Below are 51,021 nucleotides of genomic sequence, written 5' to 3'. Positions count from 1 at the left end.
CCAAATAATAACAATCAACTTGATATTTCTTTTTAAATAAAAAGAGGGCATGTACTCACTTTTAAGAGATTAACTTGATAGTAGTCTCTGATTGTGAATCTTCAACTTAATTTTTCATATTCTCTAACCTTAAGGAAGATGAGAAAAAAGAACTTTATTTTTTTTTTTTGTTTCACAATAGTTAGGTTTTCTTTCATCTAATACTTCAGCCCTTTTTCTTTTACTAAATAATATCTTAATACACTGATAGACTTTAGTATTAATATAACCTAATTATTATTTGGGCTGGAGTATTACATTAGCATTACCTCGTCATCTTGTCTTGGTCTTCAAATATCTAATGCTGGCAAATTTGAAGACAGATTACAGTCCATTTTGTCTGAAAGATGTCCATTCCAAAACTTGTAGATTAGTTAAAAAAAAAAACAAACAACCAATGGGACTTGTTTGTCGAAACAAATTTGTCATTTTTTTTGTTTTGGATAGTACTTTTGCACAAACAAGCAATTATTTACATTGTATTGTTTTTATTTTAAGCAAATGAAATCACGCACTGAATGGAAAGAAAGCTTCTACCTTACTACCTTTTTTCACTTTTTTCCCTGTCCAGCTTCTTAGATCTGGAAATAAAAGGATTTGTACCAGGAAAAGCAAAAGAAGATGAAGATCCCATCAAAATGGGAGCATCCTGGAAACGGGGAAACTTGATATATGTCAAAATATAATTGGTCAAACGGCCAACAACATATAGAAAACGTCCGACAGCTCAATCCTCCATTAAAATACTAATAAATAAAATAGCGCCCGGTGGACCCTTTTCTCACTCCTACTTTTCATGAGCTAAAATTATATTTGTCAAAATAGCCGTTACAACTCATCCTCTATTCCGTTTATTCAGAATCTCTGTCTCTCTATCAAGAAATCCGTGCCTTTCTTTAGACCCCGCTCCTCAGTTTAAAGCTTTTATTTTTTGGGGGTTCCAAGCTTACTCTTTTTATAACGATACCCTCTCTCTTTCAGACAGGAGCGCATAGAATTCAAGAAATGGTTCTTACTACAATGGTTCCTTCTATGCAAGAAGCTGTCTTGTCTACTCCCTTATTATTATCTGCTTCAGCAAGTAGCAGGAGCATTAGCAGCACAAGCAGTGAAGTTGATGATAGCCCACCCGCATCACATCGTTTTGAGCTTCAAGATGTCACCAAATATGAATTTCCATGCAAAACATTATGTGGGTTTTCATGTAAATCATTGGCAGTGCTGTCCGGGCATATTGGTTCGGTTTCTTGCTTGGCCTTATGTGGGGAATTCATCTTAAGTGCATCACAAGGCAAGGATATTATAGTGTGGCAACAGCCTGACTTGAGGCAGTTCACAAAGTTTGGCCAAGGTGATGGCTCGGTGAAAGCGTTTGTGACTGTAGGCAACAAGGTTTTCACTGCACATCAAGATAGTAGGATCAGAGTATGGAAGGTGTCAAGAAGCTCAGAGAATGTGTTTAAGCTTGTCGACACACTTCCTACTACTAAGGACTATTTGGGGAAGTTCATGAAGCAAAGCAATTATGTCCAAACCCGTCGGCATCATAAGCGTTTATGGATTGAACACGCGGATAGTATTTCTTGTTTGACCGTCTGTAATGGGTTGATTTATTCAGGTTCATGGGATAAGACCCTTAAGGTGTGGAGGGTATCTGATTTGAAGTGTTTGGAATCAATTAAGGCCCATGATGATGCTATCAATAGTTTAGTAGCTAGCAAGGGAGTAGTCTATTCAGCATCTGCAGATGGGAAGATTAAGGCTTGGCGAAAAGAAGGGAAGACCTCTCATTCGTTACAGGGAATTTTGGAGGGTCATAAGGATGTTTCGTTGAATACAGTTGTCGTTTCTGAGGACGGAAAGTGGGTCTATGGAGCAGGTTCAGATGGGTTTGTTATGGGGTGGGAAGGGAATAGTGATTTTGTTAGTTGGAAATTGGTGAGTGAGACAAAAGCACACCATATGGCTATTTTATGTATGAGCCTGATGGGCGAGTTTTTGTGCAGTGGCTCAGCTGATAAAACCATTGGTATTTGGAAGCGAGAGGCTTATGGTAAACTTTGTAAAGTTGGGATCATAAATGGCCATGAAGGGGCAGTCAAGTGTTTGCAGGCATCACCCTGTAATGTTGGTTGTGGTTTCTTGCTCTATAGTGGAGGCCTTGACAAATCTATAAGGGTGTGGTGGGTGCCGATGAACTCTGCTAATAACAAGGATACCTCTACAGCAGCAGATAACACAGATCAGAAATCTATTGCCTTGTATTAGGAATATTTTCATCAATGTTTTTGTGGGTGGTGAAGCACTGCTTCCTTTTTATTTCTCTGTAGTGCTTCCGCAGTCATTTGTTCGTTTAGTTTTGATTCAGGCTGTGAACATTTATTGAAGCTTTTAGGAGATCTTGAGGTTGGTTTTTGGGGTTCAGGTCATAGTGTGCAGTTACTTAGGATAAAATTCTTCAGAGTGGTGTGATCAATTTTTCTATTTTATTATTGGTTCTTTTTCCTGGGTTGTCATTCACTTTTCTGGATTCTTGTAAAATGTAATTATTGGTTTGAGGAAAAATTCAAGCTATACAATAATTTGCATTTTTTTTTCGGTTGCATGATTGAGAATATAGTTAGCAGCTTTCATTTGTTTAATGAAGAATCATCGTTTATTGTTGGAATCGTGTGTTTGCTAATTAACGATAAAGAAATCAGGTAAATATCATAGAGATTATTGGGATTTCAATTATTGTTAGAATTTCAGTGTTTTAATCAAGGAATTAAACAATAATTTGTGGTGATTACATGATCGTGTTGGAGCTCTTATAAAATTTACTTATTTGAATCAGGTCCTTGAGGACAAACTTAGGCTTAATCAAGCGATGATTTCTGGAGTAGGGGCCACAGAACATGGCACTGTTACCATTGAACCTGACAAACTTCAAGGTTAATTAGGAAAATACTTAGATTATAGGTATAAAGAAACCTCAAAATGCTACTAACTCCTAAAGATAAAAACAGAAACAAACATTTTAACAAGCCTTTAAGAAAGAAATCTGTCTTAATTATATTGTGTGCTTCATCAATGTAAATATTCCTCTGCTTTTGTTGGATTAATGGACACATTTGTCCTTTACTTCGGACTAATCAAGTAGAAAATCGGGCTAAAAGTGTTTTAAATTTTTATACAGAATTTTCTGAGAAAGAAAGTGATTATTTCGAGCAACACACATCTTCCCATGTTGGATTCTTATATTCTTCCTTTCGTGGTTTTCTTCTGACCTGAGCATGCATTTTGGTAAGTGTTCCTAAAATGAAGCATGATTAGCAACAATCTTATGGCCTAATATCAGTGCTCAATAGTTAATACAGCAAATACGAGTACTTACCTTTCCATTTGGTTAAGAGCTTGACATAGTTTTCTCTTAGACCGGAAACCGCGAAGCATCAAGGAATCAATATGGTAATGGAACAGTTGTTTAATTGACTGTAAAGCAACCACTAAAGCTTGTTGAACCCGCAAGCAGCGAACCGACAATTGCTCTGCTCATACATACTTGTTTATCTTTTTTCCTGGTAGCCAAATGGAAACCATGGTGCTTTCCTGTCTGTATTGGACCACAGAAAGAGCACCTAGAACAGTTCCGTAGATTCATGAGAAAGGAAGCAAGCTACCATCTAAAGCAAACAAGTGAAGAGATGCTGCGACCTAAGCCAACCGTCCTTTAAGGACTTTGTACATGTGATTTGTTTAGAGCTTCTTTATAAGAATTTGGTATGCTATTTGTATATAACAATTTATTTTCCTTTGCTTCTTTTTATATAATGCTCAAACTCTTTCGAAGTTGGACCAGCATTCTTTGTTCCAAAAGAAAAGGACCACCCTTTGCTTTTGTGCATTTCTTTGAATTATATTGCAAAATTAAAAAAAAAAAAAAAATCAAAGTGGCCATCAAAAAGCAACAGTAAGAAAACTTTGAAGGAATGCAGCCAACTAATATTGTCTTTCAGAATTGTCCGGTCTGAGGGACCGTTACACAAAATGTTCAAGCAAATAATTGGTTATACTCTTTTAAAATGAAACATTTTAAAATTCAGCTCACTAAGTATACTTTTTTTAAAGAAATAGCATCAGTTTAATGGCTCATTAATTTTCATTAAAAAATTAATGAAAAAAAAAAAAACTTTAACTCCCAGACAACTAGGAATCCTACCATTGTTCCTGTAGAGATTTGCAATGCTCGCAAAGTACGATTTGGAATTGAAAGTCCAGTGTCTGCACATATTTACCAGTTTCAACATCCTGCCATGAACATTATCATCACAAAACTTCAATCACAATTCTTGGACAATTTAATATTTTATTCATTCAAAACAAGTTGGGATGAAATGTCAGATGAAGGAAGGAATGAAAACCAAATAATTGAAAAATCATAGTCTTAATGCATCAGATTTTGAGGTTTTCCATATTAACGCGCCTCAAATCAAGTACATTAACATCTTTGCCACAATCCTCATCTGTTGAAATGTTGCTTTGAAAGTCATTTCTCGATCATCATTCATTGAATAAATCTATGACCAATTTTAACATGAGGAATGTGTGCTATCTTGAACCGCTCTAGTCCTTTATTTCTCTTGCAGTGTTCCTAATCCTCTAGCAGAGGGCATTGACGGATGCTCAGTAGCAAACATGAGGGAGGTAGACCTTCTTTTGGTAGAAATGTGAGCTTTGGGCAGTCTGAGATTCTCAAACTTGGCAGAGAGTTGAGGTTTCTGAAGCCACTGGAGGGAGGATAGGTATCTCAAGTTTGGAAAATCTTCATTCATATCTCCTCCTGTGGAAATTAAGGACTCGACATCTTGACATCCACAAATGTTAAGTCCTTTAAGAGAAGCGAGCCTGTGCAATCCCCACTCCAATAATGGATTACATGTCTGAACAAACGAATTTGCAGTGTCAGAAACTCATCCTCCCATCCCAAGTGCACCTATCTGATGCTGGATGATGCTTAGCATTAATTACCATCTTTGAATTTTATTGTTAGAAGAATAAAAAAAGTTGATTTAAGAACCTAATGAAGGGCTTCGATACCACCATCACTATCTGCCACTCATGCACACCGTACTCAGTGCATTTCAGTGCCAGCCTCACTCTCATCATCATTAGCGTAAGCTATTTAGCCTTGAGCTTTCTTGATCCCAAATTTTTACCAAAAGATTGAATCAAGAAGACATAAGTTAAAAGCACTGTCTACAGCTCATATTGTTGCTTCAGTTCTGCGCGGTACCACCAAAGCCAAGTGTTCAATGTTCTTCCATAGATTGCCGTCCTCAGCTTCACAACTCTGCCAATTTTTCCTCGTCAATGTCTACTAAGTGCAGGGATGAACTAGCATCAAGGACACAGTATAGTCCCCAAAGTTTCAGCCCAACTAGCATAGTTATCTATAGGTTTTTGGTTATAATTAAGTTCTTATGATGAGCTGCATGGCCTTAATTTTCCATCCTGGTTTTTGATCATTTATTTAAATTTTTTCCCTCTCTCCTTTCTCAATTATATATTACCTGGAATGCGACAGCGGAAATGCTGTTGTTATTCAACCCTTGTTTGATTATAGTGTAATTAGATGCTGCAAATGAAGCAGGCAATTATAAAATAGTTACATATCCTTAATTTTACGTTAGAAAATGTTCTTTAGGAGATTGGCATATTATCCTTTTGACTACCAAGGTGTGATGGTAACATCAGCATATATTTCACAACAGACTTCTGTCCCTCCCTCTGACAACAATATATAAATGCATGGATGTTAACCCCAGGTTTAAATTTTTTAGATCCTTAATTTGAAAGTTATTTACCATAGTTGGACACACCGACTTCTCTCTAGCTTCCTTCGTTTTTTCTTCTGTTTCATTTTCTTTCCACCAGTATCTGACCTTGCATATGTTACAACTCATAGTAAGCTGTATTATCTCTCACTCCAATAATAACAATAAAGAGCATAAAACAATGAAATTAATGAAGCCAATTCTTCAAAAGCAAGCTTAGGATTTTTATGTATACATAAGAGTAGAATAATGCTTGTACCGTGCATATCGTATGCATGCATAATTTTTTAAGCCTAAAAGGACAATTCACCATTGTCTAGACCCATAGATATAAAGAGAAAAATGATCTCATCCGCCGTTATTAGAGTTTTTAGATTTCATGGGCAAAAAGAGACCGCATACCCCTTTAGAATACATTAACAGATAAAAAAGAAAAAAAAGGAAAAAGTGAGACATGTTGAAAATGAGAAAATAAGCAAAACAAAATCACAACTTAAGAACAAGAGCAAAATTTCATTAAATAGCAAGAACTTCCATACAGTTTGGTTATCATTACAAAAGACCTATATAAATCAGTTGCAGTTCAATTCATCATTTAAAGCCAAGGAGCGACCAACTGTTACAATAAAAGGAAAAATCACGGAGCCAATTCTGTAATGATGTTCCTGGCACATGCACACCATAGTATCATGTTGAGTATTATACGAACAAGGTATAAGTCATGCCTTCTGTGTTTGTTCGTAGAAGAGAACATATGCTTGGTCATGCAACACCTTGCTTGTCCCAATGGCCATGACAGAGGCATCATCAAATCGCAGCCATTGGCCATTGGGATAACGAGCATCAGCTGTATAATGTCCCTTAGAGGGCTCTCTTCCATGATGGGTTATTGTAGCGACAAGCTCATATTTTCGGCCCTATAAATAAAGCACAAAAAAAAAAACACATTGAATATAGCATTGGCTTGCTAACTAGTTAGGGGGCAAAAAAAAAGAAAAACAAGAACCTGAATATACCATCATTGTATAAGATACTATAGTAAAAGAAGACTTAAAGCAAGTCAGCTACTCAGCTTTGACTAACAGCTACTTCATATTTCACAATGTGAATTTGCACCATGCAAAATAATGCAATGCAGTCATATTTAAACAAGCGAATGAAGAGAAGTATTACCTCAGTGTATGGAGAAACAAGTAGCTCCCTACCCAATACCAATTCAAGTGGGAAGTGTACAGGCTTATGCAACTTGGCACTTCCCTGGCTTCCATAGCTAAAACGCATCAGGTGCAAAATCATTATCTTTGAAAGTGTCTGTATCTGGACAGATTTTTTGGCAGTGACAACACCAGCCTGCTGGGCATAAACACACAAGAATATCCAATCTATCACAATAATATTTAACATACAGGAAAAGATGAGACATATAACACAAACAAACACTCAAAAGTATTAAGATTTATACAAAAATAGAATATAGCAGCCAACAGCAAATGGAAACAATTCAAATAAAATAAATACCTTCTGAGCAGTTGATGCACGATATCCCTCAAGATATTCTGGTGCAGAGAACAGATGAAGTGCATCCTCAATAGTATGAACAGCGTCAGGGCAGATATCAAGGTGCAGCAATAGAAATGGTTGAACAGTAGCAGAAGCCTTGTTTCCTGCCCCACATAACAAATTAAGAAAAAGAAAAGATTAAAATGTTAATAAATGGTACCACAACCACATAACAGAGTGCAAAATCCACCCAAGAAACACAAACTAACATCTGGATATGACAGATGAACAAAACCAAGTTTGGATAAGTACATGTATTTCCACTTTACTTACGAATAAAATTTTACAAGCATAAACTGCTGGAATTATCTAGTTGACTTGTCTATGTCAGTGTTTAGCTTGTTTTAGCTATCTTTTGTCAGGTACAGTCATAAGGGGAAAAAAAAACACAGGTTGGTAAACCCCATAAATACTTGTAATCAAACAAATAACCCCATGAATTGGCTATTTTCATATCATCCAATAAACTTTGCAGCTATATCAAATGTCCCTACCTCTTGCCTTCACCACACTTTTCAACTGTCCTCCAAAAATATCACTTAGCTCTGAAGGAAGGAAGCTTTGAGTTCTTGTGACTGCTGATTTGTTTTTTGGTCCAACTGTCTCCCATTCATCATCTTCAAAAGAAGAAACTAGTGATGACCTGATCCCATTAGAGCTACTGGACTGCCCTTGAAGCTTAATCAATTCATCATGCATTTGATCCATGATAAAACTTAAAAATTCCTGAGCATCTTCCTGCCTAAAAAAGATGATAAATAAAAAATCATCAAAAAGTTATTACGGAAGACCAACAGTTGTCTAAGTTCCAAGACATTGACCATAGTAGACAGTTAAGTCTATTGATAATTCAGTTCACAAGGAAAAATCATCAAAAAGTTATTACAGAAGACAAACGGTTGTCTAAGTTCCAAGACATTGACCATAGTAGATAGTTAAGTCTATTGATAATTCAGTTTACAAGGATATACAAACATTTCAACCAACTGTAGTATTTCTTTCAATAAAATGCTGGTGAGGAAGCTGTAGCAAGGTGGACTAAATTACTATAGAATTGCCACCAAAAGCAAGGAGAGGGAATTAATATGAAAGATAACTCAGCTCTCACATAAATTTTAACATTCTGGAAAGGGTTAAAAGAAATCAAGAGGGCCAGGAATAGCATAGATGAATCCATGATCATGGAGGGTGATATTTCAATACTATCATGTTATCAAATAGTCAAGTTTTGTTATTGTAAGAGAAAGGGTCTACACAAAGCATGTTACTTGGGTCTGATAAAAAATACAACTAATGAAATAATACTGATGTATAAAGTATACAAACCTTGGCCTACCAGATATGCTACTTGGCACATCTGGGGTAAAACTTTTAAGGACAGCTTCAAACATGCCAGGGCTGCAAGGCCTACCGATCTCAAGGACTGTTGTATCTTTCTTCTTTACATCAGAATCGCTGGATGGCACATCAAAGTCAGATACAAACTCTGCAAAAGCAGTTAATGTTGGATAGCCAACCTATCAAATCAAAGCCAAACATAAGGAAGGTTAGTTGAATCTATTGACAAGTTCATCTTTACTTATCTTCAAATATAACGAATCATCAATTAAGATGGTTATCTATTAGTGCATAATTTCAAGGAAACAACATAATTATACAACAAACCTTGGGTATATTACGAAGTCTAAGTTGCTGCAAGAGCTGGACAAAAGGAGAACATGATAGAAGAGCCTGTACAGTGGCATTGAGAAAACATAAATTTCCAGAGTTGATTAAGCCTCGGGGAAATAAGTTTTTAACAACCATGGCTGCCTTCTGAATGTCTCCTTGAACAGTGCATACTAATGAATTATCAATCATCCCATTCTTATCTCTACCCTCTACTGTTTCGGTCTCAAGGACTTGAAATTTTGAACTTTGAAAATCATTCATGGGACTGTATTCATTTTGCAATAAGTGCAGTGGAGTTACACCAATGCTTTTTTTCAGTTGTTCTACACCATTACTGAGGCGAGAACTATTGCTGGAACTCTTTGTATTTCCATTTTCTTTTGGAGTTTGAAGTGTAGTTGAGGAACGATCAGCTGCTGTTTTTCTACTTTTTCCATCCTCAATTGGTGATGTTGAGGATAGAAATCCAACTGGCCCATTTGTGGAACTAGGCTTGTTGCTTAAATCGCCAATGGCACTACCCAAAGATCCTCCAGCTGCAAAATTCAAAGAACCAAATTGCCATTCTTTCTTTTCCACAGGTTTTTCAGCATTCCCAACTGACTGCTTTAACAGCAGTGACCTGGTTTCATCTTCAGTAAATGACCCAAATACGAATACCTGGTAAAAGCGAGGAAACAATGGAGCCACAATTCAGATTAGAGGCTAGGCACTTGATGCTTCATGCATGAGAAAGTTAAACATAATAAGGCTTGCCTTAAAAAGAGAAAAGGTAAAACGTCCTTTACATCATTCATAATGATAATTGTATATAGGTAAACCAAACCCACAATAAAAGAGGACGGCATAAGCAAGCATAAACCAATAAAAAAAAAAATCCTAAATTTTAAGTCCTGAACAAGATAACAAAAGTAAAGCCACCTGATAAGCAGCAATATTGTGTCCATTTAACAAAAACCCAGATATAAAAAAACAAGAATTAGAGGCAGGGAAGTGAACTAACCTTAGAATCAGTCATATTTTATACAAAGGGGGAGTTCGAGAGGTATCGAGAAAAGATCAAAGCCTAGGGCTTGAAAGGACCCTGAAGGAGCAGAAAAGAAAGAGGGTGCGATTGGAGAAGACATGAAAAAAGAAGGAACTTTGAAAGGGAGATAAAGAGAGAGCATTTAATGGAAGAACCCTCTCTCTGATCCTTTCAATTTCACCAAAACCAAACATCGACTGCTTCAAAAATCCCACTCACACCAAGTTTGAATCCTTTACTTATTTAGGCAACTCTTTTTTTTTGTTTTTGTTTTGATTGATTTCTAGGGTTAGGTTTTTTGAGGGTAGATGGAGGGGGGGGGGGGGGGTTACTGCTTGTATTGCGGATGAAGCTGCTGTTTTGAAAGGTCTCGTTTTATAAAAAAGCAGCTCAAATTTACAAAAAAAGAAAAAATAAAAAAAGATTATTCACTTAGTATGTAATTTAATGTAATTAGCAGTAGCAGTATTTACAAATTTAATTTTTTATTCAATTAATGGTAGCTATACTAATGCTATAAGGAGGGTCATATAAAAAATCAACAAAGGTTTTTAAAGTATGATTTTGGGGCATAAAAGGAGAAATTATCACATTTTACTAATAATAAATTTAGATTAAGAGAAATTTCTTGAATTACGTAATACTAGTATTATATTTTTACTTTTTCATAAATAATTGTTCACATTCACCGTATAAAAAAAAATACTACAATAATTAACTTTTTTACATTGAAATTGTCCTTTTCGATTAAGAAAAACAAAAGATACAAAAAAATTTTAATTTTGTGTAAAAAAAAAAAAAGAATTGCAAGAGCACTAATAACTAGGAGACATCTCCATTATAGTACTTATATAATGCTCCAAAATTATATAATATTTTATACAATATTTCTTCCATTATATATTTTTTATTTTTTTTAATGTCTTAAAATTATTTTTTTATTTTTTATATATTAAAAATCACTAAACATAAAATTAAAAAAAAAATAAAAACTTAATGTTAAACATATCAAAATCAATGTTTTTTCTTAAATTTTATGAAAGTCAATTTAAAAAATGTACTTATCTTGCTTGCAAATAGGAAGAAGTAAAATTGAAAGTGAAAAATGAAAAATCTTTAATTATTTAAAAAATAATGAATAATAGGAAAAAGAGGGAAAAAGGAAAACTTGCTATTTGGTAATATAGCCCAGCCAGCCGGCCAGTGGGAGAAATACAAAACGGCCCAAACGACTCACTCAACGTTTCTTTGGCACTTGAAAATTCCTGGGTCTCCTCCCTCTGGCCTCTGCTGCCTGTCTCCACCATCACCGTCACGATGCCAAGCCACCACCATCACCACCACCACCGCTCCACTCCTTTGCTCTCCTCCTCCACATCAGCCTCCTCCACCACCCAATCCTTCCTTTCCAAGCTCCTCCTCCTCCTAACGATCCTCCCTCTGTCTTTGGCTGCCTTAGGCTTCGTTCTCCAGTGGCGCGGAGGGGGTGTATCCGATCCCACCATTGCCACATCCTCCGCCACTTCCCGATGGGCACCACGTGGGTCCCACCACGAGATCTTCCCTGGCATGGAGACTTTCTCATCTCTCTCCCCTAAATCCCATTCTTCTTCTGATTGCATCAATCTCGGTCGTAGCTCTTCCCCTTCTTTCCCTTACTACGGGGACTGGAAATTTGGTTTTGAATCTAATTTAAAACCAAGGGTATGCCTTTTTTTCTTCTTCTTTTTTGTTAGGGAATGATCTGGACCTGGTCCCGTTGAATTGTCCAATATTGGCTTTGATCCGTATCAATGTTTTGGATTTTTGGTCCAAATTTTTGTTATTCAATTAATCGAGTTACAAATTTTTATCTTTCTCCCAATGACCCTTGTTTATAACCGTCAGCTGTGTTGCTTCTCACATATCAGATCTGTATTACAACAAGTACATCAGCTGGCTTGGAGCAGATTTTGCCATGGATGTTTTATCATAAGGTTATTGGAGTTGCAACCTTTTTCCTCTTTGTGGAAGGGCATGCTGCATCTCCCAAAGTTTCTAGTGTTTTGGAATCTATTCCCGTGAGTTTATGAAGCCTTTGGCTTTTCCTAATTTAGTTTTGCTCTGTTTTTTCTATCTATAAGTAGAACTGTTCCACCTGATTGACCTATGGCTGTTGTTGATCCGAATTGCTTATAGCATAAGTTTTATGTTGTTGCTTTTCAGGGAGTAAAAGTTATATACAGAACAAAAGAGCTTGAGGAGCAGCAGGCTAAAAGGTCAATTAGCTTTTCTCGTTTGATGATTGTAATACATCTACTGGATCCTAAAGCTAAAGTGACAGCATAGTTTTCTAGCTTTTTTTAAATAGTAGTTTAGCTAAATGTGGAGGCTACTGGTGATAAATTGTCTTTATTTTGCCTTTATTTCTTGCTTTCTTTCATTATATTTGTGCACATGGGTTTACCGCATCATCTGTTTCTTTTCCAGTTCTCTAGGGACAAGTCCCTTATTTTTGGTCAAAATGGTTTATGTTTTGTAACTTTATTGCCAGATTTTCTTTACTTTATCTTCATTCTTTTGGCATTTTTATGTGGTTATCAGCCGGATCTGGAATGAAACATGGCTTTCAAGTTTCTTTTACAAGCCTTGCAATTATGAGCTATTTGTGAAGCAGTCTCTCAATATGGAAATGGCCATTGTCATGGCAAGGGTATGCTGTATCAATGGAAATACTTTGTTATTTGTGATCACTAGCACAGTAGTCTTGACCTTATTCTGATAAGTTTATTCTTTTGATTCTAAAAATATAAGGATGCTGGAATGGACTGGATACTTCATCTTGACACTGATGAGTTAATACATCCAGCTGGTGCAAGAGAATATTCTTTGAGGCAGTTGTTGCTTGATGTGCCTAGCAATGTCGATATGGTCATATTTCCAAATTATGTGAGTGGCATTATATAAGTAGTAAGAAAGGATATTAATATCGGAACTTGGAAGAGGTGGCTATGATAGTATATCTTGTTATTCATTTGGAATCTTGGCCTGTGATGTTTGATAGTGGAATTTTTCTTCCTTTTGTTTAGGAGAGCAGTGTTGAACGAGATGATATCAAGGATCCTTTTAGCGAGGTAAATTTTCCTTGTCCATTTTCCTTGCTTTTCATTAGTTCAGTAAATTGAATGGCTGAAGTTAGGCTTTGGAGTTTTGCACGTGGCTTACTTTTCTATCAATGCAAACAGGTATCAATGTTCAAGAAGAACTATGACCATCTTCCAAAGGACACATATTTTGGCATGTATAAAGAATCAACTCGTAGTAATCCAAACTATTTCTTGACTTATGGGAATGGGAAAGCTGCTGCTCGTATTCAGGATCATCTTCGTCCAAATGGTGCTCACAGATGGCACAATTATATGAAAACTCCACAGTATGGTGACTCTGTGTACTCATAGAATCAGATAACCTGACACAATATGAGAATCACACATGCATATCTCATAAATTCTTGTGTAATTCAATATACTTGCATATCGGGGTGAAGGGTGGGGGAGGTAAGGGGTGGTTGGGGCCTTGAGGTTGGGGATGGGGGGCATCTTGATCATTGATAATGAGAGCAAGTTTTATGTTGGCATCATATCATGGATAAGCATGTTATATTTGACTACTTGAGAAATAACATTTGCTTATATTCAGATCAGTTTCTGTCTGTTGGTACATACAAATGGCAATTCTGAACATAATTATACTTGGTACAATTTTTTTTTAAAGTGAAATCAAATTGGAGGAGGCTGCTGTTCTACACTACACATATGCCAAATTTTCAGACCTAACATCTAGACGTGATCGGTGTGGCTGCAAACCTACCAAGGAAGACGTCAAAAGATGCTTCATGTTGGAATTTGATAGAGCTGTAAGTTTAGCACCTTCTGTTATTCTCTATTTTGGTATATTTACCATGCTATTCATGAGTTGTAGTAAGTATTGGAATATGGGAAATGCAACAAACTATAAAGGCAGTAAACCTCGGGGATATGAATTATGAACTAGATATTTACCACTGTGAAATAAGGACTTTTGGTATTATGTTCTATTTTTTATTTTATTTTATTTTATTTTTTGAGAAATTAGGAGATCCTAAATTAAAGGGGAAGACTATTAAGGACATGGATCTAGGTTGCTAGAAGCATTGATAAAGTCCCAAGCAATTCATAAGGCAATATGATGATGCATCTGTTTTGCGGTTAATGTTCCTGTGAGTTGGTGACTGCCAAGTGAGTATAATGTGGCATGAGTCTGCACCATCTTGGCTCTTGATTTAAAAAATCCTATGTTGCCCAGCTGTTTCCTCTTTTTCCATCATTCTTAGAGCATGGACCAGATGTTGTGGGGTGAATTTTGTGGTGTATGTGGTTGGATTGCTCTCTGATGTATAGTTGTGCTTAGTATGATTGCTTGTTTTGGATATCATTTCCTTCTAACTGTTGTGTCATTGTCTATTCAAATGTTATTTGTTGCAGGCATTTATAATTGCTTCAACTGCAACAGAGGAAGAGATGCTTAACTGGTATATAGTTGAATGCAGGGTGTTTTCTTTTTTTCTTTTTTTTCTTTTTTTTTGGGGGGGGGGGGGGGGGGACTTGAATCTAGTGTGTGTCTGATGTAGAACTATTGGCTTCTGGTTTTTGTAGGTACCGTGAACATGTTGTATGGGGTGAAAAAGACCTAAGACTAAAACTCCTGAGAAAGGGGATTTTAACTCGCATATATGCTCCAATGGTAAGGACAGTTATTAGCAATTTTGAAAATAAGAAATCACAGGAAATTAAAACTGCTTTTATAAGCATTCATCTTAGAATTCAGTTTGAGATGATTTATGAGTAGTAAGGAGTAGGAACTTATCAGCCATGATACTTAACTTGAATGGATGTGCTAGCATATATAGGTTCTGGTGCAGTGCTGGAAGGGTATCAAGGTGATTGAGGGTAGTTACTTGTTAAAATTAAAAAGAGCAGAAATTCAAAAATTTTATAAGTGGCTGACTCGTCTAGGAAATGCATGGAATTTTGGACCTTTAGATTCTTTTTACAGATCAATAATATGTTTTACAAGTTGTATTTGTACTTTGATAATGCGCTTCTCAAATTTCTCTGCCTTGACTTATCCTCTTCTCCTCTTCCTATTAATGTTCTGTCTTTTGCTGTCTCAGGCCATAATACAAGGTTTGAGGGAGTCTGGCGTCTTCACCTCTGTTATTGAAACTGCCCCCACTACTCTTTCAAGGGACATGTTTTTAGCATCCATTGATAGTAGTAACTCATCGAGAGCTGTTCCTTCTGTGTCTTTGGCTTCAAGAAAGATTGGTAGAAGCAGAGAGCACCAAGCATCTACGAGGAAGGTGCTGGAAATTGAAGCTAGTGCAGCTCATGAAGCAGCTGTTCCACCATTGTCACCCCCAGTATGGAACATGACCACCTCCATTGATGGTGTGAATGCTTTTACTTAAAGCAATTTTCATCTTGTGGTCTATACTAACAGAGAGATTTCTGCTATACAACTTGATGTTGAGGCAAGAAATCTGGTATTGTAACATTTTTCTGTAGATGCCACAGTATTGACATTCGAGGTTGTCATTATTATTTCTTAGTCATTTGTAGTGAATGTAAATTTCAATTTTATGTTTTTTTTAAATGTTGTTACAAGATTAAAGTATTAACTAAATAATAGTTTACCTTTAAAAAATACCATATGATATCACTACAATAGGATGATAACTGTTCAGATTAAAATCGATTCGGTTTTTTTTATATATGATATAATATTATAAAAATTTAAAATTTAATTCAAATACGAATCGAATTTTCATTTTATTCGAATTGAATTAAATTTTATCAGTTTTATTTATTGGTTTTTAATTTTTATATATTATTTTAATATAAAATTTTAATATATTTAAGTAGATTTTGATATAAATTTATTATTTTTATTTTATAAAAATAAGAAATATATATAAAAATTTAAAAAAAGTATTTAATTCTATTTGGTTTGATTTTTTTTTTTTTTTGTTTTTTATCTTTTGATCTAAAATTTAATTCAAATTTATTATGTATATATTTAATATTTAAATTTTATTTAAATTGAACAAAAAAATAATTAAATCAAATCAAATCAAAAATTATAATTTCGAATTGGTTTTTAAATTTTCTTATTTTTTTAACCACTGCACAATGGAGTTTATCATATATATATATACATATAAATAAATGATTTTATTATTAATTGATAAGACATTTGATCTCCAATTCAATTTTGTTTGGCTAATAAAATTGAACTCGTATTTATTTTAATATTTTTATTTCTCTTGTTATTTATTTCAGTACTCTCAATTGATTTTATTTTTTAAGTGAAATTTGTTTACTTGGCTACACTCTAATTCATTTTTTGTTTTCAAAATATATATTTTTTGTATATAAAATTCTCACAATGGAAGTTTAATTTTCAAATCAATAATCAAATTAATGAAAAAAAAAAAAAAGTCCCAAACAAAAAGGAACAATCATCAAATAATTAATTGTCAAATTTCTTTGCTAAAAAAAAACCGTTATAATGGCAATAATTATTTTTCTTCTTTTCCTAATTTCTTTTTTTATAATAAAAGAAAAACAAATATGGAAAATACGACTTCCTGTTGCATATCGTAAAATCCTCTCTCCATCGGCCACTCCACGCCGCCGTCGCTAAAGAAGGCTCCGGGCACGAAGCTGTTGAACCCGGTTTGCTCTCTCTCTCTCTCTCTCTTGTAAATTACTAAGAAAGCTACATATTACTGTTTTACTCTTACTCTCAGATGGATTGCTTTATGTATGGTATTTCATTATTGCTTGTTGCCCCAAAACACAATTTCTAGGGTTTTGTTTTTGTGATACTGGGTTCACAATTAAGCCGCAAATTTTGGATTTTTTTTTGCTTTTTTCTTTTTTTTTTTTGTAAGCTATATTGATGGATATTTGGGATGTGAAGGATAAGAGTTAATTAGGTTATGTAATTAGTATTCTTGATGCAATATGCAATGAGTAACTTTGTACAGTTGGCAATGCCCAACGCTTCCATTTTCTTTATTTTAGTTTAATTGACATCGGCCCAAACAAGTTAAGCTTTAGCATTTGTTTTTCTTTATTTCAGTGGCAGTTTTTTCTGGCAAGGAGCAAAAGAAGACAAAGCAGATCATGGAGGATAAGCTTATAAACTCTGTACACTCCACAGTGTTCAAAGAATCGGATTCCCTTGAAGGGAAGTGCACTAAAATTGAGGGTTATGACTTCAATCAGGGTATAAACTACTCCAAGCTTCTCAAATCCATGCTTTCCACTGGATTTCAAGCTTCTAATCTTGGAGAAGCTATGGAAATTGTCAATGAGATGGTTGGTTTCATTTATTTAGATTTCTTTTTCCTTTTTTCTCGTTTTACTATTCAGTTTTTGTTAGCTTAATTCATATATATATATTGTTGATCGAATTGAAGCTAAATTGGAGGCTTGCTGATGAGAGTATAAATGAGGACTGCAGTGAGGAGGAGAAGGATCCTGCCTACAGAGAATCTGTCAGATGCAAGGTCTTTTTGGGTTTTACATCAAATCTTATTTCCTCTGGTGTTCGAGATACTGTTCGTTATCTTACTGAGCATCACATGGTGAGTTACAGATCAGACCTTAAAATCAGACTTTCTTTTGTGTAGAATTGAGATGAAGCGCAAAATGTAATGAGAAAAACGTAGCAGACTGGTTATAATCTACTGAATTTTGCCCACACAAGAAGTCTAAGAAGGAGACAAAGAAGAAAAGAAGGAAAGGGGATCTGAAAAAAGTTAAAAGGCTGGAAATTATTAAAATCAATATTACTCTTTGGCTTTCTTTTTGGGGAAGGGTTTCAAAATCTGTCATGGCATTCTTGATCTGGCATTCCTCTTCATCTAAGAACTGTTACTTTTAAAATGACTTTAGGTTGATGTAATAGTTACTACAACTGGTGGCATTGAAGAAGATCTTATAAAGTGCCTTGCACCAACATATAAAGGTGATTTTTCACTACCTGGTGCTCAGTTGCGTTCGAGAGGACTGAATCGCATTGGTAACTTGCTGGTTCCTAATGACAACTACTGTAAATTTGAGGATTGGATCCTTCCAATTTTTGATCAGATGTTGAAGGAACAACTTGAAGAGGTACTTCCACACGCACACATGCAGACCTTTTAGCATACCCTCTTGTTCATCTGACAAATTTGACCTTCATATTGTCTCATTGGGTTTGGGACCTTTTAGTTTTCTGTAAATAATGAAAAGAAGATTATTATCTCTAAATTATTGTGTATGGTAGATAATTCAGCTCATATTTATACTCTATTCCATTGATTTTGATTACCATTGGTAGATGTATCTCTTGTGTCTAGTGGTGTCTGCCATTCTGTTAATTTCCTCCTACCTCTTGTTTTTGGTTTTTACAGAATGTATTGTGGACTCCATCAAAGTTAATTGCACGCTTGGGAAAAGAAATAAATAATGAAAGTTCATACCTCTACTGGGCATACAAGGCAAGTGTCCTAACAGTTTAACTTAATGCTATGAGAATATAACCACTTTTTCACCTTCTCAATGATCATCAATAATAAATGCCATTCATTTACTATGCCCCATTGAGGTTGTATATGATACTAATAAGTTAGTTGTAGTTGTTTAATCTATTATGAAATATTACATTATTGCTGTGAAGATATTGTGTTACTGCTTGACTACCTTACTTTATCCATTCTACTGCAATGCTGTAAGATGTCTTGCCAAAGAATATCGTGAGATTATCTTGAACAAGTGATAATTTATTACTGAGGAGGCCCCCGTTAATGATTTTTCAAGCAATTGGAACATTATAGAACATGTTCAGATCATGTTTCTGAAGTTTCAGCATCTTGGTTTTGTAATTTTGTTGTATGCAATGGTATTTTCCAGAATGAAATTCATTTTTTCCATGTTTTACACAACAGCTCAGTTTATTGTTTGTTTGTATTTTCCAGAACAAAATTCCTGTCTTCTGTCCAGGCTTGACAGATGGCTCTTTGGGGGATATGTTGTATTTTCATTCCTTTCGTAGCCCAGGTCTGATAATTGATGTAGTGCAAGGTAGGTGTTCTATGCTTCTTCTTCATTGCTTGCTGATTACTAATTGCTTGGGGATTGGGGTATAGAATATCTAAATAGGTTACTATTTGAACAGATATTAGGGCCATGAATAGTGAAGCAGTGCATGCAAGTCCCAGGAAAACAGGAATGATAATTCTAGGAGGTGGACTGCCAAAGCATCATATCTGTAATGCCAATATGATGCGTAATGGTGCTGATTATGCTGTTTACATAAATACAGCACAAGAGTTTGATGGGAGCGATTCTGGGGCCCGCCCTGATGAGGCTGTTTCATGGGGGAAAATACGAGGTTCTGCTAAAATGGTTAAGGTATGCCCTTGTGTTTCCTGTTACATTTCAGCTTCTGTTTTCAGACAGATGCTCATTATAGATTGCATCTCAGACTCGTACAAAATTGGGTGTTTCCTCTGCATACTTTCTTGGCTTCCACTTTCATTTTCATAAGTTTTCTTGCCCTAGTTCTTTTTCCTCAGAAGAGAAGAAATATATCATTTTGATTCCTGTCTCGTCTCATGATTGTATTGAACCAGGTACATTGTGATGCAACTATTGCTTTCCCTCTGCTGGTAGCAGAAACATTTGCTTCAAGGTGGAAAAATTTTGTTGCTTAGTACAATTTTTTGTCAGAGTGCTGATTCAAGTAACATTTGTGTTAGAAATCCCTCGTATCATTGTGGTAGCATCCCAAGGAAGATGATACTATTATAAAAGGAGGACAATGTACATTGCTCTTCCATGGTAACCATGCAAAGGATTGGATAATTGTGTTTTCTTGTGGAGGTTGGCTAATTGTGAGTCTTTCTAGTTAATTAATTCTTTGGATTGATTGTAGCTGAACTCGTGAACTTGCTGAGGCATCTCTATGCATTGTCTTTTAGCCAGAACAATTAATAAATCATTCTAAATGTTTTTTTTTTCTTTTTTGAAAGTGTATCAAACATAGTATATGGAATAATTACCGCATCAATTTTATAATCTTTCGAGTTAAACAATAATATTACTACCAAAGCTCACTAAAGTTAAATGATGGCTAACTAAAATAATTTTTTAGATATCTATAAAAGAAAAATGTGATCTTAGATTTTCTTAGATAGTTTATAGAAGCATTGTAAGAGCCAATAGAGAGTAGTTGCTTACATCTTGGTTATACCGGTATTGCTATTGATTGAACAGAGCAGGACAACGTTAACCCAATTAAGCTCCCATTATATGTGGCTTTTAAAATGATAGGAGAATTGAACTCCCTTGAACCGTTTTAGGTATATATATAAATATATATATATATATATATATGTAGCATAGCGTTCTTTTTTCATGTTAAAGACAAATGTAGCCCAATCTTTACCTTTCTCCTTTTGGAAATGTTCCGTCAGCATTGAGCACCGTTGTGAAGAAAGGGAGCCCCTCAGGTGGAAGGGATTGGAGCTGTGGGCAGCTAAGGACCCACAATTCCTGAATAGACGTTTGGTGTTTTCCTTAAATCAAATTGCATGTTAAAGACCTTTCGTTCATGCTAGAGTTAAAATGAGAAACCACAAGGAAATTTTCATAATTCGGTTGAATCTTTTGCACGAGTTAATTATACAATTAAATGAAACCAAGTAACTAGATGCTGCCCGGCTGCCTACACTTCCCTCTTGGGGCGGTTTCGTGTACGTGGAAGAACAGGTTCTTGCACTATGTCCTCCAAAGATATAACATCATCGTCATCATCATCATCCTCTTCATCTGCTTCCCTTATTGCTTGACTTATAGTAAGCTGCTCCGCAAAACAATGAAATGTAAGATTAAGAATATAAGTAGCGTACATACTTAAAACAAGAAAAGCAGAAGCAAAAATTAAGACTGCTAGTAAGTATTACACCAAGACAAGAAGATTGATTTAAACGAATATCAACACAAAACCATTCCGCACTTCTATCAAACACCCAATGGGCATTACAAAACATATCCCTAAAACTTCCAATCCCCACAACCAACAAAATTGATTAAAAAATAACCAAGTTTTAAACAGTCCAAATAAGCCTTCCAAAATTGAAAATTTCCAAAGAAAAACGCCATAAAATCCCACATGATAACGAGGAAAAAAAAAAACATGATTTTTAGATTCTTACATATTCGAGGAAGTCCTTGTCAAGCTTATCAGCAATCTTAATAGAAGTGAAGATGGTAACAGCCAGGAGAGATAGCGGGAAAGCCACGGCGAACACGTAGCTGCTGGTGTAGGCACCAGCACGTGTCACCACCGCCAACGCTCTTGTTTTACGCTGAGATACGTGGCTGGAGAATGCAACAGCCACCGGAGTTGGTACGTGGAGAGGCCTGAAGGTTGCACGTGCGATCGGGGGATAGAGAGGGAGTGAGGGTGAGACTGAGCTGATGCTGGTGGTGATGAAGAGACTCGCCATGGCGCTACTTTACGGAATTTTGGAAAACATACGGTGGCATTTTTATACGTTTTGATGTCAGCTAAGACGGTGTTTGGATTGTTATTAGTAGTACTGCATTACCATATTTGTAGAACCTAGATTAAATATGACCCAATAGAATTTGGATAATAAATTTGAGTTGGGAGATTGAAAAGAAAAAAATGATTTCTTAATTCCTTTTACAGAAGAAAAAATGCCAATAAACGAATTAATTAGAGAATTATTATTAGTGCAGGTGACAGAATCTCACTGAATTTCTAACTTGTTGATTAGAAGATTAATGTTTTAATCCCAATCAATTATCCTTTTTCTGAATATCACATATCTCACTTTCATGCTCATGTATATCGCATTGCCTGCTTTTTCTTTAATTTCCTTAAAAATCATTTTCAATTGCTACTTATTGGCCACTTGTATAATTAAGTAACCAATATTATATATAAAATTGCTATAAAAACAATTGGATCTCTACGTTTTCTAATTAAACTTGGTCTCCATAAAGCAAACAATATATATATGAATGATTTTTCAGATTTAAAATTAATTAAAAATACCTTTTATAATTTCGTATTTTATAAATAAAACATGAACTATTTAGCACACCAATTAAATTCTCTTTGAGTTAAATTAAAAGGTAATATTACTACTAAAGTTATACCATATACGATGACTAATATTACTACCTAAAGTTATATATAACTAACTAATAACATTTTTTTATTTTAAAAAAATAATATTTTTAGATATCTATAAGAAAAAAGATATTTTTTTAAATAGATAAGATAATATAATAAAAACATTTAATATTATGCTTACCAGCCTATCAAATTTATGGGATTAATGTAATTTTATTTTGATATTGAACTTGGTGCTAATCTTAAAATATATATTATATCTTTTTTTTTTTATAAAATAGTATTAATAAAATATTATCTTTATCTAATTTTATATCATAGATAGTGCTTATCAAAAAAACTATAGGAAGTTGTTCATTAATGGCTGATTGTTTTTTGTATAAATAGGGAGATTTATTCTTACTTTTTAGTTACACTTTTTTCTAAAAATGGCTGCACAAAATTTTATTAATGTTCTTATGGCTTTTTCTTTTATTATTGTTTTTTATTCAACCATCTGTTTTGCTGACTATCGGGCTCGACTAGTGCCATATAAATTTGCTCCTTATGTTTGTGATAGTGCAAGATTTGATTTGATGAATTTGACAATGTCTGAATTTGCTTATTGTGATAAAAGTCTTCCGTATGAAGTTAGAGCAAAAGATTTAGTTGATAGGATGACATTGCCCGAAAAAGTGAAACAAATGGGTGATAATGCTACTGGGGTATTACGAATAGGTTTGCCTGCGTATTTTTGGTGGTCTGAAGCTTTGCATGGTATTTCAGGCATTGGTATAGGCCCATATTTTAATGAGCTTGTTCCTGGTGCAACAAGCTTTCCTACTGTTATTCACACAACTGCAGCATTTAATCGAACGCTTTGGAAAATTCTTGGAAAGGTAGGAATATAATTCTATTATATATTATAGTTAAGCTTAACATTTTTTTTTTTTTCAATATCTATTCATCATTTACACAACTTGATTAATTTTGTAAGTGTTATTGTTATACAGGCTGTTTCAACAGAAGGGAGGGCAATGTTCAATTTGGGGAACACTGGATTAACCTATTGGAGTCCAGTGGTAAATCCCGTAAGGGACCCCAGGTGGGGAAGGATCACTGAGACATCTGGAGAAGATCCTTTTGTATCAGGTGTTTATGGAGCTAATTATGTAAGAGGTTTGCAAGATGTTGAAGGACAAGAACAAACAAACAATACTGGCTCTAGACCTCTTAAGGTTTCAGCATGTTGCAAACATTACGCTGCTTATGATGTTGATAACTGGCATGGTGTTAATCGAAAGAGTTTTGATGCAAAGGTAATTTCAGTATCATATTGAAAAGCTAAAAAAATTAATAAACCTAATTTTACATTTAAATTTATATATGGTTTACCTCCTTTTTCTCAATGAAGGTCACCGAGCAAGATATGGTGGAAACTTTTCTTCGTCCATTTGAAATTTGTGTTAAAGATGGTGATGTAAGTAGTATAATGTGCTCCTATAATCGTGTCAATGGCATTCCAACTTGTGCTGATGCCGCTCTTTTGAAAGAAACAATCAGAAAAAAGTGGAAATTTAACGGGTATCTATCCAGTAAACTTACTTTTTTTTACATACATAAAAAATCTTAAGATAAATTTTATGTAGTTTGATTTTCTATCCTTTTTTTCAGATATATAGTTGCAGATTGTGATTCCGTTCTGGAGATGGTTAGAGGTCACCATTTTCTCAATGATACAGCGGAAGATGCCGTGGCACAGGCACTAAAAGCAGGCAAGTCGATCGCTAATATATATATAGTAGCTAATAATGCATTGTTAACATAGACTAAAGAAGATTGTCTTTCATGCATGCTACAGGCTTAGATCTGGATTGTGGAGCCTATTACCCTAATCATCTTGAAAGTTCCGTCAGGCAAGGAAAAGTTAGGGAGGAAGAAATTGATACATCTTTAAAGAACCTCTATGTGGTACTAATGAGGCTTGGCTTCTTTGATGGAAGTTTTCTGACACTTGGAAAAAGGGATATATGTTCCCAAGAACACATCGAATTGGCAGCAGAAGCAGCTAGGCAAGGAGCCGTACTTCTCAAGAATGATGCAACTTTGCCATTGAACACTGATGCAGTTAAGACCCTGGCAGTAATCGGGCCAAATGCTAATGCTACGGGAGCGATGCTCGGAAATTATGCTGGTTGTAATTATATATATGTTTGAGTTACAGTACTTTTGATTGTCATTTTAGTATTCAGTTCATCATTTTACAACAGGCTTTTACTCAAAAAAAATATGTTGTTTTCTTCCATTATTGCAGGTGTCCCTTGCCGATATGTTTCTCCACTTAGTGCCTTGTCTGCCTTTGGAGAAGTGATATACGAAATGGGTTGTGAAGGAGTCAAATGCCCGAATGATAAGTTAATTTCAAAAGCGCAGGAAGCAGCTAAACGAGCAGATGCAACTATACTTGTGATGGGTACAGATTTATCAATTGAGCATGAGGACAGGGATAGAGAGGATCTCCTTCTTCCTAGTTATCAAAAAGAGTTGATCATCAAAGTTGCCGAAGCCTCCAATGGACCAGTAGTTCTTGTAATCATGTCTGCAGGTGGGGTTGATATCTCATTTGCTAAGAATAATACTAAAATCAAAGGAATCTTGTGGTTTGGACATCCTGGTCAGGAAGGTGGCCGTGGCATTGCAGATGTTGTTTTCGGAAAATACAATCCTGGTACAGTCAATTTAAAGCTTGGTTTTCACATACACAAAATAACTTGCAATTTAATATGAGTATTTAACTTGAATTTTTTTTCTATCAGGTGGAAGACTACCCATTACATGGTATGAAAATGATTATGTGAGTAAGATGCCCATGACATCCATGCAATTACGTCCAGTTGATAGCTTAGGTTATCCAGGAAGAACATACAAATTCTTCAATGGGTCAACGGTATATCCTTTTGGATTTGGACTAAGCTACACAAGCTTTAGCTATAAGTTGGCATCCACAAATATATCTCTCCCTGTCAAACTGAACAGGCTCCAACACTGTCGCAACGTGGAGTACACAGACAAATCGTTGGAGCAATCGTCATGTCCTGCTGTTTTGGTTGATGATTTAACATGTGAAAATGAAATAGTGTTTGAGGTTGAAGTGCAGAATGTGGGAGACAAAGATGGCAATGAAGTTGTAATGGTATACTCAAAGCCTCCGGAGGGAATTGTTAGAAGTCATATTAAACAAGTAGTTGGATTTGAAAGAGTTTTTGTTGCTGCAAAACAGAGCCAGAAGGTTAAGTTTGCGCTTAATGCTTGCGACAGCTTGAGAATTGTGGACGACAAGGGTTACATACTTTTGCCATCTGGGTTGCACAAAATTATATTGGGAACCGAATCAATTGATGTAAATGTCAGCTATGTTAGGTAGATAAATAGCCAAATTATTCTTTTGTTAAACTAAATTTAGGTCCATGTTAATTTTTTTTGAATAAATAAATTCGGTCAATCGTTGAAGGCATAATTTTTCTTACTTTTTGTATCTAGTTATGCAACTACAATATTTAGACAGCAATTAACCAACTAATATTCCCAAAACTCGTTTATATTTAATAAAGTGGTTCTATTTGGATTCTGTGAAATGTGTCAAACCTGATGATATGTAACAACATTAAAAGAGACAGGCTTAGAAATCAAGGAAAATGAAGTTGATGAATTGAGATCAGAACACTAGTGTTAATTAAGCTGCAACATCAAATTTGATCTAGACCTCAGTGAAGATTAATGAGATGATTTTTTTCATGGAACAACTTATTTTCTTATGCTCAAATTTGATGTCCAAAAATATTTATCAAAATATCAATTGAGACTTAAAATTTATTAGCAATTCTTATCTCTTATTTGACTTGAGGTAAAAAAAATAATAATAATAAAAAGTCAAATCTTGTATTCTATTATAAAATCTTTCACATGTACAAAAAAGTAATCATAAAACTTGCAGTCAAATAACATCATTAGTTAGCACAAGGCACCATGACATTTGTCTCTTGAATTAGTGGCCTTGGAAATGAAATATGGGAGAGATTGTGGGTTTAAGGTTAATTTTCATTTTCTGTATCTATTATCTCCACGGTTTTTTATGCATGACGCATTTCCAAAACACCCAAAAATGTTCCATTCACCAACTTCTTCTGATCTTGGAAATATAAATGAGCCTAGTTAACCCAATCATCATATCTGTTTCATCACACTCCTTTTCACATCTACCCGAGTACTGAAAATACAACATGTTGCATCTTTTTATTAGTCTAGTTGAGGACCATCTTCAAGTATATCTAAAGTTATTTTTAAGTGATATGAAATTTTAAAAATTTACTACATATGGACAATTTTCTTTTCTATATACTAGACGTAATCATGCGTGTTCAATGCTCCAACACAAAAACTAAACAAACTAGCGTAGCAACAATTTTGCAAGTTCCCAATCCAATCGAGGGATTAAGAATGCGAGAAGCATGCATAATAATAACAAAATATATAGCACTGCTGTAGAACCAGTAAATTAATAACAAAATCGCACAGCTATAGGCATATCTTGCTCATGGACCAAAACAAAGATGTCAATATCGAACAAAGGTAGTTGTATAACTCCCCACACAATTCTAAAACCCAGGAGAAGGTTCACTATTATCTGTTATGCTGTTCAATGAATTGCATAAAATGAAGTAAAATGAAATAAATGACTTCAAGGCTGGATGGACACAGAATCTCATAATATCCAGGACACAAAATTTAGTCAGTAGCATTGGCTACTCAAGCACAAAGCTAACCTTCTTTGTTAGGTTTCCCACTCCTCCAGCAATGACTTGTCAAATTATCATCCCGTTGTAACCTGGAGCTTTCATAACGAGGTATATACTGGTGAGAACCTTCCCTCTTGCGGGAACCACTGTGCCATGCTCCCCCATTGCTGCTAGTTCTTCTCAAGTCCAACTTTCTTGACCCAATGTTATGATTCTCCCTTGGTTTCCAAACCCGTGATTTTCTTTTTCTCCCACAATATCCCCAACCCTGATCATTTGGAGCTCCACTGTGTTGAGCAAAGCTACGATCCCATGAATTATACCCATTAGACAACTTCTTAGAATCCTGCTGATTCCTTCCCCAAGAATTACGTTTGAAGTCTCCCCATCCACCATCCTTCTTAGAACCAATGACTTGCCAGCTATGACCCCAGGAATTGTTGCCAGCATTCCAATCCCTTGTGCCATAATCTCCCCACGAGTTGTGCCTTCCACTTTGATTCCCCCAATTAATGCTATTGTCCCAAGGATTATTTCCATTACTACTTAAATTCCTTGAGTTATCAACTTTACTGACTGACCGGCCCCAGCCATTGAGATCATTTAAACCTTCAATTACCTGAATATCACTTTTACATTCCCAGGGATTATCAACCTTAGAAGGGTTTGTGTTACGCCCTTCTGAGGGAGGAGATGAAAGGTTCCTTGCCACTTTGTTTTCTCCATCATTGGGAGCAAAGCATTCTTGTTCTAAGTCCCTAATTAATTCAGGATCAATGTAAGGGTTCCAATTTATTTCATCAATATAAGAACTTGGATCAGGAGCAGAAATGTCACAGGAGAAGCCATTGATCTCTGCCCAATAGCGCTTTTTTGCATTTTGAAATGCTTCTTCTCCAGCTGAGTCATCCCAATCAAGCACATTATCACTGTAGCAGATGACCCTGGCATCAACAATCTTCCGCCATGATATTCTTCCAACTAAAGTGCAGAATTTCTTTTCCCACAAAGGCACACCATCATTACAATACTCTACGAGGAGAAAAATATAATTAGAAAAGAATCACACACCTTGCAAACATAATACAGACAATAATGAGAACGGTAAATACACATGTCTAACATTTTGATAGGTAAATATAGCCATTAACAGAACAATAAAGAAATTATTCAAAACACATCAATGGAAAATAGGTGACAAATAAGATCTGCTTTTTAATTTAAATGCTTGGGAGTTGAAAAATAACCATTTGTTGAAAACCAAAACCTTAATCATGTAAAGTTTTTGTACAAATCATCATTTTGCAATTGGTAACTTTAGTCTTAAAATTCAGCATTCACTATTAGATAAAAACCACTTAACATATTCAGTAACAGAAGTGTATTTATTTATTATAACTCAAGCAGTTGATACCACCCAGGATCACCACTACAATATCTATTTCTGATCATCCCAAAACATACAAACATACAAACACACACACACACACATATGTTTTTGTGTGTGTGTGTGTGTGTGTGTATTCATTTGTGATTACTTGAATAAACAAGTGTTAATTCTTAGACAATGTAGATAGTTTGTTAGCAGAAAGGAAAAGTTAAAACATGGAACTACAACAGAATTTTATTAATAAATACACTAAAGATGGTATTTTAAGTTAAAATCAAACTAGCAATTACTGATAAATTGGAAATATCATGTAAATCATTTATCATAACTTTTAATTCCAATACACTTAAAAAAAATATTTATGGTTTTATGCAAAAAGCCAAGAAAACACCTAATTGTTAAGCACAGGAACTTAGTTTTCTTTTCCATCTACATTGTGCATTCATCAATTTTTTTCCCTCATTCTTTCCTTATTCTAAAGATGCTGTAACAACTGTGTACTATCTCCAAATCCAAACAAGTGTAAGAAATTCAGATAAAAACCCCACAAGTGAATGTAAGATGGGGAGATATGAAGTAAAACCAACAGGAATTTTAGAGAAGCCAACAATTGTAGAAAAGCAAATTCACAGAAAAAAGGATTGAAAATATAATATGCATAGAAGGAACTATAAAAAAGAAAAGTTAAAACAGTAGAAGTAGTACCAGAAAGAGAGGGTTCAGGGTCATGATAGCAAGAAGGATATTTAGGAGGTCTACGTAGGGGGTAAAATCTTAGTTGATTTCTCCAATTGCCCATCTCTCCTCCAAAAAGTATGGCTTTAATTAAGGGGCAGAGAAAACAAAAAAAGAAGCACAAGACAAGCTACTTTACGAAAAGAGGACAGCAGCTGCAAAACCGAAAGGGTTGCGTGTGGAACAGAGATTTTGTTGACAAGAAAAAGAGAAGAGCCAAACAACACCCATTGGTAAAACTGAGAGATGAGGAGATAGTTTGCAGTTGGAGGCAGGAATTTGGCCTAAAAGATGCGATTGGCGATTGCAATTTATAGACTGTCTGCTTTGTGGTGATGTTAGGGTTTTTTTTTTTTTGGTTAAATTCCTTATTGATGAAGGTAGGGGTGATACTGTTTAAATGTAATGAGATTTGATTTGATTTTTTTTTTATATATATTATATAATATTATAAATTTTTAAATTTTAATTTTAATTTGAGTTAAATTTTATTAATTTGATTAAATTTAATTAACTGATTTTTGAAATTTATTTATATATTATTTTAATATAAAGTAATAATATATTTAAGTAAATTTTTATATAAAATTGTTATTTTTATTTTATAAAAATTTAAAATATATATAAATTAATATATATAATTTACTGTAATTTTATTTAATTTTTTATTTTTAATATAAAATTTGATTCAAATTTAATATATATATATATATTTAATATTTAAATTTAATTTGAATCTAATCTAACATTTTAATTTCAAACTAATCTTTGATTTTCTTAATTTATGTTATCACTTTTAAATAAAATCTACTAATAAAAAAGTTTTTGAAGTATTCCAAACCAATAGATTAGAATTTATTAAGAGACTAGAAATAGTAAAAAGAATAACAGTTTCTTCACTTGCCAATCATAGGAAAATCCAATTAAATTAGTCATAGTGTAACGATAAGAAAAAGAAATAAACAAAAAAAAAGAAGGGAGAAGGCATATTTTATCAAGATTTAAAAGCTTTACTAACTTCATTCAACTGTACAAACAGTTTTTGTTCAGCGATATCAATTCTTTAGAAGATGTTAAAACCTTCTGAAGAAGTGCGTTTAGTGAGTCGCTTCTGCTCAGAATCTTCTTCACTTCATCTGCTAATCCTACAATCGTATCGTTTTGGAAACGAGAGGCGTGGTCCTTGAATAAGTTATACCGTGTTTGACTTGGATCATGCCTGTAACTTGCTCGTAGGTGTTCACGAGTCTACTCAAATCAGATTTAGATCAAACTCATATTTAATATTAATATTTATATATTTATTTTATTTTATTTTATTTGAAATTCAAATCAGATCCAAATTAAAAAAATAACTTATAAATATATTTATTAAATTTAATTTATATAATAAAAATTAAAAAATATGATCAAATTAAATTTAATAAAATTATATTTAATTCATATACAAATAAATTAACAATAAAAATTATATAAAATAATAATTAAATTTAATAAAATATATATCATTTTTATTTTTAATTTTTATATACATATGACTTAATTTATATATAATTTACATATATATATATATAAATAAAAAATTTATATATATGTAAATTCAAGTCACACTCAAATTTTAAATTTTTTTTCTAAGACTCAATTTAAAATTTAAACATATCTAAAAATTATGTTTAAACTTATTTAACAAAATTTTTTTCGTTAAAATGTTTTTAAAACCAAGACAAACTTTCGAATTTGATCGATAACCCATCGCTTGAAGAGGTCTACTCACAAACCACAGGACCCATGGTACTGTATGAAAAAGCAGAAACGTAGTTATCTTTCTCCACCTTCATACAAAACCTTTCTTTTATCATAGACAGAGGAGGGGTCCTGGTTCCATCAGCTCTTTCCAAGTCCTTCCAAGTTGTTTCCAATACTTTCCGCCTGAAAATATTAACAACTCTCAATATCCTAATCAAAAACATTTCTAAATAGTACCTGCATACAAATTTTATTTTGCATGAACCTCCAGCAAGTGCAGAAAACTCTCCACGCTCTAAGATAGTTCACTCTTGGCCCAAAATAAAAGCAAGGCTGTTTGTAACATTCTAATTATGGACAGGTTCTTTATAAATTACCTTTCCAGCTCTAGCAGCATCCAGTATCATGTGGACATGACGTTTTGCTTTGAAGTGAAATCCATGGTGCAACATCCTTAGACAGACATGCTCAAACTCATCCCACCTCTTCTGTCGATCACATACATCTAACATAATATTAAATGTATAACTATCAGGTATCACTCGATGCCAATAATCAGATTTACTGCTGATTTGATACGCATCTTCTGACGTCTTCCGGAATAGATCTTTTGCTTGATCAAATAATCCATGATCCAGATAAGCTTTTAACATGATATTTTAAGTGAAAAGATTTGGAGAGCAAAAGTTCTGTATTTGTTTGAAGATGTATGCCCCATTTTCAATGTTTTCAGAGTCTAGACATGCTTGAATTTAAGTTACAACCAGAGGTTTATTAGCAACCTTGCATATTTCTCAATCTGTAAAAGACAGAAAGCTAATGTGCTAGCAAATGTTATAGTCGAGTGACAGATATTACCTTAACAGTTTCTTGCGTGTTCATTGTGGGTAGTTTAAAGGCTTGAAGCTCATTGATACAAGAAATAGAGTTCACAAACTTCAATTCTGCATACTTCACAACCCATATACAGCATTATATCACAACAAACAGAAACCTCGTTAGTGCACACTGATTATCCTGAAGAATAGAATTTCAAAGACTTCATCTCAGGATTAAGTAAAAACTTCTACTGTTTCTCAAAAGTCCTACTATCATGCTCTAGTAAGATACATGATGGCAACACTTTCTAAAGCTATCAAAACCAGAACCCTTCTTCCTCTGCCACAGAAACCTCTCCAGTTAGCTATTAGAATTAAGAATCACCAGACATGCCACATACACGATTCAAAGATTAGATATACCATCTGAATATAATTTTTCTCTCTAATATTCTCCGATGTAAGAATTCTTCCTCAAGCTTTTAGAAATATATTTCAGGATCTGGCAACATTTTAAATATCCTTTTCAGCTCATCTAAACTTTTGGCATATTTTAAGTTGGATTTGTAGCAATCAGATCTGGACTATGTTACCAACCAATCCTGACTTATTTAAACAGTAAATTTCTCCAGGCTCCTAATAAATATTAGCTGAAATTGATTCCAATATTAACAAGCACAAAAAGAACAAATGTACTAAATAAATTGAGCATAAAAATCAAATACCTGTATCAGTGCTTCCTGGCACCTTCCAGCACTACAAAGGCAGTGAACAAGGTTGTAATAAAGAGCAGCAGAACCTACAATTCCATGTTTTTCCATAACTTGAACAGCCAATACAGCCTCATGTGTCTTACCTTCCTTCCAAAGGGTATTTACAAGAACTGAAAATAGCCAAAGTCAATTTCCAAAACATATATAGGGATAAGGTACATATTTACCACTCTACTTATGTAAGTGGTTCAAACTTACCACTAATCTGTCAACTGGTGCAATTTTACCACTATACAAATAAATTTGGAGCAAATTTACCAATATACTTCAAATTTTAGAGCACTTAAAGAATATTCAATAGAAAATTACTTAGAATTTTTTAAAAAACTTGATTAATTTAAATCCTGAATAATTTGGTATGTTGGAAGTAATTTGCAAGACGATGAAGATGTGAATTTTCAAAATTACTTAGAAATTTTTTAAAAACTTAATTAATTTAAATTTTCGTACAGAATAGAACTGCTGCTAAGGACATGGGTTTAGAAATAATAGAAAGTAGGGGGGCTGGGGGGGAAGGAAAATACCTGAGCCTGTGAGATTTGAAGCGCTCTTGCATTTGAAGCCACTCAATGACTTGAAGTACCTGCCTCCAGTTCCCCAGTTTACTCAACATTTGGATCACCCTTAATATACAATAATCTGGAAATTTTATTTTTGCACCCCGCATCATCTTAGAAAACATCCACTCAGGCATATCAATGTCTGCACCATTCAACATGTTAAAAATGAACTCCTTCAAGATGAACGAGACTATAAAACTTGACCAATATATATATATATATATAGAAACTGGTAAAACAAGAAAAAGAAATGGATAATCCATGAAAAATGGCATTCGATAAGATATATATATATATCCTAGGCACAACAAAAGAAAGTTGACAATCAACATTTCAGCAATAAGCACTAAAGGAAAAATGAGATTTGCTCGGCACGTTTTAACTTCAGATATCCGAACGCAAGATATTTTTTCTCCTATTAAAAGAAAAACTTAATAAATCCAAAACTGTCTTCACACAACTGCAACAAGTCTTAATAGCTCTACCGCTGTTTAAAAACTATCTTGCTCCATTTAAGCCTTTTGATCAATTCAAACGAACAAATGCTACTGTGGAGGAAAAATAGTCCAACAAAAATAAGTGAATTAGCAATATTAAAAATTTTTATAGATAAAAACAGAGGGTGTAGCTTACACCTCGCTGAGATTGTAAAAGATTTATAATTTCATATAAATAACATACCAAATCGACATAAGGAAACTGTAGATAAGAAAAAAGAGAGCTATAGAGTACATACGACTTTGCTAATTTTTGAACACTCGCCTCTATTTCCATCTTTGAAACTCGTGGTTTATCAACAACATCATTGGTTTCTTCAAAGTTCTTGAATGCAGCTCTTTCTATCTTCAAATCATCATCTTCACCTTCTTCAACAAATGCCTTGCTACTTCTAGTTCTTCTAACTCCATCACTATTTGTGTTTACTTCATTGTATTTAACATTTTTGGACATTTTTCTTCCTCAGAACGCTTCCCAAGCTTCATCAACTTTACATTATCTTCGTCACTTTTTGTTATTGAATCATATCTGCCTCTATTTCATATAAACAATGTTGATATTGGAATAGAAAACACAAATAATATTTTGAATAGAAAGAAAAGACTAGCAGAAGAAATAGAAGAAAGATGGCACAAAGTACTTACAACTTTGCTATTTTTTTATTCTCTCTTCTATTTCCATTCCTGAAACTTGTGGCTCACTTACAAACATCATTGGATTCTTCAAAATTCTTGTATTCATCTCTCTCCGACATCAAATCTTCATCTTCACCTTTTACAAGCAATGCCTTTTTGCTTCTACTTCTAGCAGCTCCTTTACTCTTTATTTTTAATTCATTGTGTTCAACAATTTTGGACATCTTTTCTTGCTCCCCAAAGTTTCTACTTGAATCATCCTTTGACTTGCCTCTACTTAATTTTTCACTGGAATTGCCTCTATTCGATTTAAAGGATTGCTTCTTCTCCCTAACCGACTCCACAGTCTTCAAATACTCATCAAGAACCCACTTGGAGAAAAAGGCTTTAGGCTATAAACTGAAGCGTAAATTCCATTTCTTTCAAAACTAAAGATACCCATATGAGCACTCCCCATGGTCATAAAATAGAAGCCCTCACCTTTGGCTAGTTAGATGCCTCAATGCAACGCTGTTATATTAGGATTAAGCAGTAAAGCTCCGGGAGTTGATAGATAAAGATGCATATAGCATAAAACCAAATAGAGGTTAGATTCTCATGAAGCAAGAGTTGGAAGAAGAGTATGAGATATTTGGGTTGAAGGAAGAATCAACGGTTTGTGTTTAGTGATTCTGTTCTGTTGGGTAATGGCTAATGCCATCAACATTCGGAACTCAGAACTCAGAAGATTAGAAGACAGCCAGGCTGTGTTTCTCTTGAACTCTTGTTTTGGGCCAACAGTTCCAGTGGATCAAAATAGTCCATTACTACTGGATCTAACAACTTTAGTTTCAGGATCTGTTGGGCTCAATGTCGATCGGGTTCTTTTTTTATTGGATACAAATAGTTTTAAATGATGTTATGTTCAATTTTACAAATCTCATTTTATTTGAAGGGGTTTTTCATTTCATGGATAGAGATCAAGGTAGTGAGCATAAATTTTCAATCTTTTCAATGTAAAAGAAAATATGAAATATCATTAAATTCTTTTCTTATTTCCAAAGTTATGAGTTAGATGAACAATCAAATCTTCTGATCTGTAATCATATTACTCTAACATGTGCATTAATTCAATCAATTTTTTTTTATGCATGTACCCTAAAATAAAGTTAAAAGTTATAGGGTGGCAAAGGGAGTTGGTGCATTTTTCAACTTTATTATCCTTTTGCAAAAAGAAAGAGACATGAGTGACTCCATGATGGTGTTGGTTAATGCATATCGGGTGGAGCATGGATCAAGTAAAGCCTGAAGCTACATGTGCTGCTTGGTTCCCGCTTTCTATCCTATTCACTATGCACGGAAACTGTCTTCATAGACCAAGCAACAAGTATTAATGGTTCCTAGGCTAACTTCTTACTTACAAATAGATGGTTCTCAAAGTTTTCATAGTGGGGCTTGAAGCCTTATCATGAATTTTGTGAGACAATAATTACTGTTCTCTGCATTACATTTCGGCTTCTGCCTATTTTCTGACACAGTTTTTTCCCACATGAATCTCAAGCATCTCAAGGGTTGAAAACTTGAAATTGCCGACAGATTTTTTTTTTCTTCAATCTTCAATATTAATACACTCAACTCAAGCATAATAGTAATTACTCAACTTTTTTGCAGGTTATCCATTTAAACCCCTCATGCATCTCCCTTGGATGTTTCTCCAGGAAAGGTTGTCATAAATGATGGATGAGTTGTTTAATTCTCCTGCAGGCTTTAGCACTTCTTCCACCAGCCAAGGGAAAAACAAATGCTATATCTTGAAAGGAAAACATGCCATAATTGGTCACATGGGCATTAATTACCAAATTAGGCCAGTGGCTACTGATCATTGGTTTCAATAATGCAAAAGCTTCGCAAATTAAACACCATGTGAATGCGGTAAAAAGCCTAGTGATGGTCTTCTTTCACCATGCATGTTCTTAACATTTTTTAGATCTCCATTTGCCACTCCCTATAATTCTAGTGCTTACTAATAATAAGCTGTATTCAAGTTTGAGCTTCTAGCTAGTTTCTAATTGCATAATTGGAGGCGTATGCTATCCCGTCCTGTGATGGTAGACATATATATAATTGTCTATATGATTACAATTGAGAAAACTCGACTCATGCTTTAAACTCAAAGATGTGCATATGAAATTAGAGATTTAAATAGCAGTCGAAGTCATGTTTTCTGTCGCTTCACGTTTATCACGTTTTTGGATATAACGGAGATCATTACGATCATTGTGGTCATTGCGGTCGTGAAATTTTTTTTTTTTTTGCACAATTTATATAAGATGTAATAATTATAATTATAATTATAAAAACTCTTATTCAATGATTTTAAAAATAGTTTATGACACTATGTTTTTTATTTTTTTTAAAAATTATTCATAATTTTATTTAGATTATAAAAAGCATTCATATTTGGTTTATTCACAAAAAAATTTATTAAATTTCATATAAAAATTATAAATTAATATATAACACAATCAAAATATAATATTTAATTTTAATTAATTTTTATCTAACTTATACAAAAAAATTTATCAAAAATTTTCATCTAAAATCTCTATATATATTATATTAAATTATTAATCCCTTAATTTTTTTAATTATAAACCTTCAATCTCTCTAATTAGATTTTATCTAAAAAAATTTCAAAAATTAAAAATTTTCAAACTTATATTTTAATAAAATTTTCAAACCTATATTTTTTATTTTTTAGTTTTTAATCTTAGTAAGAGTAATAGATTATAAAATGCTAAATTTATTAAATAACTTAATCTTTTTGATACACTAATTGATATAAATTTTTTTGTCACAAATAACTTTTAATAATTATATAATAAATACAATCTTCAATAATTACACAAAAATAACAAGAATTAATCTAATATAAAAAAAATTGACAACAATAAAATATCAAAACAACAAAAAAAATATTAAAATTCAGATAAAAAATTATAAATTAATATATAACACAATCAAAATATAATATTTAATTTTAATTATTTTTCATCTAATTTATACAAAAAAATTTATCAAAATTTTTCATTTAAAATCTCTATATATATTATATTAAATTATTAATCTCTTATCTTTTTAATTATAAATTTTTAAAACCTCTAATTAAATTTTATCTAAAAAAATTACAAAAATTAATTACAAAATTAAATAAAAAATTCAACTTCCACCCCCCCGACACCTCACTCCACCCCATCCAATCCCTCGTCACATGCTTGTCTTAATGCCCCTCAAATGTTTAATTGTAGCAAGACCACAGAACCATCTAGAATCAGCTTCTGTTCATTTGCTTCGCATCCAAAGCTTTGTTTTTCAAAATTTTTTTTTTTCATCTCTTATTTTCTCTCACATCTTTTCATAATTATCACTTACTCAGTATACATCGTTCGTCTCTCTCAAGTCTCAAACTCTCACAACAGATCATTTTATAAAAATTTTACAAAAAAAAAATAATTTAACTTTCTTTTCTTACCTTATTTGATCTTTAATATTGACTGAAAACTTGATGCTGATTTGAATTTAGGTGCCGAAATATTGAATGGTTGAAACATGAAATTTTATTTTTTTCTCGAACTATTAGATCCGTGTAGGAAAACGGAATAACGGTAATAACGATCCGTTATTACCGCTATTCTTCGTTAAGCCGTTATTTGCAGTTGTTACACTCCGTTTTTGTCGTGAATAAATTTTACAACCGTATTTTGTCCAATAATAGTGACGGGTGATGACACCACCACTATTTTACGGCCGTTATTTCGCTTTTAAATCGTTATTTGAATATTTGTCTGAAACATTTAAAATAGATTTTTTATTTTCCCATTATACGAATTCTAACCGAAGAATAATTTTATGGAGAGAGATAGAATCAGAGACTGAGGGCCTGGGGGTTTTGGTTTTCTGAATTATTCTTGTTCTTTTTATAAAGGTTGAGAACGAGAATAAGAGACTATAAGTGATGGGTGACTATTCATTCTTTCAACATTTGGGCCCTTTCACAACTGTCATTCCCTTCCATAACTCAATGCTGCGTTGTTTTCTTATCCTGAAATCTCTCATCCTGTGCACAATGAGAACAATCAACAATCCCCCATCGCCCATTTCCCTCAATAATGGCTGAATGTATGTAATTTGTATATGTTGGTGTGCGCATATATATATATATATAATGGTATTTCAGTACTGTACTACTTGTGCTTTCAAGTAATGGTCCATATTTTCCAATAATGAGTAATAACTTTACCTTGAGGGCAAAGGGAAAAGATATATTAAGGCAAAACCCAAGGTGTTAATCAGGACAATCTCTGTCAGTTGTTTCATATATAATTTCAAGCCAAAGTACCTGGAAATTGTTTGAAGTTTTATTCTAAAGTTTCAATACTAACTATTTTATGAATCAGGATCGAATCATCTTAATGAATTAAGAGGGAAAAATAACTGTTAACCAGCCGAAGATATCCATATCAAAACTTCCCAGACTCAAAAATTTGGTAGATGAATCCTCAAGCTTCAACGGCCTTGAAAACATATGTGCAATATGCAAATTACAATAAGAAATCCTAGTTACCCTCTCTATCAACTTCTCTTTTATAGACTAGCAAAATTGAGGTCTAATTAGATATTGTTGCTCTTGGACCCCAAAGTTAATTAGTGGAATGCTAGAATTCTGGCAAATAGCGAGGTGAATGAATCCGGATGCATGGTATCTCAATTCTCTAGCTAATCATGTTCAAGCATTGCTATGTTCCTTCCAAAAGATTAAGTAAAAGGATAGTTAAGTAATTTCGTTCCCAACAGACATGTTCAAATGTCTGTTAGTACTTGAGAAAAAGTGGAGAGTTCGAAAAGGATGGAGCGGCCCCATGAAGCTCTGAAAGACTTTCTCATAATTCATTGAGGTTCCCTCTATGAAATACAGTATATAGCTCAGCCTTGGAAGGCCCACAACTTTGAACAGATGAAATTCATCATGAAAAAGACGGAAAACCATGAATTGTTGAACAGATATCTAATAGTACATTGCTAGATTATAACCAAATGGTGAATTTAATCAACTTTTGGGTTTCCGTTTTCCAAGGAAAAATATGGCTTTCTTCAGTTATCAGATAAAATTCCTTCACAACCACTTTTCTTGGTGGTTGGTACAATAATGAATGGTTGTTTTAAATTCACGGCAATCCTATCTCAATCTCAGATATCCAAGTTCCCAAGGACCAAGCTTTTTTGAAGCAGTGATTCCTGTTTGATTCTCCGGATCACGGTAGGAAATGGGTAAGAGTTCAGCGCACTTTTTGTGCAGAATCCGTATGGAATTTAGCACTACAGTATCTATTTTGACTATTGATGAAATGCTTGAAAAACTTTGGTTCTTTCAGACCATTATTACCTATCCTATATATGTTACTTCCTATTCTAGTTTTCCTCCATTTTTCAGCTTTTATTGCGTCAGGTTAGGATGTAGAACTGTAAAGAATCAGAATTACTGAAAATAACTTAAATTTTTGCCTGAAGTGGTCGTTCTTCGATGGCTAAGAAGAAGAGCTGGTTCAACCTAGTGAAGAGGTTTTTTCTCTTTGAGACACTTTCAAAAACAGAAAAGGTACTTTTGCTTTTTACTGATGAAAGATGCCTGATGATTTTTTTTTCTGTATGGATGGCTGTCAATCATGAATATTATCTATTTCTCAGAAGGAGAAAAGAAGGAAATGGATGTTTGGAAGATTTAGGACCAAAAGGTTGGCATCCCTTACAGCTCCATCACCACCAAGAGACAGGACAAAAAGTGAAACAGAGGAAGAGCAGGACAAACATGCTTTAACTGTGGCCATTGCCACAGCTGCTGCCGCCGAAGCAGCTGTTGCAGCCGCTCGTGTTGCTGCTCAGGTTGTTCGGCTCACTGGTACCCCTCAATCTGACCATAAATGTGAAGGAGAAACAGAAGAACGTACTGCGGGTGTTCAACCTGATTCCTCTTCATCTAATGAGCAGGAGAGGAAGATCCAAGAACTTGCTGCCACTAAAATCCAGGCTACCTTTCGGGGCTACCTTGTAAGTTCTCATGTTTCATCACTATTGAACTTCCTTCTTTTCATTTGCAATAACTTAAGAAAACTGACGTGTGAGCTGCGAAAAGAATTATATTCCAACAAAATTTGCATATGCACATTTATTTTTTTTTCCCTTTAGTGCAATTGGGTTCTTGAGAGTAGTCTCAGTCATAAGTGCTCCTCCAAAACAAATTGCACTAAGTATTGTGAACACAAATTGCACCATTGATTAACTCAATATTGGATTTTAAAGCTCTTATGGAGAAACTTGTAGGCAAGGAAAGCTTTGCGGGCACTGAAGGGGATAGTGAGGCTTCAAGCAATCATCCGAGGCTGGGCTGTGAGACGACAGGCAATGACTACTCTAAAATGCTTACAATCAGTTGTAAATATTCAGTCCCAGGTTTGTGCAAGGAGATTCCAAATGGCAGAAGGTACTTGGCAATATGATGAGAACAAACAGTTGCTAACATTGAAAGACAAGATTATTAAGGTATGAGTGGATGATGCAAACAACACTAATCCAATTCCTAAGAGAATGTCATCTCTTATTCTTCTATCACAATTTTGTTTTTTGATGCGACAAGTGCTCCATGGAATTACACTGGATAAAATGTTAAAAAATTACAGGTAGACATAAACAGTCAAAGAAGGTGGGATGATAGCATTTTGACAAAGGAAGAGGCAGATGCAGTGGTTTTAAGCAGGAAAGAAGCTGCAATGAAAAGAGAGAAGATAAAAGAATACTCATATGTTCATCGGGTAACCCTCTTTGGCTGGAAATATCTGTCTTCAATTTTTATTTACTTAGTCCATTGTTCTAACGAGTTAGAAAAGAAAATTGCAGAAGTCAGCAGAATCAGAACAGAACAAGGGTAATGGAAGATTAAAGTACTGGTTAGACGAATGGGTGGATACTCAAGTCACTAAAAGTAAAGAAGTTGAAGATTTGGACTCAGTTCGGACTCCAAATCGGAGGCCTACAGAGGAAGACAGAGCTAAACAACTAAGACTGAAGACGTTTCCAAGACGGTGTCATTATCATTTAGAAGGATTGGATTCCCCAGCACCAGTTCCACGAAGATCGTTTCATAAAAAGCAGTGTTCTTTGGGAGAAGACAATTCTTTTTCTACCTCTCCTGTAGTTCCAACTTACATGGCTACTACACAATCCGCTAAGGCAAAAGTAAGATCAATGAGTTCGCCAAAGCTAAGAACTGGAAGTTTTGATACTCAGTCTGAAAGCAACTCACCATATAAGAACAAGCTCTCTCTTATATCTTCTCTTACAAGAGAATTGCCCAGCAGTTGTAGGATCTGTAGCAGGTCTAGCGCCTATCAGCAGAGATCCCCTAGCCTAAAGGGTGTTCCAGGCCCTGTAAAATCAAAGCAAACCTTAAAGGATCTTAGTTTTAACTCTGAATGTTCATTGCCTAATTGGGTGCGAAAAAGCTCCTTCCCATGATTCTTCCATTCCGATCATTAGGTGCTGGTAGCAATTCTTTGTTGTTTTGTTGGTTTGAAGTGTAGATGTTTCTTTGTGCTTAAACAATTGAATGAATCCAGTTTCATGTAACTGATACTGAAAAACTCAGATACTGAAAAACTCAGATACTGAAAAACTCAGATACTAACTATATATAAAGGTACAGGCTACAATAAGAGAAATGCCATGAGAGTAGAAAGTTTGGGAACCTCCATCATTAGGCACTTCCTTGGCCCATGAAAAATAACATTTGTTCCAATATCCTAGCTGTGCAGCTTCACCAAATGCACCATTGGAGCCTCTCAGTGCCGAAAGTTGTAGTTTCGGACCACGACTACTCTTTCTCCAACTGTAATAGCCACAACAAGTTGAGGAAGCAAATTCTCCCCAGGGCCACGTAGGCACAACTATTATATCATAAATTGCCTAGGCTCCATTAGAATGCCTCATGGTGCCAAAACTGGCCACCGTTTTCAATCGTTCCTATCTTAGGAGATAAAAATGCTAGAAAAAGAATTTCAAGAGGAATGAAACCAAAGACTTCAAACATCAAAATGTTTAGAACAGCATATGAAGCCTCTGGCCTTGCAACGACTTCAAAGGAGAAAACACTTCAAGTGCTCCTACACATTCTTATTGCCACCTGCAGCACAGTTTTTCTGTCTTACATTAATTACAAAAATCTTCTGTATTTTTTTTTCAGAAAGAAGCAAACTTTTCTCTCTTCATCATTTAATGGGGGTGCCAAATTTTGTTAATTCTCTTGCCAAAATTCTTTTCTAATTTCGAGTTGGTAAATTTTGATTCAGTTCCAAAAATTTGGATCGAGCCTAATTCCACATGTAGCCATTCTAAGCGTGTAAAAGAGGCCATGACCCAAGGTTAGAACAAACGGGACCCAAAAAAGTAGTTCAACCGCATCGGCTACAGCTACACTTGAATTTGAGGCTTGTCAAAGAAGAAATTTGAGACAGAACATATATTTTTTCTTCTCATCATAAATATAGCTATATTTATAGAGTTAAATGATAGCAATGATTTTTGTTAGAGATATTTAGAAATTATTGTAAAACTTAATTGAAATGAAGTCGAGAATCACAACAATTATAAAATCAAATTAGTAAAAGATTGCAGGATTGGGTTTTACTATTAGTATTGGTAAGTGTCGACATAAAGGTTATGATCGAATGTAGACATTTCAAACATCAAAAAGTCCATATTCAATCATTTCTAAACATGAAGAAAGCGAAAATGTCCTTCACCAAGGAATTGTAACTTTCATGGCCCTCAGTTTCCTTTCCAGCATTGCTCGTTGGACTTAGACCTAACCATTAGAGCTGATGGATTTAATTAATTCCCAACCAGTTTATGCTGCCGACATATAAATTATAAAAAAATAACTTAAAAATTGACTGGCTTGATAATGAGTTTGATGACTCTATATACAAAAACGCTACCACAAGTCATTCAAGCGTAGAAAATTCTCATCCTAGCTAGAACTTGTCAAGTGTTTGAGACAATTTGCAATTTGCAATTTGAAACTTGTGGGGATCCCTCTCATATTATTTAAAAAAAAAAGACTAATTAATTATTAGTCAATTGGGTCCTAGAAAATGACATTCAAAGGTGTTGAAGCATGCTTGATTTTTCATTTGGAATCTGTTTTTACGAGTCAATTCAATGTGGCAGAGTCAAGCATGAATGCTTGGATCGTTGGCTCGGTCGGCCTTTTAATGTTTGTGCGGTTGTGTGCTATTGTATAGCCTATGGTTACCCCAACATTTGTCAATTGACAGCTGATCAAAGCCAACTAGCTAGACTGCCTTGGATGCTTGTCTAATAACCGCATGATAATTACATTAGCCAAATTAAGAACAATTAGTTAAGGTGAGGATGAATAAGTGATTTGATGATCCAAAAAGAAATTCATTGAATTCAAATGTACTACATGGGTTATAATTTTCCTTTAGGGGACAATTTAGTACTGCCCCCATTTAGTTTTGTTGCCATTAATTTTATTGTGTCTATGTGTTCCTGGCTGCATTCTAATCTTGTTGCTTGCTCTCCATACAATGTATGGATCTCATTTCACCTGTTTTGGTCGATTAATCCTGATGACCAGGCTTTCCACTATATCCTGGATGGGCCGCTAGAGTCATCAAGTTATGCCCCCAACACCCTTTTGAAGTCATCCCCTGAAACAAGTTTCTTTCTCCGAATCATTTTGACCATTAATTTGAAAGGGAAAGGGAAAGGGAAAGGGAAAGGGCCGGGGAATAATCCAACTCGACAATTACAATTTAGAGATTGATTTTCTATATATCCAAATCACTTTTAGAAGAGGATGGTGACAATTAGTCAGAGTAATTTGAGAATTGGATCTTTGCAGCTGCAACCATGTGACATGTTAACCAAAACTAATTAACTCACTCGTTAAGTGACAAAAAATGTATAATCAGGGAATTATATGTCTCCAATCATTGTTCGCCTAAATCCTGTTTTGAGTCAAACTGTGTTCAACATGACACAAAATAAAGTTGAGAGACAAACAGCTTATATAGGTTGGCATTTGAAAATATGATTTTAATTGTATGCGATTACTGACTAGCTAGTGATGGATGAGAAAGACCTTAGTGAAGCAGCATTATGTGATGGAAATCAAAACAGGTGTAAATCAGGACTTCAATTATAAAGTATTGACTAAAATTTTTGGCAGTAATAATATATAGCAGAAGAAAAGTCATGAAAATCACGTGGGATGTAAAAATGATCACTTGTGATATGTCTTTACATGCATGTTTAATTCATGGTTTTCTTTTTCAATCTGAAGATTCCATATATATGTAGCAGTGCACTCTTAGTTTTTTATTTTATTTTATTTTATATTTTGGACCTAATGATACCATAGCAGAAGAAAATAACTGATCCACCCCAAAACCAACCACAATGCCGAGTACGAATGAATTTTTTCTCCTTTAATTCCTACACAGTACATTGAGTTATATAGAAGAATCCTAATGCTGCCAACTTACATGCATCTACAATGTGAGGACTGATGAGCCAACTTTAACTATTTGCCGTCCAAGGCTTCAAAAAGTTATAATTGAATCAAATGATTATTATGAATGGAGCCATATTATTAATCAATTTTGAGCACAACAACCCACCTAACACAAAATACAAATGGAAATTAATCACTAATTGAGTAGTGGAGTGGCTTGACTATATATTACAACTTAGAAGGTAGAAACTCCATCTATTTAGCTACTCAGTGTGAACACGGTTTCATTTGGAAGGACAAGAGAAGGTGGGGCTTGAGATCAATGTAATATACTAACATTGACTGAATAAAAAGATAGGACAAAAGAGAAGCAGCCTATGAATACTGAAACCCAACCACAACTTTCATCATTTAAATCATTCATTCCTATGAATAAAATAATACTAATTATAAAAGTTCTGCTGCAAAACCATCCGTAGATGAGAAGCTAATCAGCATGCTGTGTTCTGTTGATGCTGGACAGTTCACCTCCTCCATCACTTGCATAGTATACTTTTAAAATATTGCCAAAATGCACTTTTCCCTAACTTTAGCGAGAAACAGCTCACCAATAAGTTTCAATGGAAATCAGACAAAGGGAGGGGAATGATCAAAATTTTTCTTTTACACAATTGTGTTTTACAGATCAACCTTTTTTGGTTTCATTAATGGGATAAAACCATATCAAACACAAAATCAGGCCCTGCATGCGAGGATGCATGCTGGCATGATCCTACACTGCAGATTTGTCCCACGCATAAACATTTGCAACAGTAAGATTAATGAGCCAACTGGCTAGCTATATGCAGATAAACATGCAGGCACAATTTTGGAGCAGGACAAATCCAGTGAAACTTTAACAGATTATACATACCCCTTCATGTTCTTCAATGGTCCCTTCACTGATCCACTCAATGAGACGCGTTTTGTTTGTCGATAAAACTAAACAATGAAGAAGAATTTAGTTAAGTGGACATTGGCTTTTACCTCGTGTTCTGATGTGTATATTTTGTCCTGGTCCAGACTAGAGATGGGGCATGTACTTGGCCGGAGCAAAGAAAAATATTGTGGTTCGTAGTTGTAATTAATTACCTTAACAAAGGTGAAGTAGGTAGGTGTAGGTGTCACATGGCGAGACTTAAGCTCCAGGCTCGTGCGGCTCTAGGACCTGGGCATGCACTCATCCGACGTCCTAGATCAGCCTGACCGTCACGGTTTACACTCTTGTGAAATATTATCCGCTCTGACGCCTTTGGCCTCACAGTTTTATCCTACAAAAGGCACCTCACAAGGCAGAGATGGTGTGAACCCTTATATACCCCAATGACCTTCCTTTTATATTCGATGTGAGATTCAGGACTCTTCTTTAAGTTCGTGACATTCTCCTCCACTCAATCTGGCGATGCCCTTGTCACAGAAGCTGGTCACCTTGCCTACCTTCATTGAGGCGTTTGGTGTGGGTCGAACGGTTTAGGGTTAGCTCTGATACCATTTGTCACGGGTCGAGACTTAAGCTCCGACCCGCACGGCTCCAATTTTTAGGTGACTTTCCAACGATAAACCTAGTTTCAAACATTGAATCCCAAAAACCAATGAAAGTTCTACCGATGTTCTTTGTTTTTTAGAAAGAGAGGCAAAGGAAAGAAAAGGAGGAGAGAGAGAGAGAGAGTAGGGAAGCATCTGAAGGAAAAAAGAAAATTTTGCCTTTTATACTAACGTGAAACGATGCCGTTTTAGATTTTAAAAATAGGCAAGATCCATGCATCGCCTAATGTCGACCCTACCTATAATGTTTCAACCCATTTGCTCGTCTCATTAAGCCGTTGTCGAGTTGTGGAGTCGAGCTGTGCATCGATTCGCTTTAGCCGAATTTGTCTCTAGAGCCGCACCCCATTCAACCCAAGTCGAGCCAAAATAAGATAAGGTATTTTTTTTCTTCTTTTACCTATTTATTTATTTATTTACTTTTATTTTTCATAAATCAATAGCTTTTATTCAGTTAAGTATAAGTTTTTTTTCATATGAATTTTTTTAGGAGAATTAAAATGTGAGGACAAGGAAAGTATTAATTTTCTTTAGATTAAAAATAATAAAAATATTTCAAAAATAATACTTTCTGAAGGAAATAAAAATTCAAAAAAATATTTTCTTAGGAAGAATTGAAATATCAATTTTCCTAAAAAGTAAAAAATTTTAAAAATGATTTTGAGGAAAAGTTGAATGCATCAATTTTTCTTAAAAAATAAAAATTTTTAAAAAATAATTTTTGGAGAAAAAGTTAAAAATATCAATTTTTCTCAAAAAATAAAATTTTTAAAAAAATCTTTTTAAGAAAAAGTTGAAAATATCTTTCCTTGAAGATAAAATTTTCAAAAAAATATTTTTTTGAAGAAAAGTCGAAAGTATTAATTTTTCTTAAAAATAAAATTTTCAAAAAATATTTTTTTAGGGAAAAATTGAAAATATAAAATTTTCTTAGAAATAAAAAATTAAAAAAAACTACATTTAAGAAAAAGTTTAAAGTATCAATTTTCATTAGAAAATAAAATTTTTAAAAAAATGTATTTAAAAAGAAACGTTTTTTAAAAAAAAGTTGAAAGTACCAATTTTTTTTAAATAAAAAAATAAAAAAGATTTTTTTAAAAAATTGAAAGTATCAATTTTTCTTAGAAAATCAAAATTTTTCAAGAATATATTTTTAAAATGTTTTTAAGGAAAAGTTGAAAGTATCAATTTTTTTTAAATAAAAAAATATTTTTAAAGAAAAGTTAAAAATATCAATTTTTCTTAAATAAAAAAAAGGGTTTTAAGGAGAATTTGAAAGTATTAATTTTTAATAGAAAATAAAAATTTTCAAAACTATATTTCAAAATAAACATTTTTAAGGAAAAGTTGAAAATATCAAATTTTTTTAAGTAAAAGTCTTCTCGATTTCAAAAAAAAAATTTGGAGAAAAAGTTGAAAGTATCAATTTTTCCTTAAATAAAGGTATTCATTTTTTTTCTTTTTTAAAAAAAAATAAGAAAAGAAATCTTAGAAAAAAGTTGAAGTATTAGTTTTTTTTCTTGAAATTTTTTTTAAAAAAATAATTCAATAACAAAGTCTTTACAAGAGAAACATTAGTTTTTTTATATACTTTTGAAGTGAGAGAATTTTTTTAATTTTCTACTAAAAGTATTAGAGTCAATTAAGAATAATTTTTAATAATTAATTATCTGATAAGATTTTTTAAGGCTTAATGGATAACACTAAATCATGCTAATAATATCTTTTGATGGGTGTTGTGAGTGTGTTATAACATTTCTCATATGTAACTGTACTCTCGGGCCTAATTCTAGTTTCGTAGAAATTAAATCTATCTTTTTAATGATATTTAAGTCAAGTTTAGAATTTCTCAAGTCAATGTCTAACGATAGGTCACTAATCTATATATTATAACAATTTGACAACTCCACTGTGGACATATCAAGAGTCAAGCCAACAAATAAATTTATGTTATCCAAGAGCCTAATAAAATTGAATTTTTTTAAAGATTTTTATTTATTTACTTATTTTATTTTTTTATTTTGCTCACTATGTTATTCATATATGCGTACATAACATGAGCTCTATACCCGAGCTTTATTCCTTTAGGAGAGAGTAGAGTACTTACGCTTTTGTGAGGTTTTAGTGCCTTCACAGTGGTTAGCAAAATACTCCCACTCAAATTGAACCTTTTTCATTTGTATCCTATAATGGGTGAGGATTAGAATGCCTTACTAGTCCGTGATGGATAATGATGTAAAGAGTAATTTGAAAACCTTTAGATTTTTTAACTTTAAACACATACAATGAACCTTAAAAATGCCTAACCTATAGGTAGAGCCATCTTCTTCCATTTAGAATTGACCAGAAGTTTAGGATTCATTCTTTTTATTATGTATGATGTTCTTATTCATTTATTTATTTTATTTTTCCTTATTCAGTGTGTTCACTAATCTTTTCTTTTATTCATTTTTGTATGATTCATACTCATATCATAAAGTTGAATAAAGAATATTTTCCCGAAAAAGAGTCTTCAACAAAAAGTTTTTCATGGAGTTTACATAATGACTAGTATGTTCTTCATCTATATTAGTTTCTTACGAGTCACCAAATGAGGTAAAGGTTTAGTCAGAAAAGATCTAACAAAAAGAGAAAGATTGTTTACCAGTCAATCATACTTTTACTTTGTCTAAACAAGCATCTATCCTCTTCAAACAAAATAATCTAGAAGATTTGGTTAATGTATGAAAAAAGATTAGTTCATCAAGATGAGAGGATTTTTGTTAGAAGCATGGACATATAGCACACCTTCTTATGGTGAATGTTGAGAATCAATTAATTAAATCTGTAGTTCAATTCTAGGATCATTCATACAAGTGTTTCATTTTTAATGAAGTTGATATGACATAACCATTGAAGAATATTCAACTTTGTTGGGTCTACACTTCAAGATTTTTGATAAGATATATGTCAAAAAACACAAGTTGAGATTTCATAAGAATCTAATGAGTCTTATGGGTATAAACAAAGAGATTGCAGATTCATATACAAAGAGAAAGCAATGGTAGATTTGTTTACCTTAAAAGTTTTTTTCATGATTTCCTAGTGCAACACACCAACGAGGAGCAATGGTTAGATGTGTTTGCCTTAGCCATATATGGAATGGTGATTTTTCCAAAGGTATTGGGTTTCATTAAGATAACAGTGGTTGACTTCTTTGAAAGTGTGGTAAATGACTACAACCCTTCAATGATAACATTGGTTGACACTATTAGATCACTGAGTTATTGTTGCCAAAATGGAGGACATTTCACAAGCAATATGTTACTATTGTATTTATAGATAAAAAGTCACTTCAAGTGTAAGAAAAGTGCATTCTCGAAGCTTTACTTCTGTAATTGAGCTCCAATTAAAGAATTCTATAAAAGCAAGTGACTAAAGCAAAAGTCTAAAAAAAAATGGTTGGTTTCTTACAAAAGCTAACAAATACTGAAGTAAACCGGTTGGTCCAATGGATGAATAAAAAACGTGTGTTATATCAATGTAAAGAAAAAATTGTGGTTCCATTTTTGGATCTATATGGAGTAACAAATTATGCACCATTTTTAGTGAGAAGATAGTTTAGGGTAGAGTAGTTCATTCCCGTAACACATAAAATTTATCAGTCAAATTATTCTTACAGCAAGCTAATGACATTTAGAAGATTAATGATATGATTAAAGCATGAAAGAATCCCCAAAGGGTGAGTCCTAGATCTTTCATTGATAAGGTCACTCATGAGTGCTTTGTATAGATAGTAATATGGGGAAAAAAAGTTATATTTACTCTTGAAGACTTTCAACAACCAATAGGTGAAAAGCTTGAAAAAATATCATTAGAATTAAAGCTTACCAAAAAAGAGTTTGAGATTGAAAGAAATAAACTAAAGCAAGAGATCTAGAAGCTTCAAGAAGAGAGTGATCAATGAAAGGATAGAATTGAAAAACAAGAAGTCAAGGTTTGTAAGATTGCTAGAGAATGCGACACAGCTGTTAAAGACCTAGCGGAGCTGCACGAAAAACATAAAAGGATATATGTAAAGGTAAAACCAAGGAAATAACAATTGTTAAGCTAACTGATGAGAAAAAGCGATTGAAGCAGTAATATGCTAAGTTGAAAGAAGAAAGTACCCAGGTGCAAATAAAAAATAACATGCTAAATAGTTACACAAGCAAGTTGAGGTAAAGATTGAATAAATAAGAAGGCTACATTATTGCATTGATCAGAGAGCATAAAGAATTATCATACCGAGTATGATGTGAAAAAAAGGAAAACTTGGAGAGATAGAGGTATATTGAACACTTGACAATGCAAATTTGCAAAAGGATATATAAGGCAAAAAAAATGGTCAAAGAGGCAGAAGTATTGAGGCAAGTGGTGATCCTAGTAGAGAAACATGGATAGCGTTTGCTAAATTTCATTGAGGAAGCAAAAGATCAATATGAGCAAATCAAGCTATTCTTTAGTTATAATTTTAGGATGACAAAATCCATGCAAACAAAGTTCTTGGAATAAATGAGATCTTTTGGTTGAACACTGTCTTAAAGAAAATATTTTTTTACATGCATA

At 33.8% G+C, this 51,021-nt stretch overlaps 9 protein-coding genes across 14 annotated transcripts; 5 read left to right on the top strand and 4 right to left on the bottom strand.

The window, feature by feature from the left end:
* Nucleotides 1-749: 749 nt before the first annotated feature.
* On the top strand, nucleotides 750-2,771 carry LOC111309711 (protein JINGUBANG-like). The gene has a single exon (XM_022908713.2). It carries the CDS (start codon nucleotides 1,045-1,047, stop codon nucleotides 2,305-2,307), a length of 1,263 nt encoding a protein of 420 aa, XP_022764448.1. The 5' UTR covers nucleotides 750-1,044; the 3' UTR covers nucleotides 2,308-2,771.
* A 3,577-nt stretch (nucleotides 2,772-6,348) lies between these two features.
* LOC111310076 (ubiquitin carboxyl-terminal hydrolase 24-like) lies at nucleotides 6,349-10,461 on the bottom strand. Of its 2 annotated transcripts, none has more exons than XM_022909189.2 (7): nucleotides 10,090-10,461; nucleotides 9,081-9,746; nucleotides 8,742-8,932; nucleotides 7,910-8,157; nucleotides 7,374-7,519; nucleotides 7,029-7,208; nucleotides 6,349-6,772 (listed from the first exon to the last, which is right to left on the bottom strand). In XM_022909189.2, the coding sequence occupies exons 1-7, from the start codon at nucleotides 10,102-10,104 to the stop codon at nucleotides 6,575-6,577; spliced, it is 1,644 nt and encodes a 547-aa protein (XP_022764924.2). In that variant the 5' UTR covers nucleotides 10,105-10,461; the 3' UTR covers nucleotides 6,349-6,574. The 2 variants fall into 2 exon arrangements, with proteins under 2 accessions (XP_022764924.2, XP_022764925.2); XM_022909190.2 differs by having other exon boundaries at nucleotides 7,029-7,205.
* An 822-nt stretch (nucleotides 10,462-11,283) lies between these two features.
* On the top strand, nucleotides 11,284-15,786 carry LOC111310077 (glycosyltransferase-like KOBITO 1). Its single transcript, XM_022909192.2, has 11 exons — nucleotides 11,284-11,817; nucleotides 12,024-12,173; nucleotides 12,319-12,371; nucleotides 12,697-12,805; nucleotides 12,907-13,041; nucleotides 13,182-13,226; nucleotides 13,338-13,525; nucleotides 13,867-14,008; nucleotides 14,616-14,662; nucleotides 14,787-14,874; nucleotides 15,305-15,786. Exons 1-11 carry the CDS (start codon nucleotides 11,431-11,433, stop codon nucleotides 15,599-15,601), a joined length of 1,641 nt encoding a protein of 546 aa, XP_022764927.2. The 5' UTR covers nucleotides 11,284-11,430; the 3' UTR covers nucleotides 15,602-15,786.
* A 940-nt stretch (nucleotides 15,787-16,726) lies between these two features.
* Nucleotides 16,727-20,205, top strand: DHS (deoxyhypusine synthase). Its single transcript, XM_022909194.2, has 8 exons — nucleotides 16,727-16,868; nucleotides 17,278-17,516; nucleotides 17,618-17,785; nucleotides 18,096-18,314; nucleotides 18,596-18,682; nucleotides 19,160-19,265; nucleotides 19,360-19,595; nucleotides 19,817-20,205. The coding sequence occupies exons 2-8, from the start codon at nucleotides 17,322-17,324 to the stop codon at nucleotides 19,895-19,897; spliced, it is 1,092 nt and encodes a 363-aa protein (XP_022764929.2). The 5' UTR covers nucleotides 16,727-16,868; nucleotides 17,278-17,321; the 3' UTR covers nucleotides 19,898-20,205.
* A 606-nt stretch (nucleotides 20,206-20,811) lies between these two features.
* Nucleotides 20,812-21,944, bottom strand: LOC111309709 (uncharacterized). Its single transcript, XM_022908711.2, has 2 exons — nucleotides 21,401-21,944; nucleotides 20,812-21,045 (listed from the first exon to the last, which is right to left on the bottom strand). The coding sequence occupies exons 1-2, from the start codon at nucleotides 21,692-21,694 to the stop codon at nucleotides 20,911-20,913; spliced, it is 429 nt and encodes a 142-aa protein (XP_022764446.2). The 5' UTR covers nucleotides 21,695-21,944; the 3' UTR covers nucleotides 20,812-20,910.
* Nucleotides 21,945-22,624: 680 nt separating this feature from the next.
* Nucleotides 22,625-26,397, top strand: LOC111309708 (beta-xylosidase/alpha-L-arabinofuranosidase 1-like). The gene is made up of 7 exons (XM_022908710.2): nucleotides 22,625-23,228; nucleotides 23,343-23,648; nucleotides 23,744-23,913; nucleotides 24,004-24,104; nucleotides 24,191-24,523; nucleotides 24,644-25,057; nucleotides 25,146-26,397. The coding sequence occupies exons 1-7, from the start codon at nucleotides 22,779-22,781 to the stop codon at nucleotides 25,751-25,753; spliced, it is 2,382 nt and encodes a 793-aa protein (XP_022764445.2). The 5' UTR covers nucleotides 22,625-22,778; the 3' UTR covers nucleotides 25,754-26,397.
* A 487-nt stretch (nucleotides 26,398-26,884) lies between these two features.
* Nucleotides 26,885-29,618, bottom strand: LOC111310075 (uncharacterized). Its single transcript, XM_022909188.2, has 2 exons — nucleotides 29,221-29,618; nucleotides 26,885-28,157 (listed from the first exon to the last, which is right to left on the bottom strand). Exons 1-2 carry the CDS (start codon nucleotides 29,312-29,314, stop codon nucleotides 27,148-27,150), a joined length of 1,104 nt encoding a protein of 367 aa, XP_022764923.1. The 5' UTR covers nucleotides 29,315-29,618; the 3' UTR covers nucleotides 26,885-27,147.
* A 1,239-nt stretch (nucleotides 29,619-30,857) lies between these two features.
* LOC111309707 (pentatricopeptide repeat-containing protein At1g30610, chloroplastic-like) lies at nucleotides 30,858-35,003 on the bottom strand. 5 transcript variants are annotated; one of them, XM_089748224.1, is made up of 7 exons: nucleotides 33,910-34,049; nucleotides 33,112-33,289; nucleotides 32,671-32,697; nucleotides 32,540-32,570; nucleotides 31,855-31,947; nucleotides 31,374-31,501; nucleotides 31,041-31,179 (listed from the first exon to the last, which is right to left on the bottom strand). In XM_089748224.1, the coding sequence occupies exons 2-6, from the start codon at nucleotides 33,279-33,281 to the stop codon at nucleotides 31,451-31,453; spliced, it is 372 nt and encodes a 123-aa protein (XP_089604350.1). In that variant the 5' UTR covers nucleotides 33,282-33,289; nucleotides 33,910-34,049; the 3' UTR covers nucleotides 31,041-31,179; nucleotides 31,374-31,450. The 5 variants fall into 5 exon arrangements, with proteins under 5 accessions (XP_089604351.1, XP_089604352.1, XP_089604353.1 ...); XM_089748223.1 differs by having other exon boundaries at nucleotides 33,884-34,020; XM_089748225.1 differs by adding an exon at nucleotides 34,290-35,003 and having other exon boundaries at nucleotides 30,858-31,179; nucleotides 31,374-32,697; nucleotides 33,884-34,179.
* Nucleotides 35,004-39,267: 4,264 nt separating this feature from the next.
* On the top strand, nucleotides 39,268-41,939 carry LOC111309705 (protein IQ-DOMAIN 11-like). Its single transcript, XM_022908708.2, has 6 exons — nucleotides 39,268-39,587; nucleotides 39,828-39,915; nucleotides 40,005-40,364; nucleotides 40,638-40,856; nucleotides 40,994-41,125; nucleotides 41,211-41,939. The coding sequence occupies exons 2-6, from the start codon at nucleotides 39,841-39,843 to the stop codon at nucleotides 41,826-41,828; spliced, it is 1,404 nt and encodes a 467-aa protein (XP_022764443.2). The 5' UTR covers nucleotides 39,268-39,587; nucleotides 39,828-39,840; the 3' UTR covers nucleotides 41,829-41,939.
* The last annotated feature ends 9,082 nt before the right edge of the window (nucleotides 41,940-51,021 follow it).

The sequence above is a fragment of the Durio zibethinus genome, chromosome 19 (genome assembly GCF_047325235.1).
Source record: "Durio zibethinus cultivar Kanyao isolate XHJ-2024 chromosome 19, ASM4732523v1, whole genome shotgun sequence".
NCBI classification, from domain to species: Eukaryota; Viridiplantae; Streptophyta; class Magnoliopsida; order Malvales; family Malvaceae; genus Durio; species Durio zibethinus.
The sequence above is the reverse complement of the archived record's forward strand: the minus strand, read 5'-3'. Positions and strand labels throughout refer to the sequence as shown.

Bases quoted from the DNA above. Each gene is read 5' to 3' on its own strand.
- LOC111309711 (XM_022908713.2), top strand. From the start codon at position 1,045: ATGGTTCTTACTACAATGGTTCCTTCTATGCAAGAAGCTGTCTTGTCT.
- LOC111310076 (XM_022909189.2), bottom strand. The intron at 7,209-7,373 runs GTATTTATTTTA...GTTTATGCCCAG, and splicing joins GTGCATCAACTGCTCAGAAG to CAGGCTGGTGTTGTCACTGC. The intron at 6,773-7,028 runs GTAATACTTCTC...CTTTATTTATAG, and splicing joins TTGTTTCTCCATACACTGAG to GGCCGAAAATATGAGCTTGT.
- LOC111310077 (XM_022909192.2), top strand. From the start codon at position 11,431: ATGCCAAGCCACCACCATCACCACCACCACCGCTCCACTCCTTTGCTC. The intron at 11,818-12,023 runs GTATGCCTTTTT...CTCACATATCAG, and splicing joins AATCTAATTTAAAACCAAGG to ATCTGTATTACAACAAGTAC. The intron at 12,806-12,906 runs GTATGCTGTATC...TAAAAATATAAG, and splicing joins TGGCCATTGTCATGGCAAGG to GATGCTGGAATGGACTGGAT.
- DHS (XM_022909194.2), top strand. From the start codon at position 17,322: ATGGAGGATAAGCTTATAAACTCTGTACACTCCACAGTGTTCAAAGAA. The intron at 17,786-18,095 runs GTGAGTTACAGA...AAATGACTTTAG, and splicing joins ATCTTACTGAGCATCACATG to GTTGATGTAATAGTTACTAC. The intron at 19,266-19,359 runs GTAGGTGTTCTA...CTATTTGAACAG, and splicing joins GATAATTGATGTAGTGCAAG to ATATTAGGGCCATGAATAGT.
- LOC111309709 (XM_022908711.2), bottom strand. From the start codon at position 21,694: ATGGCGAGTCTCTTCATCACCACCAGCATCAGCTCAGTCTCACCCTCA. The intron at 21,046-21,400 runs GTAAGAATCTAA...TTTGCGGAGCAG, and splicing joins ACAAGGACTTCCTCGAATAT to CTTACTATAAGTCAAGCAAT.
- LOC111309708 (XM_022908710.2), top strand. From the start codon at position 22,779: ATGGCTGCACAAAATTTTATTAATGTTCTTATGGCTTTTTCTTTTATT. The intron at 23,914-24,003 runs GTATCTATCCAG...CCTTTTTTTCAG, and splicing joins AAAAAGTGGAAATTTAACGG to ATATATAGTTGCAGATTGTG. The intron at 25,058-25,145 runs GTACAGTCAATT...TTTTTCTATCAG, and splicing joins TTTCGGAAAATACAATCCTG to GTGGAAGACTACCCATTACA.
- LOC111310075 (XM_022909188.2), bottom strand. From the start codon at position 29,314: ATGGGCAATTGGAGAAATCAACTAAGATTTTACCCCCTACGTAGACCT. The intron at 28,158-29,220 runs GTACTACTTCTA...TTCTCCTCGTAG, and splicing joins CCCTGAACCCTCTCTTTCTG to AGTATTGTAATGATGGTGTG.
- LOC111309707 (XM_089748224.1), bottom strand. From the start codon at position 33,281: ATGCCTGAGTGGATGTTTTCTAAGATGATGCGGGGTGCAAAAATAAAA. The intron at 32,698-33,111 runs GTATTTTCCTTC...GGCTATTTTCAG, and splicing joins TTCAAATCTCACAGGCTCAG to TTCTTGTAAATACCCTTTGG. The intron at 31,502-31,854 runs GTAATATCTGTC...ATATTATGTTAG, and splicing joins ACACGCAAGAAACTGTTAAG to ATGTATGTGATCGACAGAAG.
- LOC111309705 (XM_022908708.2), top strand. From the start codon at position 39,841: ATGGCTAAGAAGAAGAGCTGGTTCAACCTAGTGAAGAGGTTTTTTCTC. The intron at 39,916-40,004 runs GTACTTTTGCTT...TCTATTTCTCAG, and splicing joins CACTTTCAAAAACAGAAAAG to AAGGAGAAAAGAAGGAAATG. The intron at 40,857-40,993 runs GTATGAGTGGAT...AAAAAATTACAG, and splicing joins TGAAAGACAAGATTATTAAG to GTAGACATAAACAGTCAAAG.